The following is a 65211-nucleotide window of genomic DNA, read 5'->3' as shown; positions in this document are numbered from 1 at the left end:
GGGAAAAAGACGGAACTGACAAGGGAGTAATTTATTACCGTGTGATTCAAGGTGAACCACCTCATATTTTCTTGTACCACCGGTGGAACTCCTCCCACACTCTGAAAGATTCTGGATTTCAGTGAACACTGACTTCGATTAACTTCCCACAGGGGCCCTGAAAACCCCAAAAGGGTTAAGAACTGTTTCTGTAGGAAAGTATCTTTTCTAAAGAGGAAGAGAGAGGACATCAGGAAGCAACAGGAGAAGACCCCTCCAGCCAGTAATGGAGTGTCCTGCTCTGATGGGAATTTGCTGCCCTGAGCTGTCCGATAGGACGACCCCGTCAGAAGTGTGATGACTGCAACGGGGGAGCTGAACTTTACGTTTTAGTTAATTTTAATTAACTTAAACATAGATAGCCCCATGGACAACACAGTCATTAGCCCCATGGACAGCACAGCTCTAGATCCTTCTTTTTGTGGTTCTGTGCTTGTTTCTCTGACCTAAGCCAGCGTCTGCTGATTCATAGTTTCCAGCCGTGGGAGGGAAGATGGGCCTCTTCTCAGCAGTGGTGTGCACAGCACAGAGCAGCCTGCAAAACACTCTTTTTGTCCAGTGCTCCTCTCCTAGCAACCCTGGGAAACATTGGTGTCACCATGCCTGTTTTACAGATGGGGAAACCGAGGCCCAAAGGCCATGACATGGAGAAGCCAGGATTTAAAGAGGGGTGGCTTGGCCGGGTGCAGTGGCTCACAGCTGCAATCCTAGCACTTTGGGAGGTTGAGGTGGGCAGATCACTTGAGGTCAGGAGTTTGAGATCAGCCTGGCCACTATGGTGAAACCCCACCTCTACTAAAAATACAAAAATTTGCCAGGCATGGTGGCGCACGCCTGCAGTCCCAGCTACTCAGGAGACTGAGGCAGGAGAGTCCCTTGAACCCTGGAGGTGGAGGCTGCAGTGAGCTGAGATAGTGCCACTGCACTCCAGCCTAGGAAACTCTCAAAAATAAATAAACACACACAAAAAGAGGGATGGCTCTGCTCAAAGATCTCTCAACCTAACAGTGAATGGACCCTAAACGGGATTCTCATCTTCCAGTCCTCATGTTCCACCCACACCCCGTGAGCATTGATCAGTATGGAGCCTGTGAGCTGGGCAGAGGGAAAAGTTCCCTTCCCAGTGCAGCACCTTCTGTCCTCTGCTTATCTCCGCATGTACTGGAGGACTCCGTGGGACCAAGACCTCTCTTTCTCTTAAGAAACAAACCCTGTGCCATGGGAGGCCACAGGTGAGATTCACCCCGAAAAGGTCCTGTGGCAGGAGGCAGGCCAGAGCCCAGCAGCACATTGGCACCTATTTTGGCTCTCTTTTTCTCAGCTTCTCCTACCTCCCCAGACACGAATGGTCTTGACCTGTCCTAGGATTTGTGGGACATGAGGGGGATACGAGGGAAGTGGGCTGATGAATAAATCCACAACCAAAGTGTTAGGTGGATTAATAACCCCCATCAGCCTTCGGTCCCCCCACCATCCCAACTTGCTTGAAGTTTTTTTTTTTTTTTTTGAGGCGGAGTCTCGCTCTGTCGCCCAGGCTGGAGTGCAGTGGCCGGATCTCAGCTCACTGCAAGCTCCGCCTCCCGGATTCACGCCATTCTCCTGCCTCAGCCTCCCGAGTAGCTGGGACTACAGGCACCCGCCACCGTGCCCGGCTAATTTTTTTGTATTTTTTTAGTAGAGACGGGGTTTCACCGGGTTAGCCAGGATGGTCTCGATCTCCTGACCTTGTGATCCGCCCGTCTCGGCCTCCCAAAATGCTGGGATGAAGTTTATCTGCTTTTTATACGAGTATCCAAAACAGGGTAGTGCTTAGCCCAGAGTCTCTCTGACTTGCTACTGGTGAAACCCTTGGCCTGAGATGGAGAGAGAAGTTTGGATGACTGAAGGCCTTTTGGCCGCCACCTTACCGAGGTGACCACCTCCCTTCCTGTACTTGAGAGGCTGAGCTGATGGCACAGGCAAGAGTTTCCTGGACATTGCATGATCCTTCCAGCTGTAAGGGTGGGGCCCAGTGAGGGGGGCTGAACCTGTCACCATAGGGATCCTGGCCTTGTCACTGCCAAGAATCTTCCTTGCTGATGGAAAATTCTAATTTCTGTAACCCCAAAATAACTGTTCTTGACTGAATGCTTGCCATGTGCCGGGCATGGTGCTAAGTGCTTTATGTGCATAATTCCATTAACAACAATTCTCAAAAGAGAGGACTTTTATTCTCACTTTAAAGGGAAGAACCAGAAATGTAGAGAGGTTTTGTAGCTTGCCCAAGTCCTGCTGTGGCTCAGGACAGAACAGAAGATGAACCTAGGCCTATGAGGTCCTGGTGTCCTTTCGCATTGTGACTTATGCATCACACAGAGCTCGCATACTGCCCACCCCTTCCCCTGCATTCGTTCTGAATTCTGTGCCTGAATGAGGAAGGTGGCCTCTAGCTTGGCACAGATTGGTGGAACTGCTTCTCCTTTAAGAAGGTGGAAGGGGCCGGGAGTGGTGGCTCACGCCTGTAATCCCAGCACTTTGGGAGGCCGAGGTGGGTGGGTCACAAGGTCAGGACATGGAGACCATCCTGGCGAACACGGTAAAACCCTGTCTCTACTAAAAATACAAAAAAATTATCCGGGCGTGGTGGCGGGCACCTGTAGTCCCAGCTACTCGGGAGGCTGAGGCAGGAGAATGGCATGAACCTGGGGGCGGAGCTTACAGTGAGTGGAGATCGCACCACTTCTCCAGCCTGGGCAACAGAGCGAGAGACTGTCTCAAAAAAAACAAAAACAAAAACAAAACGGTAGAAGGGATTCTCTCCTGAGCAGTGGGCCCCTGAGTCCATCCATTCATCCATGCAGCAGATACTTGCAGACCACCCTGGATGCCACTGCACAGGATCAGTGCTATACCAAAAAGAAAAGGAAGTGCATGTGGAATGGCTCCCATACCCTTGCATCTCCTTAGGAAGATGAAGGAAGACTGTGATTTCTCTCCCTAGTCTGCCCCACACTCTTTGCTTTGGGTTGCTCGACTCTTCATCTTCGGTTTTGGTCCATTGAGAGGCAGCGTGGAGGAGAGAGACTTACTACCTGGGACCAGAGTAGGGAAGAGGCATGAGAAGGTTGAGACGCTGAGTGGAGGCTTAGCAGACAGAGCAACATGACAACATAATGAATGGGACCCACAGTTCCAGGGATGGGGAAGGAGGTGTCGCTCAAACTCAAGGAAGGAAAACATACTTGCGTGCATTTTCCCATCATCACAAATTCCTCCAAGGGCACAAGGCTACTGGAGTATGTGTTGAAACAATTTTAGTGGATGTGTATTAAGCACCTGCTCAAGCCAGTGCTGGCAGGTGCCAGGGACACCAAGATAGGCAGTCCTCAAGGGGGTCGGAGTGTGGAGGATGAGACTCAAATGCACGTAATTCTGATGTGGGTACCATGATGGAAATGACCGTGAGCAGGATGGGAAGATGGAGAGGGATGCTGTGGCCATCCCAGGGGATGAAAGAAAGCTAGCAGCAGCTTCCTGAAAGTGGAGATGCCCCAGCTGAGTCTTCAGGGAATAATGTTCCTGCAACAGTCTTAGGAGCCGTCTTTCCTCTTTGCGCCACATTATTTAATGCTTTGCAAGTCTGGATGACTAAAGTACCATGCTTTGTCCACACTTTTCATTTACCTACCTTGATTTCTTAGTTTGGGGCCTGTTTCTAGACCTTTCTTGACCCATGTGCTAATCGGGAATATTTGTTCTTACTGACTTGATGGTTCCCAATGCCGAGAATGTGTTTTTCCTCAAAAAGAGTGCCATATGTTATGCTGAGAGAGCCTCAATGCTGGTGTCTCCATTCTCTGCGGGGATTGATTGGCTTGGGTTCCTGCACCGTAAAGTATTTTTTCCATTTTTTTGCAGAAGATATGGCTCCACCCATCTATGCCCACTAGAGGCCATGTTCCTCCTTCAGGCAAGGAATTCTGAATCTACTTCCTCTCTCCCTTTCGTCCTTCTGTGCTTTTACCACCCACCTTCTTACCTCACACACCCTGGTGGGTTATCCCATATCCTGTGGGTAAATGGTAGCACTGAGAGACCGTAGGGACCCCCAAGTCCTGAACCCAGGACCCTGTACAAAGCGATGCCTACCGGCATTGTGTCTGCAAGGAATAGTCGGCAACACCACCGTGTGCATCTTCACATCAAGCAAAGCTCGAGGCAGCTGGTGTTGCAGAGGCAGCTGGGCGCTGTAGGCAGGCCCCAGGGGCCAACAGCACGGTGGTCACTGGCTCACCGAAGATTGAGCTCCTGGGCTGGCCTTGGGGAGGACGGCAGGCTGGTGGCCTGTCACAGGGAGTGGGCCCCACCAAAAAATTAGGCGGCGTGGAATCTGGTCTCAGCTCTGCTGTGAACGCCTCGTGGTGCCTCTGGTCAGTCCTTTCCTCTGTTTGGGGCTTCATTTTCTCCCATTTCAAATGAAGCTCATCTGTAGGAGTCACTTCCTTTTCTCTAGGATGATCTGAATCTGAGCAGACACAACCAGGATTTCTGCAGGGGTCTTGGATGGTGTGTCCCTGGTTTTCTCTCTTTCCAGACAAGAGCATCAGTTGGGTGGAGGTTCTCAGCACGTGGTGGGCAGAGATTGTGCTGCGCCTAGTCCCCAAGGGCACCTGACCAACAGAGAATGACTACTGAGTTAGTAATCTCTTCACACTACCCCTGTATACCTGTGGAGCCTAAAACGCCGGGGAAGGAAGCAAACCCCAGAGCTCCGAAACCTCCATTTCCAAAAAGGATCAAGAGCCAGTCTCCTAGAAATGGAGCCCATAGTGGTGGTCCACGCTGGAGACAGTGACAAACAATTGGACCCTTGTGTCCCCAAGCTATGGGCTCCCTGGTGATGACACCGGAGCTGTCTCTGTTTTACCTGTCGGGGGAATGTTCCAGCACATTTTCCCTTATTATGACTTGATTAAGGACACAATAAACCCTTGCCATGATTTTTATCTATTTGCAGTAATATCTCTCAGTTCTAATTTCAGAGATTAGCTTGTTTTCCAAACATTAAACGAAGGACAAACTTGATCCCATTGTTCATGCCTTGCCAGCACAGCCTTAGCCACCACCCACCATTGACAAACACAAGCTGCTGGCCACACCTGCATGTCACTGCCATGGGAAGCGGCCCCGAGACTGTCGGAGTGGGAGACAGAGCATTAGGGATTTCAATTCTGCTTTATTTTCAACTTGAAATGGAGGAAAACAGACAAACAACAAATAAGAAAGCTAAACAGTTGCGTGAGAGCTAGCAATTTGCTGGGCTCCCGATGACAGATACTGCATTATCATAATTGTCTCCTCTACATGATAGGACAGAAAAATAATAATGTCATTTTATTTATAGCTGGGGTGGCCCCTTTACGAGAGTCATACAAGTTTCTGCCAAGTGGAGTAGGTCAAATGACATCTTTTGATCAGGCCTGTCCAAAGAGATCAAAGATGAATGGCAGGTAATGGATACCCAATGACAAACCAAATCTAAAACAGAAATAAGGCTGCCAGAGCCTGCCAGTTACCCATTAAAGGCCCGCCTAAGGAAGGCAGACTGCTTGACACATTGGCCGAACACCTAAATCAGCCAAGCGTCAGTGCTAAAATTGTGTATTATCATTGGAAATGGCTATTATTTCCTCGGTAACATTTCTGTTAAGGCTTTGTTTGTGTACGAGTGACCCACAGTCAGAAGTGGAGTTTGAGGAAAGCCAGCCCGAGAGGCTTGGGGGGCACCCCTGGCTTTGCCATGCATCACGCGGTTTTAATTGTGGGGTCCTGATAGAACACCAGCTCCGTGCCGCGTGCTGCTCAGGTGGAGGAGGTGGGTCTGTTTCCAGGTGAGAGGGTGGTTCGGGCCTCATGTCATCACTCCTGCATTTCTCGACACTTCCAGCTCTGCTCCATCTTCCCGTCTCCCCAGCCATATGCAGTTGGCCCCATCGTAGGCCACACAAAGCCCAGAACCTTCCCAGAACATGGGGAGGGGGGGCACTAAGCAGATGGAAAAAAAAAAGAAGGGGTACAATGGCACTCTTTCCTACCCAGGGTGAGAGAACAGGGCGGGCGCTTGGCTTTTTACACAGCCAGTGCAGTCTGCACATATAGAAACGGGTAGAGGCAGCTTCCAAAATTATGGGAATAGATGCATTTTTTTTTCCTCAAGCACTTGAGTTATGTAATTAAGTTGGGCTTTGTAGAGATGTTATTTACAAGGCTTTGGTGGGGAACAAAATTTACTATCTTTTTTTTTTTGGCTTCTAATTTGTGGGGGTGGAATGAGGTGGAATACAAAGAAATATTCAAAGAAATATTTAGAAACGAGGACTCCAAGTCTGCAGGAGAGAACTCTAAATCTTCATGTCCCAGGGGACGCACAGGTGGTGCTGTGGGTAATTTTTAATTCTGCAGCGTATGCTGGAATGTTAAAAAATATTATTAAACATTGAAATGAGTATACTAGTTAACTAATTAGTATGTTTCTCTTTCTTTTAATAATCCTGATTCATTTTCTTTCTTTCCTACCTCCATTTTTATACACGTGTAACCCTAAAGAACATATTTAGAAGCATAATTAGTTATAATGAGAAGCAAACAAACCTAGCCCAGGGTATCTCCAGTGTATTATGTTATAAAAAATGGCAGGTAATGGTGGCAATGACAGAGACCCAGGTTCTGTGCTGCCTGGTAGGAATTCTGGCTTTACACACACACATAACACACACACGCATACATATGCACACATGCCCATGCATGAGTGCACATGCGCACCCACACACGTGCACGTGTGCCCTCTCAAGATAAAAGAGCCAATGATGAAAGCCGCCTTGGCTTGGCTCTTAAAAGTTTTACAGACCTCACGTTTTGCGATCACTTTGCATTAACTGTATCTTTAAGTAACGGAGACACTATGTCAAAGTCGCAGCATCACTTCTTGGTGATGAGAAGAAGATAGACATTTGACTGTTAGGCCTCTTGGCAGGAAATTTGGTAGTGAAGTCCCATCCAATTTGTCACACTCAGTAGTGGTCCTTGCTCTGAAGGAAGCTTGCAGCCCAGCCCGCCGCGTCACCTGTCTGGGAGAGGCCCCGCAACTCCATCCGAAGTGACAGGCTGCATATGCAGGGCCACCCCAGGAATAAGCCCACACAGTGGGTGTGCCATCGTCTCGTGGGGAGGGCACACCTGTGTGTCACTCCCCGCCTGGCACTCAACTTTGACATTTGACCATTCCAAAACAGCGCCTATCCCCTTTTTGTGGCTCCCACCCCAAACTTCTATGTAAATGAAAGTTTAAACAAATCTGTGATCATGCTGGCTTTCAAATGAAATTTTTTTTAATTTCTCTTGAATTATGTAAAGATGCATCACAAGATATTTACGATTTTTTTTAAAAACAGATATTCTTTTTATATACTGATAAAATTGGAAACTTGGAAGCATATTTGGCAAGTGTAAACAGATGGTTAAAGATATTTGCTGGGAAGTATCAGAAACAGTTATTCCTGACTTGCCTGCTTGGCTAAACATTGCTCTGAAAAGTCAACTCACAGGGCACCAGGCAGGAGATGCGGGTCCCATTTTGCTCTAAACAGAGTGGGCAGGGGCGCTGTTTTCCTCTCTGTCACCATGCTCTAGGTAAAGCCTGCCCATGGAACTTGTGCCCTCTTCTCTTTCTACCCACAAACTCCATAAGGGGCTCTTTAGCAACTGAGCAAGAAGGCGTCTCTGTTGTCTCCTTAATTAAGGATGCCTGCTGCAGGGATCTCACTCAGAGGGAGCCGGGCACCTTTTACCTTTCTCCATCTAAGGTACGAAATTAGTGCTTTTCCTTTGCTCTGGGGAACCGATCATTTTATTCAGAAGAGGTCCATGCTAGGAGGTTTCCTATCCCTTCAAAGGCAATGGATGTAAAGTTGCATAAAGGAAATTACTGGGAAGAAAGAAAGAAGAAACTGACACGCGGCTTTTTTTTTTGTTTTTTTCCTTTCCAGACAGCAGAATTCACCACACACATTTCAAATAACGAAATCAACAGTTCAGAGGTGATTTAACAGAAAGCACAGAATTTCATGAAATTGTCTAATAGTCAGATTTGTGGTGTATGTGTGGAGGGGGGGCAGGGGAGGGGGTGGCTGGAGATGGGGATGTGGAAGCTGCCGTATTTTTTTACAAGCTTATAAAACACAAATGCTTGTGGCACTTGCTAATCTGAAATGCTTTTAGTAGAATTGTTCAGTAGCAATAATCTGTCAACAGATTACAATTTTGCTTAATTTTAATGTGGCTAACTTAAGATGGTTGTATAGTAAATTTATGCAACTGATCACAGTTATTAAATTACTGCATCTGCAAAGGAAGCAATCAAACCCCTTATTACAGTTGCTGTGAGTGAATGCTAAATGTCAAGGAGTTACCAGTGCGCTGCGGGGAATCGCGCTCCAGTTAAAGATGCATAAAATATCAGCACTTTTTTAATGCTTGTGCATTCAACAAAGACTCCCATCATAATTAACTGGTATGGAAATAAATAATTTTTACAAACTACCTTAGAAACAGTTGTGCTATAGTTTTTGTCAAAGTCTACTGCTCTGCAGCAATATTTAAGCCCTCAGACACATTTCCCTCTAACTCACATATGCTATAAAATATTTAAATCTCACAGAGAGGTTTGAAAATGATATTATAAATCCAGCTCTCAGTGCTAAAAAGTAATTTATGATGATTAATTTAATTATACATTTTCAGGTTTTGATATTTTAAAAACTCAAGATTAATTTTTTTTGTTATTGTTGTTATGGTCCCAGTTTGACAGTTTGGGGAAGGGAGATTCTTTTTCTAAACAGCTGAAGATGCAGAGGGAGAGGCAGGGCCCCCAGAAAGGTGGAGAGGAAGAGTTATGGGCGTGGGGGCCACGTGCATACAACGAGGCCTCAGTCCTGGCACCGCTTGCCCCATCCCCTTGAGCAAGTTTCTGAGAGTTCTAAACTGTGAAAGGCAAATTATTAGAGTGAGCACTTCGGGCCGGGCGCAGTGACTTACGCCTGTAATCCCAACACTCTGGGAGGCCGAGGCAGGTGGATCACGAGGTCAGGAGTTCGAGACCAGCTTAACCAACATGGCGAAACCCCGTCTCTACTAAAAATACAAAAATTAGCTGGGTGTGGTGGTGCATGCCTGTAATCCCAGCTACTCAGGAGGCTGAGTCAGGAGAATCGCTTGAACCCGGGAGGCAGAGGTTGCAGTGAGTCAAGATGGCACCACTGCACTCCAGCCTGGACAACAGAGCAAGACTCCATCCCCCCCGCCCACAAAAAAAGAGTGAGCACTTCACGAAGTCCTTGTGGAAGGTATGTGGGTTAGTGCTGGGAAGGCCCTGGAATAGCACTTGGCCCTAGTCAGGATCCATCTCACCAAATGATAGGTAGCATTTATTTTGAATAAAATAAAATCTTTGCAAAAAAAAAAAATCCATCTTTCTGAGACCCATGTGCTTCTGCTGGCACCAGCCAATGGCTCATCCCATGACAGTTCAACCAGCAGGTGCCATCTTTTTGCCAGTGCCATTTGTCATTTGCGACTTTGGGGTTTTAGAAATCAGGCCCGTGAGGCCTTGAGACGTTGCCGGGGAAGAAATGCCAGCAGAGGAGAGAGGAAGATGGGGCGGGGTGGGGGCGTGAGAGCCTGCACCGGCACCCGTCAGACTCCTGAGTGATTTTGTGCCTTGCCCTTGAGTGATTCTGTCCACTCAGCCACCTCACAGAGATGGTCAGGGTGCCAAATGGGCACTGTGCAGGTCAAGTGCCCCATGCCATCATGAGCAGAGCCCTCCACCTTGGTGACTCTGGGTGCCCGTGTAAACCGAATGCATCTCTGGTGAGCCAGGCCTGTGCCATCTCAGAGGCTGCTATCTCTGTTGTATGTTGCAGCAAGACCAATGTCGCAGTGCAGACCCGGGCATGTTCCTTATCTCAGTGGACAAAGTCCCTTTACAACACTCAGGCCTGCAAGTCAGCAGCTCCACCATTTTCCGTCTCTTCCCAGAGAGATGGGGGGTGATTTGCTGGAGTGGAGGCTTGGACGTTAGGAATGTGATGTTGTCAACCCCACCCATTAGTCTGGGCTGCCTTCACCCATGGTATTCATTCGTTTGGTGTAGCTTTGTTTGGAGTTATTTGTTCAAACATATTTGAAGGATAACACTGTAGGGCAATCAGATTCATTCAGAGGTCCATTTGTGCATATGTGGATGGGCGTGTGTTTATGCATTTATGGATAAGCATAAGTAGGTATATATGTTTACACATACATGTACATATAATCTAGATTAAAACTGAAATGAACTGAAGCCACATTGTTTACCCATGACATCTTATTTCCACCAAGCAAGCGATGGGGCATGCAGAATCCACCCCACATTTTGGCCTTATCGAGCTAGACCCTTTGGCTTCTGCATGCTCCTGTTTTGAACTGTGGTCTCCTCGATATACATGTCACTTCCCATATGGAAGTGCAATTTGAGGATGAATGTAGCATCTTTGCATTATTTTTTAACCTACACACTCTGATAAGAAAAATGCATATATATGTGTGTGTTTATATATAGACATATCTATTTTTGTATGTATGTAGTCTTTAAGTATTTTAAGGTAAAATTAAAAGCACACTTATAAAGGTCAGTTGAGGAAATGTCTGTGTGTTTGGAATGGGAAGAGACAGATTTTAGAAAACAAAACATTCAGAATATAGAATCCCTTAAAAGGAATGCATTTTGCTTTAAATTTCCATGTAACTTACATCGATTTCTGAAATGACCACAAGTACTCGATTCTTTGGGCTGGCTGCTTGTGAACAGGTGTGAGTACTTCCTGATTTTGTGTGTCTGGTGCATTTCTTGTTGAGTAGGTTGGATGTGATGTGGAGTCTTAACGTCCCCTTCACACCCTGTGCTGTTTTTCTTCCTGGACATGGGCAGAGTCTGTGGCTCTATGTTTCCAGGGCAGGAATCACAAGGGTGGAGGGTCAGCTCTGGGCCTCTGAGCCCTTGGGAAGTGTTGGCAGCAGCTTAGGCACTGAGGGGTCACTCCTGTGCACCCCGGACCTGGAGAGGCCCTGTGAGTGGCAGTCTCGGATGGCTCAGCACCACAACTCTCTCTTTTGCCACATTAAGTCGGTGCTGAGGCTTTATAATCTTTATGTAAGAGCCCCTTTGCCTGCGTTTCTGAATGTAAGGAATGTCTTCAGGTACTGACTGGGCTGGGATCTTGGAGGGCCAGCTCACAGGCATTGGAACTGAGAGATCCACAGTGTGGAATGTAACAGAAGCCTAGGGACCTGAGTTCAACTTCTTGGTTTTCCACTTCATCAGCCATATTTCTGGGACACACTGTCTCCACCTGTGGACCTCGTGGGGCAGGTGTGAGGTAAAACACACAGCAGAGTGCGCAAACATTTTAAAAATCAAAACATGCTGGCTGCCATCGTCACCATGGTCGGTATGATTGTCATGTCCGGCAAACATGTCCGGAAAAATCCAGATGTATTTTTCCAAGCACCTCGGACTCCTTCTGACCCGACCCTCTCTGACCTGCCATGGGAGGCCTGAGGGTGGACCTTGCGGAATCCCTTTGCTGGGATGTCCCCCGCTCTGTGACGATGCCCGGCACAGGGCCAGTGCCTTCCTGCAGGCAAGTCTCAGGCAGCCCGGCCGCTGCAGGCCCCGGGCCGTTTATTTTGGTTACATCCATGTTGCCGTAATTGTGGACAAGACGGCGTGACCAGGGCGAGGTGTCTGAAATGTGCACAGCCCCAGCAGATGTCATCTAAGTTTTAATTTCAATAATTGCCTCTGTACGCCTGTCATTTGCTCCGTTAAATAGCCTGGCATCAGATGTGTGGGGCTGGCTACACGACCAGGAGGAAAACCAATGCCGCCGTTCACTGGACTTGGAAGATGTTGGGGATGAGAGAGGGCCCCGTCGTCTGCCCTAAGAGGGAGACGTGGTGAGGATGCCCCATCTCTGAGTCTGCACCACCCGCTTCTTTGCAGAGGGATGAACTGAAATCCCCTGCAATCCACTCCACCCACACAGGCCCCCACCCAGCCTTCCCCGTCTCACCATCACTCCTATTGTAGCCAAGGGGGGAAAGAGCGATTTTTAAAGATTTGCTAATGGTAATGAAAAATATTCTGATATAGCATTAAGGATTTTGCTCCTGAAATGTGTTTAATGTAAATATGCTGTCAGAGACCCTTCAAGTAATTGACACAAGCAGATGATTAGCAGTGTTCTCAACGGTGTTTTTGCATAATCTTACGTTTTGACAGAACTCCTCAGGCGCACGGTATTGTCAGTGCTCCGCAATCAGTAGGACTTTCTTCCCTGGCAACATTTACTTTGTCATTATAAATCTTGTAAGTGGTCATCTAGCTGGTTCTGGGTGGATGGAGGAGTGTCATTACTAACGCATTTGGGGCTACGACTTCCTACCGAGAGAATCTGTCCTGAAAAGTAAACTTCTTACCAACTTGGATCACATGACAGGAGCCACTTAGCAGCCCTGACCCCGGGCTTGTGGGGCCGCCATAGACGGCTGGGGGCGTCAGCTCCCTGCACGCTGTGGGGCCTGGAACAAGAGGTGGTGTGGCGAGTGCATCGCTAGAGAGGCCTGGGCCTGGGCCAGCTCTCCTGGGGCCGCCGCTCCCCAGGAATTCACCCTTTGGGAAGCTGGTTATAACCTAGCTACTTTCCAAGCTAGGCTGGTTTTTCCTTTTTGTCCACCTTGAATTGAGTTCATCTATGGTGACATAAAAAAAAAAAATTGTGTTCAATTATAATCATATCCAACTGCCCCAAATTAAACTGCCCTGATCCATAAGCATTCATAACCGCATACAGTTAAGTTACATTAATAGTCAATATAATAAACCTTCACCTTTATTGAAGCTGCTCTTGTTTCTACAGCAGTTCTTTAATCTATCTCAATAGATTTCTGGTGTACAGCACGTATAGATTTGGCCAGTGACAAGGGTTAGAGTAGTCTTGTAGAACATTTACTTGTAGCTCTGAAAAGCCCACATTTATCAGAGGATGAAGTCGATCACAATGTACCAGAATCAATGGAAGGCTTGTGGGATCCCTCTTAGGCTTGTAATGCGTTCACCTTCTTTAGAGAGAATTCACATACACACACACACACACACACACACGCACTCTTGCGCACGCGCTCACACATACACGCATACTTCTCTGTCTTAAAGCCATTTATCTCTGAATGTCAAATTGCAATAATTAACCATTATTGATCTTAAATTCAATTAACTTCATTAACACAGGTCATGATGAGGGTGCGTGTAAGGGAAAGGCATTTGACAAGTGTCTTTGCTTGCGTGACATTCTGTGTTCACAGTGGCGGTGATACACTGTTCCTACTGTCCCCTCCAAGAGGCTGCCAACAGAGAGGGCTGCCCTGGGCCTCAGAGGCTTGGGTCCTGGACCCAGTCAGTGAGAGACCCCCGTTGTGTTTTTTCTTTTTGGTTCTGAGAACTTTGCCCAGTAGGAGTCTTATAGCTGCAAGGCAGCGTTTGAGCCCCCTTGCTATGTGTGGACACGGGGACCTTTGGAACACAGGCAGATTAATCCATGATGGTGAAGGGATGCTGACCCAGGGCCCAACTTCTCCCCTGCACTCCATAACCTTGTCACAGAGGGTGTTCATGGACTTTCAGGCTTTGCTTCATCCAGAAAGCAGCCCTTCTATTTGTATTTTCAGATTAAATAAAAACGACTTTCCCTCTTGATCAAGAAGAAAAACACCCAGATCCCACAACTGCAACCAGTAGACGGTTCTGGGCACCCTTGCTACATGTGTGACATTTCTTACTTTATCTACTTTGCATATTTTGTGTGTCCCCACGCCCTGCAAGGGAGGTGATGATATTGTCCCATTTTTCAAGTGGGGAGACTGAGGCCGAGAGATGAACAACCTCACCAGGCACACCTTGCCAAGGTGGCATAGCCAGACTCCAGCCTACTGTCCTTTCTGGTCAGAGAGAGTCGCCATGCGGTTGTGTGTCACACTTTTTTTTTTGAGAGAGAGTCTCGCCCTGTCACCCAGGCTGGAGTGCAGTGGCACAATCTTGGCTCACTGCAACCTCTGCCTTCCGGGCTCAAGCAATTCTCCTGCCTTAGCCTCCTGAGTAGCTGGGACTACAGGCTCCTGCCTCCAGGGCCGGCTAATTTTCGTACTTTTAGTAGAGACGGGGTTTCTCCACGTTGGCCAGGCTGGACTCGAACTCCTGACCTCAGGTGATCTACCCCCCCACCTTGGCCTCCCAGAATGCTGGGATTATAGGCATGAACCATCGTGCCCGGCCATGTGTCACACGTTTAAGGAATCGGGGGACTTTCCCTCGGTTTCTTCACCCTTAAGCAGTACATTTTAAATGTGTATTCTGGAGACAGGCAGGGAGATTCAGCAGCAAAAGCCCTGGCTGCTTTCCCCCTACCCTCCGCCAATTCCAGTCCTTGTTCTGTGTCTCATCCCCTATCCTCTTTCTCTCTAAGCATCAGTCTCTTCGTCCATGACACGGAGCCCATGGACGGCTCTCGCTCCTTCTCGGGCTGGTGTATAGCCGGGCAGCGATCATGTGCAGAAGGTACCCCCAGGAGTGCAAGGCCCCTCAAAGTATGCCAGGACCGTTCCCAGACAGCACTACTGCAGGTAGATGGAAGGCTCCCGTGCATCCGTAATTGGTTATGGGCTTTTAATTCTTTACGGAAATGCTGCTTGGTGCCAAAGAGTCTCAAGGAAATGGAACAAAACAAACAAACAAAAAGAACAAGCATTAAGTCGGCTCTTTTACGGGGTCGACTTTTAATTTAAAAGTTTGATTTAATTCAAAGAAATTGATTGAGTATCTGACTTGTGCAAGGCCCTCCTTCTGCTCTGTGGGGGGAGGGTTGGGACCCCCTTGCCTCCCCAGCCCACTGGAATAAAGGGACTGCCCTAGCTGCAGGGTTTCTGCAGGGCTGTGGGGATGCAGGGGTGAGAAGGATGGGCTTTGGATGGAGGGGACAGCAAAGCCCTTGGTCATGTGAGACGTCAGCTGTGTTGTGGGAGGTGAAATGCTCCTGGTCACATGAGCAAGCCTAGAGTGGCCTTCCCTCGGTGCAAGGGAAGCCAAGAGACACAGATCTCACAGGTCTGTGAGCACCTCCTGAGGAGGTGACCTAGGAGGCCACGGGAGCTCCGTACAGCTCTGTCCCTGCTGCTGCGGTGGGGGCCCGCTGACCCTTTCTCAGGAAATGTCTGCTGATCCAGTAGCAGGTCTCCCTGCAGTGCGTGAGCATTTCACAGCTGGGTTTTAGGAGCATAACCACTCAACCTGTAGGTACGCATTAGGGCAGGGACGGCCAGGGAAGCAAGTGGCAGCTGAAGGCGGGGGGGGGTTGTACATATCCTGGTTTATTTTGAGTGTCTTCTCCAAGCCTGTGTGTTTCTAGACCACTTGCATTAGAAGCAGAAAGCCCAGGCCAAGTATAGTGTCTCATGCCTGTAATCCCACTGCTTTGAGGGGCCGAGGTGTTGGAGGCCAGGAGTTCAAGACCAGCCTGGGCAACATAGCTAGACCCTGTCTCTACAAAAAAAAAAAAAAACAACTTAAAAATCATCTAGGCGTGGTGGTGTGCACCTGTAGTCCCAGCTACTTGGGAGGCTAAGGCAGGAGGATCGCTTGAGTCCAGGAGTTCAAGGCTGCAGGTGAGCCATGATCGCACCACTGCACTCCAACATGGGCAATGGAGCAAGACCTTGTCTCTTAAAAAAAATAAAAAATTAGAAAATTAGGTTGTAGAACTTTCTGTGGTTCTTAGGAAGGGGCACAAAAAGAGACAGGAAGGGAATAAATTACCCTTACTCTTGGTGGTTATCTTATTCAGTCTTCACAGCAGAAGGGTGGGGCCCAGAGAGGTCTCACTGCACATCTGTCTCCATTGTCCCACCTGCCACACAGACACCTGCCCCGCGGAGTCCACCACAGGGACTTGGAAAGGCTGGCATTGTGATCCGCAGGGCTGGGCTCTGAAGGGATGCGGGGAGCTGAGAACTGTGCCCAGTGGAGGGAGCAGCTGGCCTCAGACACCAAGCCTGAACATGAAAGGAAGGGACAGACCTGAAACCTGCTGGTTCCCACAATGGGGGGCAAGACCCTGCCTGTGGTTAGGAGTGCTGTGCTCCCCAGATGTTTTGGGTATTGCCCAGCAGCCTTCCAGCCTCCCACCTCCTGCTCCCACTGAGGTCAAAATTAGGACGGCAGCATGCAGTTTGCCCATCTCTCTGTTTTCCCCATAGTTTGTTGTCACTGTAGGTAACACTTTCACCTAGAATGCTGCTGCAGAAGATAGCAAAGGTGGGAGGTTGGAGAGCTGTCCTGGGCCCTTTGGCATTCTGTGGAGCTGGCACCTGAGGCCCCTATGCCTTTGTGACTGACCCCCTGTGCAGGAACCCACTCTCCACTGACTCCCAGGCATGCAGCCCCAAATGCCCGCTCCCTGGGACCGGGCACTGTGTCTTCTGGGCTGATGATGGCCAGTATAGAGCCTGACACACAGAGGGTGAATGCTACAAATAAAAATTCCTTTATAACTTTTAAAATGTCACAGTACTAACTGGGCAAGGTGGCCCACGCCTGTAATCCCGGCACTTTGGGAGGCGAGGTGGGTAGATCACTTGAGGTCGGGAGTTGGAGACGAGCCTGGCCAATATGGTGAAACCCTGTTTCTACTAAAATTACAATAATTACCTGGGCATGGTGGCATGCCTGTAGTCCCAGCTACTTGGGAGGCTGAGGTGGGAAGATCACTTGAACCTGGGAAGTGGAGGTTGCAGTTAGCTGAGATTGTGCCACTGCACTCCTGCCTGGATGACAGCGCAAGACTCCGTCTCAAAAACAAAAACAAACAAACAAAAAAAGGCCGTACACGGTAGCTCACGCCTGTAATCCCAGCATTTTGGGAGACTGAGGCGGGCAGATCACAAGACCAGCCTGGCCAACATAGTGAAACCCCATCTCTACTAAAAATACAAAAAATTAGCCAGGCGTGGTGGCGGGCACCTTTAATCCCAGCTACTCGGGAGGCTGAGGCAGGAGAATCACTTGAACTTGGGAGGCAGAGGCTACAGTGAGCCGAGATTACACCATTGGACTCCAGCCTGGGCAACAAGAGCAAAACTTTGTCTCAAAAAAAAAAAAAAATTCACAGCACTTCATGAAGGGGTGCTTGTGAACATTCCAGATGGTGCAGAGGAGCACCCTTTACCTCCCCTTCCTCCCGCGGTGCTGCTCCCCACAACCACATCTGCCTCCTCCACCTGCAGGACAGCTGCTAACATCCAGGCCAGGATTCTTTCCTAGGTGCCCACATACAATCACACACACACAGACTTGCTCAGAAAACAGAGACCCATGTTTGTGTTTCTGAGACTTATTTTCTTTTCCTACTTTCTGCTATGTCTTAGAGATCTTCTCATATGAGAAATTAGAGAATTATCATTGTTTTCAAACTTTGTATGCAGTTGGGTACACATGGCTATAAAGATGGGAACAGTGGAGACAGGAGGCTACAAGACGGGGTGGGGGAAGGTCAGGGGCAAGGGCTGAAAAACCACCTGTTGGATATCATGCTCACTACTGGGGTGATGGGACCCTAAACCTCAGCATCACACAATATGCCATGTGATAAACCTGCACCTGTACCCCTGAACCGCAAAGTTGAAATTATTAAAAAACCTTTTTATGCAGAATAACATACAAAAAGCCCAGCATACGAATATAAGTGTAGGTTGAATTTTCTCCAGGTGAACACACCCATGCCTCCAGGGCCCAGGCCCAGAGGCAGAACATTTCACGCTCCAGGAGTTCCTCCACCCTTCACCAGCCACCACCTCCAAAGGGTAACTGCTCTCCTGACTTTTAACACCACAGGTGAGCTTTCCCTGATTTTGAAATTTACATAAATGAATTCATACGATGTTTTGTTGATGTGATCTTCCCGTGTTGTTTTGAATAACAGTTGATTTTGTCTGCGGCATGGCACTCTAGCGTATGGACAGGACACCGTGTATTTATTCACTCTGGTGATGGACATTTGGATCCTTTCCAGTTGCTTTGCTGTTGTGAATAGCGTATCAAAGGATATCAGGTCTTTTGATGAACTACGTATGCACATCTAATGGGTCTAGATCTAGGAATAGAATTGCCGGGTCACAGAGTATGTGTACGTGTAGCTTTTGTGGATACTGACAGAGATTTTCAAAATGGTTGTTAACAGTTGGTACTTGAAAGTTCCAGTGTTCCGTATCTTCTCTGACAGTGGTATCTCTGTCTTACCATCCTTGTGAGTTGCTGCATAGTATTGCATGATATGGGTATACCTTAGTTTGTTTATTCACTTCTTTGGTATTCTAAGAAATATTGATAAGGACACCCTTCATAGAGGGGTTTTGTTGTTGTTGTTGTTGTTGTTGTTGTTGAGGGGCTATGTATGATGTATGAATGTTTTTGTAGTAAAGATTGCTAGCTGGGTCAGAGCGTAGATGTTTTCAATTTTGATATATGTTACTAAATTATCCTCCACAAGAAGGCAAGTAAGGCATGAACCAGTTAGTGAGAGTGCTGCTCTCATTATTTTATTGTTGTTTCTTTTCTCTCTCTCTCTCTTTCCTCTCTTCCTTGTGATGGATGGTAAGGTATTAAGGGTTCCTGATCTAGTATAAGAAACACTCAACTCAGACTATGTAGAGTGTCAATATAAAAATGCAAGACAGGATACTTAAGAGGAAACATATTGTGATGTCAACCAGTCAATAGATACTATTTCTATATTGGTTGGAGGAAAGCTGTTTTAATATATAGAAATGAGGTTGAAATCTGTAGGCATGTATATGTCAGTCAGAAATATTTAAAAGTTGAAACATTTGACCATTACCTTTGTTCCTTCAAACAGGCTAGAATGATTTTTTCACTATTCATCCAAACAATGTTCACATGTACACTAGTGAGGCCTGGGTGCGTGTTAACTGAGAGTTGGGTCAATACTGAGTGAGTGCTTGTTGACTGCTGAGTGAGTATTGAGTACTGGCTAAATGCTGACATAGTGCTACTGGCTGAGTGCTGGTGAGTGACTGAGTGCTGGGTCAGGCCTGGCTGAGTCCTGGCTGAGTGCTAGGTGAGTGCTGGGTCAGTACTAGCTGCATGTTAGCTGAATGTTGGCTAAGTGCTGGCTGAGTCCTGGATGAGTACTTGCTGAGTGTTGGCTGAAAATTGTGTCAATGCTGGCTGAATGCTGGATCAGTCTTGCTCAATGCGGCAGTGCTGCAGACATTAAGAAGATCACTTAGTCATGATGGCTACCATGCAGGTGCCCAGTGCAGAGAGGGTAGGGTTAAACTTTTCTGAGGTCACTGTGAACATTTTCTCTCCAAGTTTTCCTTGTGGTCATAAGATGAGGAAGTTTGCCAGAACTGAGATACACTGGTAGCCCTGGTTCTTACTGGAGTGTCTCTGTTCTGTGACGTGGGAGTGAGGCATGAAGAGATGCATGGGAAGTCAGAGAGCACCTAAGGCTTCTCAGCCCAACATTCAAGAGCTGTTGAGGAAGGCAGTGGGAACTTCTACCTGAAGTGACCCTGGGTCTTTGTTGGTTCTTAGCCTAAGCAGCGCCATCCAAACTAAAATAATTGGACCAGAAGTTACTGAGTCCAGTTGGCATGCCAGACCAAAGAGCTCAGAGGTAAGGAATGCTCCTGTAGTGTATATAGAAAGAGAATTTATGCCCAGGATCAGCCGCTCAAAAACTACAAGAGATAAATGCCCGAAGAGATATACAATGATGCTGATAATTTCTTATATTTCTGTAGACTTTAGAGTTTAGAGAGGATGTTTCCATTCATTGTCTCATCACAGAAATTAAAGGTATCACGTTCACAGAGACAGATGAGAAAGGACTTCCTGGGGGACATGGAAAGAGCAGGACCTTGGAGGACAGGGAGGGGAGTGTGAAAAGATTGAGCATGGTATGTAAAATGGAAGAAACAGCATCAATCAAGGCAAGATCAAAGGAAAATTATCAGGGAAGACTAGCATCTGTGTGTGTGGAGGGGGTAGTAGATGATAAAACTTAGAAGGTAAAGTGGGACTTGGTTAACCTGGGCTTTAAATATCGAGCTAAGACATTTGTACAGATGTATGATTCTCTAATGCCCTTATCCTCTGTGTAACCAAGGCCATCTTGAGCACATAAAAGTATAGCCTGTAATTCTGGGCTATTTACTTTGGTTACTTATTCCTAACCCTAAAGCATCTGGAGTATGTAATCAGTGTCTAATACATATTGGGTGGATGGGTGGGTTTTTGGATTGTTGTTGGGTGGGTGGGTGGGTAGATGGATGGTTGGATGGGTGGATGGACTTTTGGATGAATGGATACATTTTTGAATGGAAGAGTTGATGGATGGATGGATGGATGGATTTTCAGATGGATGGATACGTTTTTGAATGGATGGATGGATGGATGGGTGGGTTTTTGGCTGGATGGATGGGTGGATGGATGGATGAGTTTTTGAATGGACGGGTTTGGGATGGCTAGAAGAATGAGGTGAATGAATGGGGAATGGGTGGATGGATGGATGGATGGATGGGTTTTGGATGGATAGGTTTTTGGATGGTTAGATGAATAGATTTTTCAATGGATGGATGGATGGGTTTTTGGTTGGATAGATGGGTGGATGGATGGATGAGTTTTTGAATGGATGGGCTTGGGATGGCTAGAAGAATGAGGTGAATGGATGGGGGGGATGGATGGATGAATGGATGGATGAATGGATGGATTTTTGGATGGATAAATGGATGGATGGATGGATGGATGGATGGATGGATGGATGGATGGATGGATAGATGGATAGAGGGTTGGCTCGGTGGATAGGTAGATGTGTTGAGTGAATCTGTTGCTTCCTCTTCCATGTAAATCTTAACTCCTATCTCTTGTTAGCCATCCATTTACCTTCCCTTTGGATATAGCTCTTTTAGTATTTTGGAGGAAAGCCAGCAAGTCCCAGTGACAGTTTGAGTTGTACATGTTTAGCCACTTGAAGAGGCCCGTTTTAAGGACTGTTCCCAAATTTTCACAGCCTGCTGCCCAATTCTAAAGGTGCTTTTCCCAGGTTTTTAGATCACCAAGTGTATAGGCAGGCAAGAGTTACTTGGTTCCTTAAGCTGCCTCAATGAGCTGCCTCGTTAAAGACATCAGCTACCCCCTGAGAGTCCCTCTGCTCGTGTATGCAATTTGAGAAGGTCAAGCACATCCCCTGCCCCTAATAATTTGCCCGATTCCTATTCCACCAAGGTGAGAGAATCCTTTCTTTGGATGAAGTTATTCTTCTAATTTATTGGATTCAATATAAGCCAGGGTTTACCTTATGGATTTTGTAGAATAAAAGGTAAAAAGGACATTGGGAAGAGATTCAGACCCTGGATTCTTTATTCTGAGAGGGCAGTGTACTTGGGAATGTATTGAACTCAGAAAGAGGAATGGGAGTACAGCACCCACAGGCAGCTTACTTCCTTCACCACTCTTGCAAAAATGCACCCTGGCTCCAGAAGCCATGTTTCACTTGATAGACCATCGCCGGCTACCAGGCCAAACTGATTGCTGTCAACCCAGACATGGCCTCACCATCCAGCTGGCTGAATGATGACTCTGCCCTGTAGCTTAAATAGATTAAGGTGATTTCAGCAATGAAGCACTCCTCCAGGGCACAGAGAGTGAGCGTATGGACTTCCCATGACAGCATACTGGTGTGGGCTTCCACGGTGGGTTTGGTGCCCAGTCGGTTTAAATGTGCTTGAAGCCGAGGACAGTAGGTGACTCAGATGGTCCCTGAAGTGAGTATTTATTTATTCTTTGTTATCTGCAGATTTGTCTGAGGCAGTGGTTTTTGTCCCGTGAATGCATGCAACCTTGATACATTTATTTTTGTTTGCACTGAGGTTGGTGCCCAAACTGCAGCAGAGCAAGCCCCCAGAAGGCATTGGAAGAGAGACATTGTAGAGATAGGGAAGCTGCCTTCTCTTTCTGATCTTGGAGAGCCTCCTGACGTTCTGTCCTCCTCCTTTTCTGAACCATCCCCCTCATGAAGAGTGCTAGAAAGGGAGGGAGATTGTGCTGGGGAGGAGCTACTGAGACGGTGGCACAATGGGGTCCTTTCATTGCAGCAAGAATTCAAAGAGAGAAGCTTCAGGCAGCGTCTTTCTTAACTCAGCTTTGGGAGCCCCAGGTTTGGCTTCTGGAACTCTTGGACTCTTGTTTCCCATCACTGCTGGAGGAACAGTACTCATCCTGGGTTCTGAGTCTTCTGAACTGGCTGGGGCTTCCAGCAGCTGGGAGGTGTCCTGGGAAGCCTTGCTACCGTGGGCTCCCTAGAGGAGCAGCCACAGCCTGTCTTTGGCTTGTGCCACCACTGGCCACAATGGCTGTGCTAAAGCATGGTGTTTCCTTATTCACACTGACTTTATTCACCAATCAGCTAATGCCATGCTTTTCTTGGCATGAAAGCATTGCAGCTTTATTAACACAGGGATACCAAACTGAACAAGCATTCATCTCTCACATTACATCAAATTATCGTGTACAAAATTAATATTCCTGACCTTGCTAGTGGGAAGAGCAATCAATCTAGGGGAGGTTGTCATCTCACCGTGGCCAGCCTTCTGCAGAAGTCCTGGCCATTACAGCTGCAGCCACTTTTCCTTCCCCCAGAGCCAAACCATGCCCTTCTGGGCCTTCTGGCCCTTGGGTATTGCCCTGGTTTCTGGGGAGCTCCAAATCCTAGCAGCGATGCCTGGAAGGCCCCTGGTCTCCCTGGTACCATCCAAGAATGCCATTCTCTCTTTGTCCCTAGAGGCCATGGCCTCCATCATCCTAGGTGGCATCTGTAGGTGACTCCAGGTGCCCAGGTGGATGGAGGGAAAAGACTTGTGTTCCCCACTGAATTGTCACTTCCTGGGTACCAGGTGTAAACAGTCCTCTAGAATGCTTTCTTCTCCCTGCTTATTTAATAATTAGACAGAGGCCCAACATTCAATCCAATCATATTGGTACCCCCCAGTGTGTGTTTAGCTAAGCCCCCTCCACTCCATCCCACACTTCCCCCTGCCATCTCCTCTCTCTCTCTGCACAAAAGGGAAGTCCTGCCTTCATACTGTTGCTTTGAGCCCCTCCTGGTCGACAGCCAAGAAGGTGCACCTCCATCTTGATTTTTCGTGTTCTCTGAGGGCTGGGGGAATGTGTTTGGTTAGGGGCAATCCAGGCCTGAGCATCCTTCCTGTCTGTCTACCCTTCACACCCACCAGGGCTCCAGGCCAGGTCTAGGGGCAGCTGCCTCTGAGCAGCCCATTGTGTGGGACCTCAGGACATCTGGGGACAGCTCTAGGCCCCAAATCAGGTTGTCAGACACAGCTGATATGGCAGGTGTGGTTCCCCTGAGAAAACAATCCCCTTGCTTCATCATAGCAAGGTGTGCAACACGTTTGTACAGCAGAGAGCCCCCATGTAAGCATAACCCAGGGGGCACAGTGTGTGAGACACTTCCATGAGTCCTTTGTCAAGCAGAAATTCTTGTGTCAAATGGATCAGTTCATCCAGATTTTCCAGGTGTATTGAGAATAAGCTGAGATTTAGGTGAAATTTTCTGGGGACTTTGAGCTCTTTCCCTGACACAGAGGAAGGTGATTCAAGGCAGATGCCCAGTGGAAAGGGGGACTGGGCTCAGCCTGGAGGAGAAGGCGGCCCAGCTTGGGGGCTGGGGACTACCGGGACAGTGGCAGCCAGTCTGAGAGCCAGTGTCTGAGGTGGCTGCCCCAGCCAGCACTGTGCTGCAGGGCATCTGGCTCCAACTCCCACCCCTGGAAGTGGGGCACTGGGGATCTCCAGTCAGATCCATGCAGTTGGGTGGAGCGGGGCTGAGTCCATGGTCCTGCCCGCTTCCTTCCTAGAATTCCTATACCAGGAGCTGGGGCCTGGGAAGGAGAGCTGTGCGTGGTCGGGAGTGCTAATGCTGCAGACGTGCGTCTGACATCGTCTCTTCTTTCCTCACCTCCTTTCCTTGCTCTCCGTTTCCCTCCCTTTATTCTTCCCCTTTCTGTCTGGATTTCTTCCTTTTCTGCAGCCGCTATTTTAAGGCTGCCCAGAGGGAGGAGGCACAGAACCCAAGCCCCAGTGGGAGCTCTCACCCCAGCAGGGCTTGGTGCTGATCTTCCCACCTCCTCCTTTCCTGAAAGGCAGCAAGGTCAGCAGAGGGTCTGGGAGACCCAGAGGCTTTTACAAGAGGAGGGGTGAGCCTAGGGGCCATCCCCTAGCCCTGTGCAGTTGGTGCACCTCTATTTGCAGAGTTTCTTTAACTTGGAAAAGTCCTTTATGCCCACTCCTTATGAAATCCTTGGTTGCCTGCAAACACCTGGGAGGCGGATGTGGCCAGTTGCATCTTCCCATTCCTTCCTCCCATTTGTTGATGAAGAAACTGATGCTCACAGACATGAAGGCAGTCATCACAGCCGCAGGACTAATCCATGGCAGGGCAGAAGCTGAGACCCAGGGCCTCCCTGCCTAACATCACGTTGTTTCCCAGAGAAAAATGTGATGCAGAAACATCAGGTCCTGCCTGGCTCCATGGCTCATGCCTGGAATCTCAGTGCTTTGGGAGGCTGAGGCTGGAGGATCACTTGAGGCCAGGAGTTCCAGAGCAGCCTGGGCAACACAGCAAGACCCCAACTCTAAAAAAAGATTGTTTTTAATCAGCATATTGGTGCTTACCTGTAGTTTCAGCTACTAGGGAGACTGAGGTGGAAGGATCACTTGAGCCCAGGAGTTCGAGGCTGCAGTGAGCCATGATCACACCACTACACTCCAGGCTGGGCAACAGAGCAGAGAATCGTCAGGTCCTCTCCAGAGTCCAACTGCTGCCCTCCTGGATGGCTCGCCACATTGGGTTGCTGTGGCTTTTGAACTGTCCCCTCCTATCTCCTCCTGCCATTTCCTTGGGGTCTGCTCTGTTGTGGGCCCAGGTGTGAGGGAGGTAGGTAAGTGGGGAGTGAGAAGTGGTCAAGATGCCTTGTGAACGTCTTGGCATTTTTCCTTGTCCAAGCACATTCTGCAGCAGAGAAGAGGACTTCGTGCCTGCTGAGGGCTTAGGCGTGTGTTGAAGTTGATTCTAGCTCTGAGGAAAGGACAGGAGGGTCTGCAGAGACTGGTGTGCATGAGTCCTGGAGAGCCTGCCTGAGAAAACACACCTGGCAGCCACCTTCCCAAACCATTCGACTAGTTAAAATTCTTATTAAAAAACAAACAAACAAGAAATAAAGAAAAAACAATAAAACACTCTTATCCTGGTGTGGTATCTAGTGCCTGCAGTCCTAGCTACCCAGGAGGCTAAGGTGGGAGGATGGCTTGAGTTCAGGAATTCAGGGCTACAGTGAGCTGTGGTTGCACCACTGAACTTCAGCGTGGATAACAGAGCATAGCCCTGTCTCAAAAAAAAAAAAAAAAGAAAGAAAAAGAAAAAAAAAATCACCCTGTGTTGTTTGAAAATCTAAGTATTCAGAGAAGCAGGAGGAAAGGAGGCCTGGGATTCCCAGCATTAGAACGGACCCATACAGGCTCCCCTAGGTCCATCCTCTTTTACCTTGGTGGCCATCCTGAGGGCCACTTCTGCACCAGAACTCAGACTCCAGGCCCTCTTTGTCATAGAGTCCTTTCCAGAAAATAACCTCTTTCATCCTTGTCTCTTCTCAAATCTCCATCACCCATGTTCTCTCTCTCCATTCCTACCTCTCATGCCCCTCAGTAGCCTCTGTCTCCCTGACTCCAACCTTACTGGGTTCTTTTCCTCTCCCATCTCTCTTTCTCCCTCTGTCCTCTCTCTGCTGGGCCCCCTCCTCTCTCTCTGCATCCTTCTTAAACCCGGGATGACTTGATGGCCCCTTCCCTCTTCGGTCCTTTCTTCTCCTTTCCCTCCTTTCCCCACCTCTTCCTCTCCCTCCTGCCTCTACTCTTTTCTCCATCACAGTCACAGGGATCCTTATGGATGCATGACCAGAGGCACTCATTGCAGAGAGGGATGCTCTTCTGGACTATCCCTAATAAGAAGACATGGGAAAAAGGAATCTGTAAAAAGTTTTAGCCAGCAAAGCACCTTCCCAGGGAAAACAGAGGGTTATAATTTCAGAACCTTTATTTCAGCCCAGAAAATGCTAACGTTCACAGGGCAGTTTACCTGGAAATTGCATTGGGAAGCGGGACACAGCCATGCTTTCTTTTCCTTTCTTCCCACTCACACCCAGTGCCCCCTCCCACCCTGACTTGCCCATCCGTGGCGCCTGTGGCTGGAGAGTGCAGGTCCCAGCCAACACTTCCTCTTCATCTTTTGGGAGAGATTTTTAACTGTGTGATGAAGGTAATTCCACCTTGCCCAGAAATGATTTCTGTTATGCCCCAGCTTACTGTTTTATATTTATGTGACACACATTAATTTCTTTTTACCTAGAGATTGAATTTAGTTAATGATGACAATAAATATTAATGAAGGTATTGGTGTCTCCAGACCCTTGATGGCCACAGTGGACTGGCTGTCTTCTCTCCCTGGACATGGTATGTCTGTCATCCCCGCGTCCACGGTGTGGAAGCCACACCACTGGTGAGCTGGGGGTGGGGATGCTGGACCCTCCTGGAGGGGTAGGTGTGGATCCCACTGGGGGAGTTGAGAAGGCTCTGCCTGACTGCCCACTCTTCATTCCGAGGATAGGGCACTCCCTCCCACATTTCCTGTGTGGTCCCCTGACACTGGACTCAGAGTGTGGGTCTTAGGAGTTCAGACAAATGTCCCATCTACCTCCAGTGACTCATCCTGAGGGGCTGCAGCGGAGGGTTTGGGGTCAGAACTGGTTCCTCAGTGCAGGTGTGCTGTGGAACTAGCCAGAATCCCCTGTTTCCTTGTCTGCAAAATGGAGATGATTTTTCCACATTCCTTGACCATTGAAAGGATCAGATGCAATGAATGTAAGAATGTGAACACGGGTCCTAAACTTGTTCATATTAGGCAGGATCCGTGTTTTTTTTTTTTTTTTTTTTTTTTTTGGGTGTGTGTGTGTGTGTGTGTGTGTGTGTTTCCCCCCCGTCATGTGGGCTTCCAAGGTTATTGGGCTATAGAACTTTGCAGAAAGCTTTTGTAAGTTTGGGAGCTTTTATTTCTCATCCATGTGTGTCTCTACCCAGGAGTCACATTCGGTTCTATGCATGCCAAGTTCTTCAGTTCAGGCAGTTGTCTGGAAATGTGTCCTTGGCACTCAGCTCTTGAGAGATCGATGGCTGTCTTGCTGCTTTAAGCACACAGTCTTCATTGGTGGGGTAAGGAAAGTGAGATGTGTGTGGGGAAGCGGGTGCAGCCATTCCGCAGGGACTCACGTCTTGAAGAGAGACTCTTTCAACGGAGGGACTTGGAGAAGCGTGGAAGGCGGGTGCCCAGTCGGCCCCTCACTTGCTAGTCCCTGATCACTCCTGAGAGCTTCTTTGCATCTTTGCAGCTGTTGGTTTGGTTTGAATGAGAACCTCCTCCCCCTCACAGTCCAGCTGCCTCTTCCATGGGCACTGGCAGCAGAGGTTCCCATCTTATTTGCTCAAGAGAAAAGAGGGATGAAGGGATGATAATGCATTCTTTTATTTTTCTTTCACTTTCACTTTTCCTTTTTTTTTTTTTTTTTTTTGAGATAGTGGCTCGCTCTGCTGCCTAGGCTAGAGTACAGTGACGATCTCAGCTCACTGCAATCTCCACCTCCCAGGTTCGAGCAATTCTGATGCCTCAGCTCTCAAGTAGCTGGGACTACAGGTGTCCGCCACCATGCCTGGCTGATTTTTTGTATTTTTAGTAGAGACGGGGTTTCACCATTTTGCCCAGGGTTATCTCAATCTCCTGAGCTCAGGCAATACCCCAACCTTGGCCTCCCAAAGTGCTAGGATTACAGGTGTAAGCCACCACGCCTAGCCTTTTTTCTTTTTTTTTTTTTTTTTTTGAGACAGAATCACTCTGTCACCCAGGCTTTAGTGCAAGGGTGTGATAATAACTCGCTACAGCCTCAACCTCCTGGGCTCAAGCAATGCTCCTGCCTCAGCCTCCTAAGTAGTTGGGACTACAGGCACAGGCCACCATGCCTAGTTAATTTTTAAAAGAATTATAAAGATGGGGTCTTGCTGCATTGCCCAGGCTGGTCTTGAATTCCTGGGCTCAAGCAATTCCTTCACCTTGGCCTCCCAAATGCTAGGATTATAGACAAGAGCTACTGCACCTGGCCCATAATGCATTCCTGAAGAGGGTATTTGAGTGTGGACACAGCTTGGGGGGCTCCAATGCAAGGAGACCACCGACTGGGGTGTCTCCTCCCATCTTCCTCAGTGGTGGGTTCTGTCATCCTGTCTACCTAGAGACCCTTCCTCACAAAGTGGCACTGCTGAATGTGCCAGTCACAGGCAGACAGAACTTGCCTAGGATGGACTTTGAGTCTCACGCCAGCACATCTGCTTTGCATTGGGACTGGCTGGACTCAGGATCCCCTCAGGATGTTTTGACAGCTATTTAGGAGGTGTGAAGCAGCCATCTAAGATATTCATTCATTCATTCATTCATTCATTCACTCATTCATTCACCCCACTGACATGTATTGAGTGGCCACTCTGGGCCAGACGGTAGGGTTGTGGCTGATATCTGTGGTGCGGGTATGTGGGGTCTGGTCCTGACCACACAAAGCTGACAGTGTGTTGGAATCTCTGGCTGTAGACAAGTGATCCTCATGGCTAAGGGGACAAAAGCGGGAGTCAAAACCCTGCCATCCCCAAGAGCCTTTTCCCTGAGGCCCGGGGAAGGTTGAGTTCCTGCATTCTCCACTTCACTGCACCCGCCCCGGGGTTTCCAGCAGAGGAGGCAGCGCTAGAAAGTGTGGAGTGAGAGATCTTGGTGCATCTCAGAAGCTGAGAGGGGCTGGAGGGGGACTGGGCAAATGGTGGAGGACTCCCTTCCTTCAGGGCTGCTTTGAGGAATTTGGATGTTCTTCCAGGCCCAGTGGGAAGTTACTGAGGGTGTTACATGGGGAGGTGACATGACCAGTGCGGTGTTCTATATTAATCTCAGCAGTTTCTGCTTGGAGATGAGATTAAAGGGGCTGGGGCTGGAGTCAGGGAGTTGGTTAGGGATGGGGTGAGAGATGCTAGTGGCTGACCTGGGCCCATATGGGAGGCCGCAGAGAGGAAGGGGGGATCCTGTTGCAAAGGCTGTTACAACTCCTTGCTGGTGGACATGACCCCTCGCTCACCTCCTTGAAATGAGACAGCCACTGTCCATTGCTCACCTACTGCACGCAAGACTAAGGATGTAAGGTTCCCTCCCTTAGAGAATTCAGGCAAGAATGAGCAGAAAGTTAAGTGGCAACAAGGAATTTAAATACTCTCAAATACTGTTGGAGACAGTTGCGGAGTTTCCCAGGGTCATATGTGATACATTGTTGGTTCAAATCGGTGGACGGTGCCTGCCATTGGGCTATTGAAGCCAGCCTGGTGGGGACCAGGTTCTCAGCAGCCCTGCCCCACACCCCTATTGACTTCTCACCATCTGCACAGTGACTGGAAACACCCAGTCTTTCCTCCCCTCCTTGCCTGATCCAGGGCATTCGCTGTGCCAGCTTCCAGAGCCCTTCCTTCTATCCAGCCAGGGGCTTTGCGTATCATGCTCAGTCTAGAGAAGAAAGCACTGAGGAACGATTCCACTTGCTGAGTGTAGGTGAGGTTGGTGTTTGCAGAGAATGAACCAGATTAAGCGACTTTACAGCTCAGCTCTTTACCTTCTCAGAAGGGCCATAAAATGATAGACATGTAGCTGAGGAAGGACCTTACAAATATTACTGTAGTGCCCCGTATCATTCAGAGAGGGAAATGGAGGCCTAGAGAAAGAAAACTGCACTGCTGTGTGCGGTAACCTGCCTGGCGCTTGTGGGAGCTGGATGCATATTTGTGGAGTGCCTTTCATCCCTTAGTTCCCTCATTTCACTGGGTCCATTTCCGTTTTCTAGAACATTTTTAAAGTTCAGTAATCAAGACTATAAACATTCTCAGAGTAGTGAAATTATTGCAAAGCATGGTGGAAGGATGGGAATTTTCCCTTTATTTTTGTGTATTTATTTGTTTATTTTTGGAGATAGGATCTTGCTCTGTTGCCCAGGCTGGAGTGCAGTGGTGGGTCATGGCTGACTGCAACCTCCACCTCCCGGGTTCAAGCGATTCACCTGCCTCATCCTCTGGACTAGCTGGGACTACAGGCATGTGCCACCATGTCTGGCTAATTTTTTTGTATTTTAGTAGAGATGGGGTTTCACCATGTTGCCCAAGCTGGTCTCAAACTCCTGAGCTCAGGCGGTCTACCTGCCTTGGCCTCCCAAAGTGCTGGGATTACAGGCATGAGCCACTGCACCCAGCCTTTCCCTTTATTTTAATGTGGAGGGGAGAACCAATGGGTAAAAGTCTTAGGCTCCACCTAAGGAAATACTTCTCACCTTCAGATCGGAAAAGAAAATGGTCATTTGAACAGGGAGTGAGGCCCACGTCATGACCATGAGGGTGTGCGTTTGTAAGGACCTGGGGTGCAGTGAGGCTTCCAGGACCCAGTTCTCCTTGGCACTGGAGCCTTTTAATTCTCTTCTGAGTTGGATCTTGTTCCCACCAGGGAGGTTGAGAGGTTGACCTTTTCTTTCCATATCAATTTCCTTCTCAGTCAGCAGACTAATGACATTCTGACCCTGCTGTGTAATTTACAAAGTATATCAGAGCGTGTTGTGGGCCAGCCCAGGACAGGAGCTGGTCACGTCATTCATGGTGCCTGTGCTGGGGAGGAGTGCTCCGGACAGCTTGGGCTGGGTTGGTGCTTGTGCAGTGGGGGTGGGAAAGGCTCTAGCCATGGGGAGACGCATTGCCCCTGGGTGGGAGGTGGGCGGGCAGAGCCCCTGGGTTTCCCTCTCACCTGGTGGCCTTCACCCACAGAGGACTCTTTCGTGTCCACTATTGGCTCTGCTTCTGGCTACTGGTGTCCTCTCGTGGTGGCTGCTGTGGGGCCATTTCTCTCGCAGACTTAATTTCATGGGAGCTACTGTAATAGGAGCAAAATCCCCAGGGTGTGGGGTTTGTATTGCAGACTGTGGCTCCAGGAGGCATCTTCAGGAAAGAAGGGGCTTTGATACCTTCACCCATCTACACAGACCTGGGCATTTCCTTGAGTCTCAGTGGGAGGGACACCAGCCATGGGATTTCCTCCTCTTTCCCTGTTTACAGTAAAACCATACTATGGAAACATCATATATGCATGCACCCAGTGCACTTCTGCAGACAGTGGGCTGTGTCTAGCTAAACCCAGCCTACCCTGCTCCAGTGGTTCCCCAAGAGGATTATAAGAGAGGTTGCAGACCCACCTGGAATCTCTGACCTCAGTCATATTGCGTGCCCCAGCTCGGGTAACAAGCCATCCTTCGGTTTGCACAAGACTTAGTGAATTGCCAGGATGCAGGATGTTCAGTGCTGAAACCAGGACAGGTCCAGGCAAATTGGGACACTTGTTTATTCTTCGTTGGTTGTTCTTCCTCCAGGACTGCCACCCCATTGGAGTTTTGAGTCCAGATATTTCTAGAATGTGCTGCATGCCGAGGAAGTCTGTTGGGGGCAGGTGGGGGAGAGTGAGATGTCTTCTTTTCTTTTTCTTTTCCTGTTCTTTTTCCAACACATGCGTTCACAGTCTTCATTGTGACTAGCATAGGAACCTCCACTGGTCAGCGCTGTATTTCCCTAAGCATTTGGTCCTGGCCCTAGGAACACAGCTTTTGCCATCTTTATTTGTCATCTCAAAGTGCATGGCCTCAAACTTGACGTTCCTCATAGCACTTCACACTCAGCTGACCGCAGCAGGGCACTCTCTTGTGGTCATTTGTAAAGAACACCCACAGCTCCTGGACAAAACTCTTGCTTAGTAGTTGGCAAATGAGCAGAAGTATCCCCTTCCTGCAGCTGATGTGTGTACCTGGGACAGTTCCCATTCAAGTTCACATTACATCAGTGTTGGGATTCCATGTGTCTTGGCTTCGGAATCTTGGCACTCAAAGGAGGGGGCTTAGGAGCAAAAGAATCACACTTGTCCTGGAAGGAATGAGGGGGCCTGTTTGGCTTCAAGGGACTAATTTCACTCTTTTTGTTTGTTTGTTTGTTTATCGTTATTGTTGGTTTGTTTTCTGATGTGAAATGGAGCAGGGGCAAATCTTTAAAGTTGGTGGAGTCAATTCCACAAACAAAGCTTCCCTTCCTTTCTTAAGAACTTTTTGTAGAAATCAGCCTTGCAATTCGCACTGCACCATTCCAACCATCTAACACACTTCCCCACTGGCCTTTTGAAGCAAACAAGTATTTAGAAGCTGACAGGACAAAGTCACTTTATTTCCCCTTTTCCTTTACCTTGAAATTGTTCCTAGCCACAGGGCTGGCCACGCCTCACTGTGCAAAAAACTACCCTGATGCAGTATGCAGTGGCAGATCAGTTTAGTAAGGAATAACCCAAATCACTGAATGCAAGAGAACGAAAAAAAAAAAAAATCACCCTGTTGCATTAACACAAGTATTCTCTGGGCTCTGCGTCTCTGGACGTGCATCTTCCAGAACCTGCAGGCGCGTGGCCTGCCCTCCACCTGTGTGGGAATGCATGCTGGATTTACATCCCAGTTACATCGCTTCCAGAAAGACAGGATCTCTGTTGGATGCCCATGAAGCTTATACTGAGTAAATATTGACAAAGTAGTCTAAAGAGCAAACACTTTGACATTTGTAAGGTCCACTGGAAGGTCTTGTATATATTTATACAGCAGGAATGAGCACCGAATACCAATTTTCCTGAACTTGTTCTGACATAATTCTGCATGGAGAGTGTGTGTGTGCAGGTGGCTGAGAACGGCTGAGTGTTCACATGGGGGACAGGGCTAGGGGCTGGGTGGTAGCTGGTCAGGGTATCTTCTCTCAACTGGAACAAACCCACACCTATCCCTGCCAGGAAACTTACCTCTAAGCTTTTCTGAGACCTGCTTTTCCAGAAGGAAGAAAGAAAAAAAAAGCCACAAAATCTTGTTTTTCCTTCATTACAATGGACGTACTTTTCTTTTTACTTGGTAAAAATTTTATTGATGTTTTTATACTTTATATTTATTAAAGATTGAGCCTCAAAAATGCAATGAGTAAAAACTGCTTGCTTAATTTAAATTGTGAATCTGTCTGTTAAGAAATGCATTAGGGGTAGGAGAAGCATAAGACATATTAATTGACAGACAGGAACTGCTGTCTCTGAGGTTGATACAAGTAATTTATTACTTTAGAAATGAATGCCACCTCCAGAATGTGCTTCATTAATTTCAAATTTAGTTTTAATTTCAAGCTGTTGCCCCTTGAGAAGAATAAGGTGGCAAATTATGTTTGAAGAGCAGATTTTTTTTTTTTTTTTTTGCTCCAAAGAAACACCACATTTTAACTATTTAGTTTTACAAATACATGTGCCCATCTGGGTTGCTGTGTTTTCCTGAGAGCCCAGAACATATTCTAGGTAAGATCAACACGTACTAATGCTTTTTTTTTTCTTTCTCTCCTTCTCCCTCTCTCTCATCATTCCATCCTACCTGTCTCTCTTTCCCACCTGTTATCATGGCAGCCTATGTTTCCGAGGAGTTAAAGGCTGCTGCCCTGGTGGATGAAGGTTTAGACGCAGAGGAGCATACGGCAGATGGAGAGCCCTCAGCCAAGTACATGTGCCCGGAGAAGGAGCTCACCCGGGCCTGCCCCAGCTACCAGAACTCCCCGGCCGCTGAGTTTTCCTGCCACGAAATGGACAGCGAGTCACACATCAGTGAGACCAGTGACCGAATGGCTGACTTTGAAAGCAGCTCCATCAAGAACGAAGAGGAGACCAAGGAGGTCACGGTCCCACTGGAAGACACGACCGTGTCGGATAGCCTGGAGCAGATGAAGGCCGTCTACAACAACTTCCTCTCCAACTCTTACTGGTCCAACCTCAACCTCAACCTGCACCAGCCCTCCTCAGAGAAGAACAATGGCAGCAGCAGTAGCAGCAGTAGCAGCAGCAGCAGCTGTGGCAGCGGGAGCTTCGACTGGCACCAGAGTGCCATGGCTAAGACTCTGCAGCAGGTGTCGCAGAGCCGCATGCTCCCGGAGCCCAGCCTCTTCAGCACCGTGCAGCTGTACCGGCAGAGCAGCAAGCTCTATGGCTCCATCTTCACGGGGGCCAGCAAGTTCCGCTGTAAGGACTGCAGCGCCGCCTACGACACCCTGGTGGAGTTGACGGTGCACATGAACGAGACGGGGCATTACCGCGATGACAACCACGAGACTGATAACAACAACCCCAAGCGCTGGTCCAAGCCTCGCAAACGCTCGTTGCTGGAAATGGAAGGGAAGGAAGATGCCCAGAAGGTGCTGAAGTGCATGTACTGTGGCCACTCCTTTGAGTCCCTGCAGGATTTGAGTGTCCATATGATCAAAACAAAACACTACCAAAAAGTGCCTCTGAAGGAACCCGTCACTCCTGTCGCCGCCAAAATCATCCCTGCCGCTCGGAAGAAAGCTTCCCTGGAGCTGGAGCTCCCTAGCTCCCCGGATTCCACAGGTGGAACCCCCAAAGCCACCATCTCAGACACCAACGATGCACTTCAGAAGAACTCCAACCCTTACATCACGCCAAATAACCGGTACGGCCACCAGAACGGGGCCAGCTACGCATGGCACTTTGAGGCCCGGAAGTCCCAGATCCTGAAGTGCATGGAGTGTGGGAGCTCGCACGACACCCTGCAGGAGCTCACGGCCCACATGATGGTCACTGGCCACTTCATCAAGGTCACCAACTCGGCTATGAAAAAGGGGAAGCCCATTGTGGAGACGCCCGTCACGCCTACCATCACAACCCTGCTGGACGAGAAGGTCCAGTCCGTGCCCCTGGCGGCCACCACCTTCACGTCCCCCTCCAATACACCTGCCAGCATCTCCCCAAAACTGAATGTGGAGGTCAAGAAGGAAGTCGACAAGGACAAAGCGGTCACTGACGAGAAACCCAAGCAAAAGGACAAGCCTGGCGAAGAAGAGGAGAAGTGTGACATCTCTTCCAAATACCATTACTTGACTGAAAATGACTTAGAAGAGAGTCCCAAGGGGGGGCTCGATATCCTCAAATCCCTGGAAAACACAGTGACATCCGCAATCAACAAGGCCCAGAACGGCACTCCTAGCTGGGGGGGCTACCCCAGCATCCATGCCGCCTACCAACTTCCCAACATGATGAAGTTGTCCCTGGGCTCGTCGGGGAAGAGCACGCCCCTGAAACCCATGTTTGGCAACAGTGAGATTGTCTCCCCGACGAAAAACCAGACCCTGGTCTCTCCACCCAGCAGCCAGACGTCCCCCATGCCCAAGACAAACTTTCATGCCATGGAGGAGCTGGTGAAAAAGGTCACTGAGAAAGTTGCCAAAGTGGAGGAGAAGATGAAGGAGCCAGATGGGAAGCTTTCCCCGCCCAAGCGGGCTACTCCCTCCCCGTGTAGCAGCGAAGTCGGGGAGCCCATCAAGATGGAGGCGTCCAGCGATGGGGGCTTCCGAAGCCAGGAGAACAGCCCCAGCCCCCCACGGGATGGGTGCAAGGATGGGAGCCCCCTGGCTGAGCCAGTGGAGAATGGGAAGGAGCTGGTGAAGCCCCTGTCCAGCAGTTTGAGTGGCAGCACAGCCATCATCACCGACCACCCGCCCGAACAGCCTTTTGTTAACCCTTTGAGTGCCCTGCAGTCAGTCATGAACATTCACCTGGGCAAGGCTGCCAAGCCCTCCCTGCCTGCCCTGGACCCCATGAGCATGCTTTTCAAGATGAGCAACAGCCTGGCGGAGAAGGCCGCCGTGGCCACCCCGCCGCCCCTGCAGTCCAAGAAGGCAGACCACCTCGACCGCTATTTCTACCACGTCAACAACGACCAGCCCATAGACTTGACAAAAGGGAAGAGTGACAAAGGCTGCTCCTTGGGTTCAGTGCTTCTGTCACCCACGTCCACAGCCCCGGCAACCTCCTCATCCACGGTGACAACGGCAAAGACATCTGCCGTCGTATCATTCATGTCAAACTCGCCGCTACGCGAGAATGCCTTGTCAGATATATCCGATATGCTGAAGAACTTGACAGAGAGCCACACGTCAAAATCCTCCACTCCTTCCAGCATCTCCGAGAAGTCTGACATTGATGGGGCCACTCTGGAGGAGGCTGAGGAGTCGACGCCTGCCCAGAAGAGGAAGGGCCGCCAGTCAAACTGGAACCCCCAGCACCTCCTGATCCTCCAGGCCCAGTTTGCCGCCAGCCTCCGGCAGACCTCGGAAGGGAAGTACATCATGTCAGACCTGAGCCCCCAGGAGCGGATGCATATCTCCAGGTTCACCGGGCTGTCCATGACCACCATCAGCCACTGGCTGGCCAACGTGAAATACCAGCTTCGAAGGACAGGTGGAACAAAGTTCCTCAAAAACTTGGACACTGGCCACCCCGTCTTCTTTTGTAACGATTGTGCGTCTCAAATCAGGACTCCTTCCACGTACATCAGTCACCTAGAATCACACTTAGGCTTCCGGCTACGGGACTTATCCAAACTGTCCACCGAACAGATTAACAGTCAGATAGCACAAACCAAGTCACCGTCAGAAAAAATGGTGACGTCCTCCCCCGAGGAGGACCTAGGGACCTCCTATCAGTGCAAACTTTGCAATCGGACCTTTGCCAGCAAGCACGCTGTTAAACTTCACCTTAGCAAAACACACGGGAAATCTCCGGAAGACCACCTTCTGTATGTCTCTGAGTTAGAGAAGCAGTAGCATTTGCTTTTGATAGAAAGGACTGCAGTTTGCCTTGAGGGAAATCGTGGAAGGCACCTTCAGGCCCCCTCTGACTTGTTGTTCTTGGCACATGTTCTTATTTTAACTGCAGAGAATCACTCTGGGCTGGACTGTTTTGTATAACTGTACAGTGTTTAATAGAGGTGCATAATCAGCTGTTGTTACTGGTAAAATATGAAGGTTAAAATGCAGTGGTAAGTGTTTGGAACTTTGTGTAAATGGGATTTAGTTGTGAGCATCCTCCCGATGCTTCAAGCTGCATGCATTAACAGACAGTTTAATTAAGCATTTATAACGAAATCAGGCACACTTTTTCCACGAGATTCGAGTGTGCTGGCATTTCTCACCCTTTCATCTTTAGCCCTCTGAGTACTTTGAAGCACTTTTGCATTAATTTGGTTAAAAAATAAAATAAAATAATAATAATGTATGAAGCTCTGTTTTTTAAACTCCTTACCAGCTTAGTTATAATGAATAATATGAACCTCCATTTATGCAGGTCTGCAGGGGTATAACACGCCTTGAAATTTAAAAGAATATTATTTTCACATTGAAACATAGATGTATATATTGTATAGATTTCAGACTCTCTTATGAAAAAAATGTGATTGTGGTTAAATGACCTTTTTCTTGCATTTATAGCAACAGTGTTTTATGCACCTGCTGTGCTCTGGGCATAAGCTGTGCCTATGTATAGTGTATATTTCTTTTTTTTTTTTTAAGGTCTATAGGTTTTGTTTTTTACATGCAAACATTGTAAATTATACAGAAGATACCACAGATAGCATTTATAAAGTATACAGAAACATTATCTGAAAGCAAAGTATGATAGTTTGTTTTGCTATACAGTACATCTATATTGATAGAGGTTCATGTTTAAATTATACATATTTATTAGCATCGTATTATCATTTGTTTTGAGCAGTCTGAATAAACGAGACCGGGAAAAACATCCCTGGCAGGCATCATAACTATTTTGCACATGATTTTTAAAGGTATTTATTAGAAATCAAAGAACGCTCAAAATAAACTCAGTGCTCAAAGGGTTAAGTCTATTTGAAAAGGTTAAAAAAAAAAAGAACAAAAAAAAGAACTTGTACTGTATTTCCTAAACATTGATAAAGCCTTTAAAATGTTTGTACTGTAATACTTTGCTTAAAAGTCATGAGGCATTCTGTGATCCAACCTCTTTCACTTATTTATAAGCCCTCTTGGTTGCTATTCCATATTGTAGGATGCCTTTCTATTTCAATTGGTAACTTTCTGTTTTGTTCTTCCTAATTATTCTCCCAAGATCCCACACTGCAGCTTTATCTTTAGGCTTATGAAAGGTAACCCGTGGTTACCGGCTCTCCAAGTGATTCTGTTCTTCTCCATTTTTGGCAGTTAATTTGCAGAAGTAACTGACAGCTGACACCATATGAGAACCTTTGTATAAAATATTGGCATGTAAACAGCACAGACACCGTAACACACTCTGTGCCCTGTTTGGTTGTTGACAATGAAGCACCATTATGTGACTCTTCATATAACCCTTTTTTCTACGGCAGCATTAAAATTGTCTTTTTGCTATAATTTTGTGTTGCGTTCACAATTATGTCTGAAATGTGCTACGACTAACGAGCACATTAAAATTAAATTGTATGCGATCTGTTTATGACGGAGCTGGTTGCTGCGGCTGCCAGGTGCTGGCAGTCGGAAGCTGTGCGTAAATCAGGGGGAGTTTTAGTGAACTTTGGCGTTTGGAGAGCGGGGAGCACTTACTCAGAGGCAGCTTGAATAGGATCTGAACCGAGAATAAACATTCACAAGAAAGGAAGACATGCCTATAAGGTTAGATGCTCAGTGCAGAAGGGATATTGCCAGACCCCCAGGATCAGAGCTTCCGGTCACACCTGGTGACCTGCAGTGGGGGCTGAGGTTTGGTCTCCCTTCTGGATGCTCAGGGGTGAGGGGCCTGCGCTGTCGAGGAGGCTGATGGGAAAGAAAGCTTTGGAAGGGTGACTCCTTCCTGTTGACTCAGGATTTTCAAACAGCGGGAAACAGAACCAGTCGGGTCAGACAGACTTTGGGGTCCCAAGGTTCTCCCTCTTGTGTTAAAACAGCCACAGATAAGCAGGCAGGGGGGTTGTGGGAGGAGACTGAACCCATCCACCGGAGGAGGGGGAGAGCATTTATATGATAATCACAAGCTTTTATTAGCCCGGCAAATCATGCCAACAAAACGCTGGGAACATCATGTAAAATTGTAAAATACCTTTATTACTATATTCAAACTACTCTTGCAGTTATGCAGAATCATAGCTCCTAACCTAGAATTATACAAATGAGAGATGTATTACATCCATGTAATACATAAAACACCTCAACTTAAAAAAAAAAAAAAACCTATTTTATTAAAAATTTAAATTAAGCCCTTTCAGAGATGTTCGGCAACACGCCTACGGTTTTTCCGCTCATCCCCACCCCTTTTTCTCAAGAGAAGTCCAAATTTTTCTGTCTACTCTATTTTCTCTCGGCATTCCATCTTTCACCAGGTTTTTAGAGAGAAACTCACTACAATTTAAAATGAGTTTTTTTGGCAAATAGAGATTACTGTGCTAGCTAAGCTCTTGCCTTGGGATGTGGGCACACAGGTGGATTTTACAGACAGGCAGGGAAGAAAGCAGGTTCCCTTCCTGGTGCAGGGCCTGTGCCAGGCCCCATCTTTTCTGTGGCCAGCCCTGGTTCTTTTCTGTCCCATTCTTTGTCCTGCTGACCTTTACCTGGGAGGAGCTGAAGGACACATACGCTTCCCTCCGGGACCGGCTCCCCACGGAACGCGTCTCGGGACAGAGACATCCTCCCTCCCATGCCTTCTGCATCTTCACATCCTGGAGCCCAGATTTCCACTCTTGAATTTTTCACAGGTTAAATATAGCATCAGTTTATTAGAATCCAAAGTCCTGCATCTAACAGATTAAACTGACAACACTTCCATCACCACCACGGTCCATGTGGCTTGAAGGGAGATGGGATTTGTACGAGTGACGGCGGAACCCCGCTCTTGACAGTTTGGGAGAAGGACTTGACACACTCTGCTCATCTCCTCCTCACCCCACTCCCAGGATCATCTTCTGGGCTTTGCAATTTGGGGGTCGGTGTGAGGATTTACAAGCCAAGGTAGGCCGCAGGTTCTCTTGCTCATTTGACACCTTGGGTGGGCGTTTAGCCAGGAAAGGACTGCTCATATTCATGGGGGTCCATGAATTAATTTTACCTCTAGAGAAACATCAGAATTGGGCAGTAGGGCTCTAGGCATGAATGCAAACCTCACTTGGCACAATAACAACCCCATAAACCAGGCAGCATGGCGGATATGGCTTGTTGGGATCTCACCCTATTTGGAAATCCAGGGCCATTTTGTCCTGAGGTTACCAAACCTTTGCCTGGCTAAAGATTGGGCCACTGTCCGGAAGAACCTTCTACCCCTAGCCCAGAATGGCCCTGGTCTCCCTGAGATAAGACAGGAAGATGTAAAGTCTCCCTCTGCGTCTGTTGTAGTTGTGCTCACGTTCTGCGGTTGCTGTTGCGAGAGTGAATGGAGGAAGGCATTGGTCGCCCAAGTCAGGCCTTTAAATGGGTGCAGGGAGGAGGGGGGATGTTACCAAGGGAGGGAGGTTTTAATCACAGGTGCACAGGTGACCCTGACCTCACCCCGCCCAAGCCCCGACTTGCTGCAGTCCTACTGTATATCTTCCGACCATCACATTTACGCAGTATCTTAAAATAACATTTGTGATAAATGTGCAATTTAACTAATTTATGGTGCTATGATGTGCTCAGGGCTACATGCAAGATGAAAATCTTAAATGGAGCTTGAACAGCTCACTTCACAACAAGAAATCAATATGCCACATCTTAGCGATTCGCTGCAGTCAACATTTAGCAAAAATATCAGTGATGTATCTTTAAGTTTTAGGCAGCAAGAATTCTATAATTAACCAAAATCCTTACATGTAAGTTAGAGAGGGTTGGTTATGATGAGGACCCAATCTCCCTGGCATCTCTGTTCTATTTTCATTCTGCAAAAGGAAAAAATATATATATTGATAACCACCAAACAGGCCCTTCTCTGCCCTGCGCTCAGACAGAGGTGGTATGTCCACAGCCTTCCCAGCTGAGTTCCGGGCAGCAGTCTCCGTGGTGCCTTCCTCAAGTTCAGACCATTCCAGCTAGGTAGACTTCACTGATCCCCAACCCGTGACCACCTACAGTTCCACAGATGTGGTGACAAAATACTTAGAGAGGTAAAAGGGCCCCCTAAGTCGTCCAGCTCCATCTTGAGGAAGCCGGATTCTGAAGACAGAAACCCGTGAGTGGCAGAGAGACAGGAACTGACAGGAAGCCAGGCTGCATCAAACAAGTCCGGGATGAAAACGATCATCTTTAGACATTGCCAAGTCATCTAATAAAATTTTTTTAAAAAATAAATCCAATGATTTTTTTTTCAAATTCATCTGCCACAGTCCTTTTGAGATTGGAAAATTGCAATCGCGTTTCATTCTGTTGACTATTTAGCAGGAAAATAATACACTTTGTATTAGAGGAAGCAATCATATCACTGAAAACATGCAAACTCCAACACTGCTCTTTAATAATAAATACTTTAACTTTAAAATAATAGCTATTATCATCTTAGCTAATGGAGAAATTACCATCTTTACTCTGCCAGATAGTTATTCTTTTGGTAATGGAAACATGAGTCTCTTTCTCCCTGGGGATTTATTAGTGAGCACATGTAATCTTTGGCAAAGGCAGCCTGAACATACATTTTCTCCTGGGACCCTGTGCTGGTGGATGCCTTTCAGCATTGAGCTGACCTCAGAAAACACAGAAAGGGTGCTCAGACTTGGACCTCCATGCAGTGCCAGGGCTCACTGGCCTTTGCAAAATACACTATAGTTAGCTCTGGAAATAATCCGGCTCATTTGGGTAAGGCTTCAGCACTATGTCTTAGCATAAAGTTTCAGGGAAGACAACCTCATCTGTGACAGAAGCGACCCCACCTTCCTGCGTGCCGTGTGGCAGCTTTGTTGCAGCCGAGGGCTGGATTCCGGGTGTCACTGCAGAGCCGCGATCAAACCCAGGTTTGTTTTTTTTTTTCCAGGGAGTTTGCTTATTTTTCTCGCACTCCATTGAGTTTCCACAAGCCAGAGGGAGATGCTGTTTGACTCACGGGCGCCATTTTTCTGTCCCTAAGGATTTGACAGGAGGCGACCCCCAGGAGGATTGTAAAGGCCAGAGAACCCTGGAACCGGTGGGCTTTCATGGTTCCAAAGGCCTGCATCCCAAAGCTCTGGATGATTCCGAGCCACATCCCCTGCCCTGCCAAGACAATAGATGAACCAAATGGTTGATTAGTGGCCTGACAGTCCATGAAGGCTGGAGCCGTACCAGACAGTCTAATGATGACTCAGTCCGGGTACTGTTGTGGACACCAGGGGTGGCTTAGATAAGTCCACAGCTTCTGGAGGCTCAGCACTGGGGTGTCAGTGCCCCACCTCTGGTCCAAAAATCCAGGTTTAAAAGCAATTAAATTCTAGCAAGAGCAAATCAGAGACACTGCTTTTCTGCAACCTTTGTATAATGTCAGGTACTGATATATTCTTAATAAATCATTCCTGATGATTACGGTGATAAGAAAGGTGATCCTTTTCCAGAGATTAACATCCACAATTAGCCAACTCAGGAAGTAGGATACATGTACTTACCTTCTAACCTGTGCTGTCCAATATAGTAGACACTAGCCACATATGACTATCCAGGTTTAAATTAAATTAAAATTTAGTTCATCAGGCAGTCATACTAGCCACATGTGACTAGCAGCTACTCGTTGGAGAGCAGACACAGAGCATTCCCATAATCATAGAAAGTTCCATTGGAAGGCCAGGGACAGTGGTCCACGCCTGTAATCCCAGCCCTTTGGGAGGCTGAGGTGGGAGAATCACTTGAGGCCAGGGGCAACACAGTGACCAACCTGGGCAACATGGTGAGGCCCTGTCTCTACAAAAAATAAAAAATAAAAATTAGCTGAGCATGGTGGCCTGCACCTGTAATCCCAGGCACTTGGGAGGCGGGGCTGGGAGAATCTCTTGAGCCCAGGAGTTTGAGGCTGCAGATTGTGACGAAAGAAAGAGAGAAAGAGAGAAGGAAGGAAGGAAGGAAGGGGAAAGAGAGAGAGAGAGAGAAGAAAGAAAATAAAAAAAATTCCATTGGACGTTGGACGGTGCTTTCTATACCATGATTTACAAATCAGTTTCCTGGGTAAGAGCTCACACCTCAGTGATGTAAGTGTGTTTCCAGTTCATGGGTATTTCTAAAAATCCTTATCCTGCCAGTAGGGGTACAGACAACATTCTCACATGCTAATATCTCTGATCAAAGCCAAGGACACACATAATTAACCTTGAGCATAAAATTATAAACAGAAGTGCAGGCATCGGTGTATGAAGTTGCAGATCATTCTCCCTGCTGTGGATATGATCTGGGCTGCAAACTCCAAAGCCCACAGATCTGATGGATGTAGTCGTGACCTTGCTCTGCCCTTAGTCAGTGATGAATCAGGTGGTCCCTGTGCTGTTCTTTGCACCCCATGACTTGGAGACAGACTTGGCTCCATGGCCGGCATGGCTGTCAGCCCCCATGCGTGGGTACTGGGACTCCCTGCCCCAGGCACCGCTGCAGACCCCATTAGGCCTCTGTCCTGGCCTTCGAAGCCCCAGGCATCAGCAGAGGAGACCATCCTGCTTCCTTTTAAAAAATTAAAAGATATAAATGGGACTTTGGAAATGACTTCTTAAATTTGGGGGGGTTAAGTTTTTAAATTATTGCATTTCAACATTTCACTTTCGTTTTTTTCTTCCACAGCAGGAATCCAGGGACACATTTATGACCGTCATAATTGTGAGTTAGAGATCTCCCAGGCCAAGTGAAATGAAATTATGAGAAACTGAAATCTGTTTTAATTGGAGCATTTATGGAAAAAAGAAGTCAGTGTGGCTGCTTTTTTTTCCTTTATGTGACTCTCTTGTTCGTGGCCATACCTGTGTCCAGAAACCAGGGCTAGGTAAACTTGAGCCAAGAGACAGCTGGGAGGAAAAGAGAGAGAATGAGATAGGTGTGTCTGTCGGGAAGGAGTCATTTTCTTAGTTTAAAAAAAATGGAGGTACAGTCGCTGGAGTTCCGCCTCAGTGACCATGAAACCGAGTCGGCAAAAGCTGAAGGACCCGGCTCCTGAAAGCCTCATCAGGGCTTGTCATTGCTCTAATGAATATCATTTAAATTGCTTTGTATATTGGTGGAGTTTGGATGTCGATTTAATTTGTGCATGTGTTTGAGTTCTTCTGCTTGGCTAGGCTAACAGAGAAGCAGCCGCCTAATGAAAACTGAGTTGGTGACAGTGTGATGAGCTGCAACCCAGTCAAATGAGTTTGAAGGGCTGCTATGACAGCCCTCAGAAAGAAGTGCATGTGGCTGAAGATAGAGGAAGGCGGCTTTCCTGAAATGTGTGGACCTGCTGGGCAGCAGGGGCTGCTCCGTGCAGCTGAGGTTACTGGGGATAGCACCTGTGGGGACCTCACTCAGCCCAACCTACCCTCTCTCTAGTGGGTGCTGAGCTTGGGGCACAAGAGACTGTGTCTACTGAACTGGGATCTCAGGAATTCTCCCCTCCCTGTGTTGAAATGGCACATGGATGGATTTGCCGGGGGAGGCAGCCGTAAAGGTGAGACTCAGAGCCCATCTCTCCAGCAAGCCTTCCAGCCGAGATCATACAGCAGGTCCTTCCTTATGTTTTGGTTACCCAAGAAAGCAGAGGTCTTGTCCCACATTGCTTTCAACCCAACGAGTCGTGTCCTGATATTCTTCTCGGGTGGCACAAGCTCACCTCACTACTTTCTTCTTGTATCTGTCTCCCCAGCCATCCTGGGAGGGAGAAGGGCTGTAGTCTCTGTGATGCCCATTCATAGATGAGGATTAGGGGATCAGTGTCCTGGCCTGGGCCCCACGGTGTGAATCAGGAAGATCAGCCAGGCTTCTGTTTTCAGCAGCTTTAGAAACACGGAACATCCACCCGGTGACAGCCTTACCCAACCCTCCCAACCCCTATCTCCAAAAGGGCCATGGTTCTGGAAGGAGTTTGACATTTGGCTCTTGTGTTTCAGTGAGACTAGGGCTTGGGTCTCCTGAGGCTCTGGTTTCATGGGAAGCACCCTGCCAACCCAGATTTTCCTGGGGGGTACTGCACCAGTGGGTGGTCCCAGGGAGAAAGAGAGCACATAAAAGGAATTCAATTTCCCTGCTATATTAGTCTGTTCTCACACTGCTAATAAAGACATACCCAAGACTAGGTAATTTATAAAAGAAAGAGGTTTAATGAACTCACAGTTCCACATGGTTGGGGAGGTCTCACAGTCGTGGAGGAAGATGAAGGAGGAGCAAAGGCACATCTTACATGGTGGCAGGCAAGACAGCGTGGGCAGGGAAACTCCCATTTATAAAACCATCAAATCTCGTGAGACTTCTTCACTATCACAAGAACAGCATGGGAAAGACCCACCCCTATGATTCAATTACCTCCCACAGGGACCCTCCCATGGTACATGGGGATTATGGGAGCTACAATTCAAGATGAGATTTGGGTGAAGACACAGTCAAACCATATCACCTGCCTTCTTACTGCACTTGTCAAAGGTGTGGCCATTGAACAGATGACTCCTACCTTCACTCTGCTCTCTCCAGCTTCTCATCTCAGCCTTCTCAAACGTTTTCAATATCCCCATTCTCAACAAGCTCAGCATAGTGCTTGGCAACAGTGATCCCAAAGGAGAAGGTGCTCTGAAAACCTGGCCACAGCCTCTGCTCGCTAAATGCCCTCTACCCTCACCCCTGTGTGACTCCCTTCCAAGGGGCAAGTGGGGACAAAAAGCTTCTGAAGTCCAGGAAAAAAAAAATGGGCTTATTCTCCTAAATGGGACTAAAAAGTCAGAGATGTGAGGCACCCACCAGGAAGACCCTTCCCTCTCTTTCTAGCAGCCAAGAGATGGGGGAAGGGTGGATGGAGTAGGGGCAGGGGAAGCAAGGAGATGCTGAGGAGATGGTGCCTTGTGCTTGGGCCTGATGGAGGCTCTGGGGGCACGGGTAGGGGAAGGAGTGGTGGGGGATGGAGGGAGCTTCCGGACTCCCAGAGAATGAGTGAGGGCAGGGCCTGCAAGGGACTTGACCACCATGGCCCATTTGAACATGGGGGTCCTATGGTTTTCTTCTGAGAGAGGGTCTGAGGAACTTTCCCCAAGACATGTGGGGGCCCAGCTGGGTCTCCTGGACCCTGCACAATTCTCAAGGAAGGGTGAGCTCTCATCTTACCCGTGCAGGCTGAGAGAAGGCCCTCAGGCCCTGTGTCGTCACCAAGAACAAGAAGAAAATTCCTAAGACCTGCCTTTGCCTTTCATAAGTTTGGAGTCAAGCTGGAGAGAGGAGACATGTATGTAGTCAGCAGTCATGCCAAGTCAATGACAACATGCAAGGAATGAAGAACACGATTAGGCAGAAAACAAAATGAAATTGCAAGGTTCAAACCCTGAAACTTGAAGTGGGTCGGCCAGGAGCGCTTCCTTGGGCCGGACAGGGCCTGAGCTGGACCTTGAAGGATGGATGCCACTTGAGCTTGCAGAGAAGGGAGGGCGTTGGAGGGCTGGCCCTTTCCTTGGTGGAAACTACAGGGGCTTGGTCCCTAGATGTCCCTTCTGGCGCTGCTTTTGAGATGGTGAGACTGATGGTGTCACTTGTCACATCCTAGGGAATGCCTTCTGAATTGTCCAAAGCAAAATATCACCATGACCATTTTCGAAATAAATGCATTTTATTCTATTCCAGTGTGTCTCAGATGGGGATTTATTAGATTTATTAGAACTTTATACCACAACTTTTTTTTTTTTTTTTTGGAGACAGGGTGTTCCTCTGTTGCCTTCCTGGCTCTGCTTGAAGGTCAGGTTCAAGTTGTGTGTTTAGGGTTATGGTCTGGGATAAAAAGGGTCCTGTTAATGGGCTGGTAGGTGATTCTTTGTGCATCTTGAATAATGTCTGGTCTCAACTTGCAAAAGGGTGAATAAGCCCCAGTGTGAACTTCTCAGATTCCTCAGGGAGTGGTGCTCCTGATTCAAGGACTTCAAGTGGTGCAATCATAGCTTACTGCAGCCTTGAACTCCTGGGCTCAAGTCATCCTCCTGCCTCGCCCTCCCTAGTAGCTGGGACCACAGGCAGGCACCACGATACTCAGCTAATCTTTCTTTCTTTGGTAGAAATGGAGTCTCATTATATTGACCAGGCTAGATATACCAGTTTCTTGACCATTTAGGGGTTGTAGGCCCTTTGAGAGATACAGTCTCTCTCCTCAAGAGAAAGTGGATGCAAGCACCTACATGCATTTGCTTAAGTGTAGGGGGACATGGGCTCCCTGAAGTCCACCTCTAGGCCTTCGTGGTGGATCCCGGTTAACAAATGGTGCTCTCCACTGCTTTTCAGAACCTGTGTCTCCCTGTTCTTCTCCAGGCTCAGGGGCCAGGGGTGCTCGTCAAGATGCTGTCAGCAAGAATTTGCTCAGGATCTTAAGCAAAGAGAGGGATTTGGGCTCGTGTGACTGAAGTCCAGGATAAGGGGCTTCAATTGGACATGGGTGCTCAGTGATGTCACCAGGAACCTGCCCCTTCACCCCTCTCAGCACCCCACCTCACTCTGTCTCTGCCTTGGTCTCAGGCACTTTTCCCTTTGTGGGTGACCCACCCTCGTGTGACTCAGCAACTTTCAGGGGAAAGGGGCTTTCCTTTTACAATAGTGAGAGCAGGTGTGTTCCCACCTGCTTTCAGGCCCAGAGCAGCTGGCCTGGCTCTGCCTGAAGGTCAGGTTCAAGCCATATGTTTAGGGTTCCAGTCCAGGATGCAAAGGGCTGGCAGGTGATTCTCTGTGCATCTTGAATAATGTCTGGCCTCAGTTTGCTAAAGGGGGAATGAGCCCTGGTATGACCTTCTCAGATTTCTCAAGGAGTGGCACCCCTGATTCAAGGACTTCAATTTACAATAGGGAGCATCCTGATGAGAAACCAAGCTGTGGGATTTTCTTTTTTCTTTTCTTTTTTTTTTTGGTGGGGGAGACAGAGTTTTGTTCTTATTGCCTAGGCTGGAGTGCAATGGTGCGACCTTGGCTCACTGCAACCTCCACCTCCCAGGTTCAAGTGGTTCTCCTGCCTCAGCCTCCCAAGTAGAGTAGCTGGGATTACAGGCATGCACCACCGCGCCCGGCTAATTTTTGTACTTTTAGTAGAGACGGAGTTTCACCATGTTGGCCAGGCTGGTCTCGAACTCCTGACCTCAGGTAATCTACCTGCCTCAGCCTCCCAAAGTGCTGGGATTACAGGTGTGAGCCACTGCACCCGGCCAACTATAGGATTTTGTAACCCACTGGGAGTAGGCTCTCCTGATGGGGCAGGCAGTGTCTCCTCCTCCTTGGGCCAGAGGTGTACAGGGTGGGCCATGCTGACCTTGAGAACCTCCTGGCCACTCTCTCCACAAGGTATAGCTGGGGACCCCCACCCCAGAGTCAGAGTGGGCCTCTCTGCCCAAAGACTGCTGGTCCTTGTGGTCATGACTTCCTAAACCCTGTTATGGCTGCAGACCAGAATTTACTAGAAAGAGGAGCCTTCATTGACTGGCCCTGTCTCTGGCACCTGAACTGCACAGTGAATATTTTACCTGGCACAGGTTGCAAAATGTGACCTGTGGACAGAATATGACCTGCTGATTTGTTTGGCTTGAGCCACACCTCTTAAAAAAAAAAAAAAGAAAAACCCACAAAACTTGAATTCATTGCCAAAGTTTGAAGATTGGGAGATTTCATACAACAGTCAGATTTCTCGCATCTCCGGATGCCACATTCCTGCATGACAGCAGGTGGCTGGAACCGGGCAGCAGCCGCCCATTTTAGACAGGACATCCGCTCTCTGGCTGACTTCGGGCCCTGCTCCTCCCCATCTGTCTTGTAGGCTGGGCTCTCCCACAAGTGGGACTGAGATGAGGCTTTGAGGGCAGGTAGTTCATTTGACAGGGGAGCCCGGAAGGTTCAGATAGGAGGGAAGAGAAGGCAGATGGGGGACAAAAGAAAACCAATTCCCAATGCATTAAGGAGCAGGCTGCCACCACAGGCCACTGGTACTTGGTGCCCGGGAACCTTTGTAGGTTTGTGCGGGAAACTCTCATCTTCGAGTGGCCCCACCCCAGAGCAAGGCAGCTGATGGTCCACCACCTCCTGCCTGTCACTGGCTGAGGGTGGCTTCCCTGTGCACAGGTAGAATATGTCCCCACAATCATAGGGCTTGCAGGAGGAAGCTTTTGGCCAGATGCAGACTGGGAAGATGAAGGAATGTGAGGCCGTATGGATATCCCTGCCTCTTGCGGCATTAAGTCATTCATGCTCCCATCTCCCAGATGCTCTCCTATTGGCACCTATTCCACATGGGGTCTTTGACTGGGTGGGAGAGCTCCCAGCAAGGAGGAGTGACTTGCCCAAGGTCACACACTCCATGTCAGCAGCAGAGCCAAGGTTGGCGCTATGGGCCTCCCCCTCTTCCCCCACTGTTTCTGCTACCCCGTACAACTCATTCCATGGAGAAGAGAGCTCTGGTGCCTCACTCATCCGTTTTATTTTATTTAGTTATTTAATTATTTACTTATTTATGTGTTTATTACCCATCTAGTTCCAGAGATAACGTAGGGCTTCTGTACAGCTCATTAATTGCCTCATTGCTAGCTAGAAACAGTGGGACTGGCTGAGACGGGTGGGGATGAGAGCAGCAGAGGGGACCCACAGGATCTGTGAGACATGGAAACCTGGAAGCCTGCTACAGGGCACCCTGTCCCCCCTCTCTTGGCCCCGCACAAAACAACATCACACAGGAAGTGGCCCCATGCAAGAAATCCCTCCCCCAGTAAGTCCCCCACTTGCCACAGGGCACATCTCGCCCTGACCAGCAGGATGGGGACACTCCGACTGGGGAGAAGGCAGCTTTCCTTCATGCCTTCGCAGCTCCTCATGCTCGCTGCTGGGGGGCAGCCGTGGGCAGCGGGTGGCGAGGTTATGAATGCCAAGAGGAGAGGGGCTGCTGTCACAGCTCCATGCAGTTTACAAAGCTTCATAGAATTCTCTTCCAGTGCCCCCACTCCCCCACTCCCTGCCATTTCTTTGTCCTTCCTCCATGAAAATGACTTGTCCTAAAATTACTGCCAGAATCCACACGGATTCTAACATAATCAAGGTGGGTTCAATGGCCTTGAGAATTTGGAGGAGAGTTTCTTCTCCCTGTGCCCCTTAGAGAACTGATGGGGGACCTCCAAGTCCAGGCTCAGAGGCTGCAATTCTGAGCCATCCATCTTCAGACCTCGGCAGGGCAGAGACCTACACCACCCTTCACGATGCTGTCTGCCCTGGCCGTTTTTGCTTACCCAAGACGTCCGTGCCATCAATTAGTCCTGAGGAATGGACAAAGGGGGTTACAGGAAATTAATTTCATTTGGGTTTTCTCTCCTGAGGCCCTGCCTGGCAGTCAGCGTTCTTGACACCCACATGTCCGCGCCCAACTGTTGCATCCATCAGCTCTTGTCCGAGTTAACTATTCATTTTATGTATTTTAATTTGGGCAGAACATTTATTTGGCTTAAATTTCCTTTTCAGGGGTTGGAATGTGCCTTCCACTCACAGGCAGAGATGATCTGCTCGAATTTCGTCAGAAGGAGTTTAGTTTACAAAGATAGCAACTGAGCTATTAAAACCAACAACCCCTTTTAAAGCAAACAGACCATTAAAATATAGGAACAGTTTATGGCATAAATAAAATTGAGGATATAGATTATTTAAAGATAAGATTTTCAAGAAACAGAGATAAAAAAATTTAAATAATTTCTCCACGATGTATTTTTTTTTTACAAAGTGAACTTCAAAATGCAAATGCAAATTTTTAAAAAAAAAAGCACAGAAAGACATTAAAAACCTATCTTACTAGTAAAGACATATGAAAAAGACTTGACTTTTTCTTCTTGATCTGTGTATGATTTTTAAGAGGTGGAGTGGGAGGGGGGAACTCTTCAAATTCATAAATGGTAGCGTTTACCCAGCTCGTGAAACCACATTGTGGAAAAAGAAGCAAGACATTTGCTTCTAGATCATTCTTTGCAGCTGACTGACAGATACAACAATTTTGTCCATTAGTCCGAGCCATTGTCTTCCCTCAGCACAGAAGTACTGTACCGCGGAGGTAGATTTCCACTGCTATGCATATTTTAAGGGTTATTTGGCAACACGGGTAAAGCTAAAAGTAGCCTCTTAATCTAATTAATTGACATTTCTGAATCTTGCTTTCACAACAACACATGGTTTCATGTTCTGGGTTTTAGCACTTGTCAAGCTTTTTTGGAGAATGTTTTGGTCAGAATGACAAGATAATTTGTGACTGAGGCTCCAAGCTAGAGAAGTGTTTAAGGCTATAATGATTTATTATCATCACAGAATAACAAAATTTACAAAGTGTTTCATCAGAATTTTTGAAATAAGTTTGCCACCATAGGAGAATCATTGGGGCGGAGGGGGCTGGGCTCGCAGACAGGGAGGGTTCTGACTTCATATACAAACTCAGCCGTGACTGACGGCTTAACATTTCTCTATGAAATTTATCTCTGCACGTGCCTTGAGAGAGAAACCACAGAGCACTTTCGGAGGACAAGAGGTGATAGAACAAGAACACAGAGAAAATTCAGACCTCTCCCCCAGTTTCTGTAAGCAGGAAACCCGAGTCCCAGCTCCACTTGTAACGTATATGTGGCTGCAGTCAACGATGAATTTCTACATTTTGGCAACGGTCAGAGTGAAAGTAGTCGCACTATCTATAGAAACTTTGAGATGGAGAACACTTGGAGTATGCTACTGAAAATGCAAGAAACACATTTTTGAAAGGATGAAATAATATCACTGAGTGACAGTAAATTAACATGCTGACATTTGCAGACTTTCAGAGCATTGCCATAAAAAGAAGTAATACAACATGACTAATTTGGACTTCTTTATTCCTTCCCTGGGAGAGACAGCCCTGTCCCTCCAAGGCCACCCCTCGGGCTTTGCCTATCGGCGCTTCCTCCTCTTTTGCAGGAAACACTGGAAATTTAACATTCCCCTAAGCTCAGGCATTGCCTCTCAGAGACTCTGGAGAATGTGATTTTTGACTTCTGAGTTCTGAAGATGCTCCCTTGAATATCAGAGCAGTGTTCAGTGGCTGGCAGGGGGCACACAGACCCAGCCTGCAGTTCTCGGCTTCTTAATGTCCACAGATGTTCTGCCTACAGGACGCCAGGGGTGGAAGAGCCCTTGGGCACCCTGAGCACCCATTGTACTGACGGAGAGACTGAGGCACTGGAGGATATAAGTTTCCAGGTTGCCTCTCTTACTCTTGAGCCAAGAGTGCAGCCTGAAAAGTCCTCTAGGGGAATGCAGGCATCCTCCCCCGGGCCACCACACCCTGCATTCAAAATTGGCCTTCTATTTAATATTAAAGGAGCCAGCACAGTGCTTGGCACACAGAAAGTGCTGAGAAAACTTGGACTAAATTCATAATTTTAAAAATGCATGTGGTGAGTGGATTCTCACAACCTTTGAGTTCAAGCTCAGTGCCTTCCGAAGTGCTAACCCAGCCTGCCTCTCCTTTTTCCTCCTGCTTGGGTTTCAGGAAGAGGAGGCCATTCTCTAACTGGGACAGAATGCTCTTTTGTTCCAAGAGCCGTGCTTCCCAAGTGAGTGCCACACCCTTCCTGTCCAAATAAACTGAACTGACTGCACTCTGACAGCCTAGCCCTGTGCCTGGCACATAGTAGATGCTCAACAAAGGTGCGTTTTCTCCCACTAAGGAGCCTCATATTTTTCCTGGAAAAAAGACTACCCGGAAATGAATACATGTTTTAAAAACATGCCCTGGGAAGCCCAGAGAATAGCCTGTCAGCCAGAGTTCCTCAATGCATGCCAGGAAGACAGAGCCCAGAGATCAGGTGGGTGTCAAGGCTGAGCTCCCAGCTTCCGCACAGCCCCAGGTCTCAGATTCTGAACCCAGACTTGACCACTGAAGAGGAGGGGCAGTCATTTGCCAAACTACACTTTATGTTGTGTCACCAGACTGGCTGTACTTAGGGCACCATGGGCAAGAGATGACCAGACATGGACGAGGATGGTGAATCTGGCAGAGACCTGGGGTGGGGGTGGAATGAGTGGGACAGAGCAAGAGGGGAACTCAGGCTGCAGAGGGGAGTAGAGGTTGCTGGCTGGGTCTTAGAATTAGCTGAAAACACAGCAGCAAACGGACGCAGACCCCAGGCCCTGAGCTGGGCCCTGGAGATGGCTCAGGGCTAAGGCTGAGCCTACAGGAGGCCCACGTCTGCCCTCTGAACAATTAACCTGGCAAATCAGCACAGGACAGTGCAGAAGGAAGTATGAAAGATGCACATCATAGAAGTTGTTCTAGTGATGAAAAGTCAAGTCTGAAGCATTCTGTCCCACGCAGCTGGGCCCAGGTCTGTCCCATCAGTGATAGTTCGGTCGCACAGGAGACCTGGGATCCTGGGCTTTCTCTAAGGATTTTCCTAGTGATTGAGATAAAAATCCTCAGCCTGGGCTGGAGATGTGATGATTTGAGGGTTCTTAGATGGTGGGCACAGGACGGATCACAAAAGAACCACCGTTCTTTCCCCTTCCCTAAATGCAGCTACTTCAGCAAACAGTGACAGCTGCCGTCTACACCCAGCATCATGAGTTGGAGGAAAGAGGGTTTCTGGAGAACGCGACCTCCTATTTCTCTCTCTCTCTTTTTTTTTATTTCCAGCAAAAACTGAGTGAGCTCAGACACCCAGGTACAGGTGAGCTCCCAGCCCCATGGGATACCCTCAGTGGCCTCCCTGCCCTGCCTCTGCACCCAGGACTGTAGACCCCAGCCCATGTGCCTAGCAGGGAATGGCCATTTCTCAGACACATGCTTCGACTGGACCCTGCCAGGACAGTCTGAGGATTTGCGAGCTTCAGGCCATGTCGTGGGCAGAAGACTGTTACGAGGTAACATAAGTTGAGAGTAACCTTTCAGCAGAACAGTTTGAGTTAAAATAAAGGGATTGAAAAAGAGTACAATGACCAAAAAAACTATAAAAATGCAATTGCGCTAATATAATTTTATCACTTATTTAAAAATTTAGTCGACCCAAAAGACTACCAAGTGTGAAATTAAGGAACAGCTCCTCTACTTTTATGGAAATCACTCTTCCTCACTTGTCTAATAGCCTGATTTTGTCAGATCATTTATTTCCATGGTTTTAAAATGAGCTTGACAGACAGAATTTTATAACACCACTTTACTGCAAATAAGAACATCATTTTCGCTTATTAAAACTGAAGCTTAGAGAAAGCATTAAAATTAACAGTTCACTCTGCTTTAACCTTTTGAATACTGCCATGACTTTACACCACCAACTATGTGTAAGGAAGACCGTGGGGCTGGGGTTGGATAGAGGAGGTAAGATAGGGCATGGATCTCAGATTGGCCAGGATTCACAGAGGACTCACTCTACTGGAAATGGCTGTGATGGTGCCTAAAGGAATCCCCCCCAGTGGGCCACTGAACAGCAGCTTTGGGAAGCCAGCCCTAGGGCCCAGGGGAAGCCAAAGGAAGGCACTTATGCTAAGCTGTGGCAAGGGACCTGCATTTCTCCCCAGGAAACTACATTGATTGACAGCTAGTCTCCGAGAATCTCAGGCATCGCTCCTTCCTTCCCTTATTTCCTTTATTCAACAGATACGTGAGCGTCTTTCACGGACAAGGCACCGTGTTAGGCACTTGAGATAAAACAGTATGACCGAGTCCCTGTCCTTGGAGAGCTGATCAGATCTGTCGGGGAGACAGACCGTAATCCAAGAAGCAAATAAACATGTACTCTCATGCCTGATAGGGTGCTGCAGGCTGCGGAGAAAACCAAAGCAAAGCCGGTGAGAGACTCATAGGAAGTGCTTGTTGAACTGAAGGGCGATTTCCCGGGCTGAGGACTTGGAGCAGGGGTTTGCAAGTGGCTTCTCCTGGCCATCAAGATAGCCTGCAGCAGTCCTGTTCCATGTCTTATGGCTGAGGCCTGGATCAAGGGCTTTACCGGACAGAACAGCTGGAATCTGCCTTCCCGTGTCTGAGAGCTTTGTTCAAAACTTGAAAAAGCCACTCCACTCTCATGGCAGGCCCCGAGAGCCAGGGAGCTTATACCCTGGGGAGCAGCTCCCAACCAATGACGGACAGGGACTTTGGGCAGGGACTGGCCGTTGTGTTGCGAGACACCGTGGATGGGTCTGAACCCCAGCTCCTCACCTCTTGTAGGGGCGAATAAGCCTGGGATGCATGTTTCTGGGAGTCTTCTCATGGGATTAAGCTGCAGTCACCCACTTTATCAATAGCCCCAGTCTCACCCCCTTAACTGGGTGCCATCCTTCACCCAGTCCCCTCCCTGTCTCCCTTGCACTTCCCAAATCAGTTACTTGCCCTGGAATGCTTGGCTCCAAGTTTGGGAAAATCTAGCCCTCGGCAAAGACCCATGTCAGACAGCTGGGACTGATGGCTTTTGCTTTTCCCTAAATCCCTAGTCAGATCTCCTTTCATGCCCCACTTAGAACTCTCAGCCCCAACTCAGACTCAAGCCTTTTTATAGGGACCACTCTGCAGAGGCACTGATGAGTTCACACAGAAGCAACCAGAGCAGGCAGCAGGTCAGGCCCAGGGACAAGCCCCTCGTGTCTTCCCCAGGAGGGTCTGAGACTGCAGCGTAGCCACCCCGTGCAGCCTGCCCAGTCTGTGCTCCCAGGCAATCTTGAACTGCAGTGACTTAGCAGGTCCTGGGGCCAGCCTGACCAACAGCGGAGAAGCCTTCCTTCCCCAGAGTGGATAATTTGGAATCATTTCACGGCGTCCTCCAGAGGGGTCCTGGGGTGGAGCCCCATTGCCCACAGCAGTGGTGAATTTGATGGTGTGTCCTTCGAATGGCTGGGCATCTGCTGCTTTTGCCCTTCCTTCCCTCATCCCTGCTTACAGGGTCATGTTCCAGAATAAACTACTCACACATACTGTTTTGCCTCAGCTCTGCCTTCAAAACACTCAGGCTAAGGCACCAAAGGGAGTGAGAGTCGCTCAGACACTCTGGGTGGTTTTCCCAGGCCCCTCCTCTGGGGCCGGTGTCTGGGCTTAGCTTCTGAGCACACAGCTCCCCACGGCACCATCCTGCTCCCTCCCCACCCTGAGTAGTGCAACCCTCTGTGCCTTGGCTTATATCCTTCCCTCTGCTTGCAATGTCCATTCTCCCGAACGGCCTCTGTGCAGCCATCTCTGGCTCTCATACAAAGTGCTCCCTGAAGCCAGGGAGGAGACACCCGTTCTAGAGCACCATCCTCAGAGCACTCCCCACACCAAAGGCCACAGCCGTCAACAGGACTGACCGACAGGACTGCTGTGAGATAGAGAGGAACAGGGAACACAGAGGAACTCACTACTCAGGGCCTGGCTCCTGCACACCCACCATGGTCACCTTGCTTTCAGTCACCGGAAGCGTGTCCAGTCCTGTCCTTGGTGCTGTGAGTAGGACAATGCTGTGGGATGGAGATCGAGACAGGGAACACAGGAATCAGCCAGGCAGACTGTCCAGTGGCGTGAACCCCAGTGAGAGCTGCAGCCTCAGGCCCATGGTGGCGCTGTGAGGACAGGCGGGCAGAGCAGTGACCCTGTGCAGGGAAGGCCCCTCCGAGCCATCACTTCCTCTGAATGGTGGGTTGTTCCCTTATTGGGAAACTTCTCTGTGCCTGGCACAGAGTAGATAACCAAGAAATAATGAATGAATGGAAAATGAAGGCATATATGATAAAAAAGAATGAACATACTCTGTTCCTGTTTGCTGTGTGTGTTACAGCATCAGAGCGCCTCTGCCTTATATGCCCGGGGGAATACCCCCAGGCACAGACAGTCACTCCTGAGGCCCTCTGGGCAAACATCTGTCACTACTTCATATTGCAATCTGCTTACAGGTGAGTCTTGCCCCAGCCCGGGAGCACCTGGGACCTGAATCTTTCTCTGTCTCTGCTGCACCTGGGAAAGGGCCCCGCAGTGAGAGAGCTGATGTGGCCAGGCGGCAGGCATGTGCACGGAGGGCGTGTTGGATTCTAATGAGATGTAAAGGGATTCTTCACCAGGCAGGAAAGACTAAAAGCAAGGCCAACGTGGTGGGTGTGCAGGAGCCAGACCCTGAGTAGCTTCCTCTGTGTTGCCTGTCTCTCTCCATCCCACAGCAGGCCTACAATGGGAAAGTCACTTTATAATCTCATTTCACAGAAGAGGAGAAACTGAGCCTCAGGGAGGCTGAATATGGGGATTAAGTCTGCATGTTTGTGTTGGTGGAGAATGACCCTGCACTCAGTTTTGACACCACCGCTGCACTCTCCTGCTGCATCCCCTGCACCCTGCACCCCTCCCCTCCCAATGACTGGACTGTCCCCTCCTGCCCTGGGCAATCTCACCTTCTGTTACACGGTCACATTGAGCTTCCTCCCAAGACTGCAAACACCTCACTCATCACCCCAACACTAGCCCCTGAGCAAAACTTGGACAGGATTGGCACTTAGTAAGGGGGGCTTACCTGGTTCTTTTAGATGTAGAGGCCATGAGATGCCCCCAGATTTCTAAGGACAAGGGATTCCCCATTCCCTGCAGAGAAGGATACAGAATTCCCACTTGCGGACCCCTCTGCTGCTGCTATGCCTGTCTTAGGGCAAGCTGACCCCGCCACCAGAAACCCCAGGGGTGCCTGAGTGACTGTGACACCAGCCGAAACCACACAGAGCCGCTTGGGGAGCAGCTGTAGTGACAGGTGTCTGTGGCGTGGCTTTGAGCGGAAAGGGAGCTCAGGTCATGTTAGCCCGGTGCCTCTGCCTTGCATGAAACAAAGGGCACAACTCTTGGTGCTTTGAGCAGGAAGGGAGCTCAGGTTGTGTTAGCCCAGCGCCCCTGCCTTGCAAAAAAGAAAGGGCACAACACTTGGTGGTAAGTGCAGTGATTTGAAAATAAGGCCGGGTGTGATTTTGAGGCAGACACAAATCCCCCAGGCCTTTAGTGACATTGTTCTGAGGATGACACATTCCTGCAACCTGGTGAGTTATGAAGCAGGCCTGGAGTTTCTGGAGCATCCAGGCTGCCTCCACCTCCAGCCAGCAGCTGGGGTTTCAGAACAGCTTACTATGTCCCCCTGCAGTGAGTAGCAAGCAGAGCCCGTCCTCACTGCCCCTAGATGTGTGCTATTTGGATTCACCATTGCCTACTACAGAGGGGTTTCGGGGGAGTTCAAAACACTGCAACATTTGGTTGGCGTTCCCCATTGATCAACAGTGGAAACCTCATCTCCTTCGTTTCCCTCCTCCAGTCACCAGAGAGCCAGGAAAGCATGGAACCATAAGCTGATTCTTTGTCTTATCAGAATCTCTGGAAAGGAAACCCAGACTCTCCTCTAGCTAGGAGGATATTGGGCAAAGTTCATTATCATTCATTGAAGTGACTTCCTTCCTTCCCCACTCCTGCTAAGGCACCTGCCCCAGCACCACCTTCTCCAGATGCTGGCCAGGTGATAGCTTTTAGATGCTGCAGTCCTTCCTTGCAGACTTCAATCTAAGTGTGGCCTCGTCCATCAGCATCAGGGCACCCCAGGGAATGACTAAGAGGATTCCTGGGTGACTTCAGGGCATGCTGCTTCCTGCTGTCCTTGGACACGCACCAGCCCCATTGACTGCAGGTTCACAGAGCAGGTCGGAGCCCAGACTGGTGACTTGGCCCATGCGGATCACACAACAGCTTAGGGCAAGAACTAGAACTTGAACTCTGCTCCTCCAAAATGTGGGAAAGCAGAGAGACAGCGGCCTGAAAATCACCCGCTGCATTGAATGGTATCTGTTTACAAAGACAGGAACTCAGAAATGCATCCATTGTGGCAAAACAAAGCCTCAGAAGTAGGAAAGCCGGTGCACTCTCAGAGAGGGCGAGCCATAGTGTGTTTTATATTTCAGCCCTGGGGATTGGTGCTGACTGGCCCCCTCTCCTCCAGGGCCCACAGCCCAGCCTGGGCTCAGTTCCCAGCATATCACAGTTTCACTGCACCTGTGCAGCATAGCTTTGTGGTGACTCACTCGTGCCTCCTCTGCAGGCCCAGCCGTGCCAGGGACCAGAGCATGTGCACCCTTGGGCACAGCACCCTGGTGCCCAGCATCCCTAAGCAGGCAGGGCCTTGAAGCTCTTCATTTTGTCCTCATGCAAGTGGATGGAACAGGGGATGCTAAGACCACAGGATATTTGCCAGTGGGTCTCAGGAGCCTGGCCGGTCAGCAGGTCACTCAGTCTCCCATTCAAAATCCATCAGGTGCCCAGGACCTGCGTGGCAAGGTACCCAAACCCTTACAGCAGAATTAGAGAGTATGGGAAGTTGTCCGGGAGCCAATCTGTTCTGTAGATGGGGGTGGGAAGGAGAGTAGTGTTCAGACAAGAGCAGGAGCTCCTCTGCCTTAGTCACACCCAGCTGTCCTTTGACAGCGTTTGACAGCTGGATGTGAAATTTCCTTAATTTTGAGATTGCACTGGCAAATCCTGCTGCTATCTTTGCTGAGAAATTGCCACACATTATAGAAGTAGTAAAACCCCCTCTTCATTCCTGTCCCTTTGCTGAAGGGACAGCAGTGAACTGGGGGAGGGAGATTGGCCCTTTCCACCCGGGTTGAGAGGTAGAAGTATGTCATCATTCCATGCTTATATGTGCACAGGAAAGCGTACTCATGCACGCACAGACCGTTGCTTTTTACATATATGATCATTTTGCGGCTGGGTGCAATGATCCTGAGCAACTAGCGAGACTTTGTCTCTACAAATATTAAAAAAAATTAATAATTATTTTGCACATATTGTTGGAGACTTGCTTTTCTCAGGCCCTTCAACTTTTCTGTTAACCCCTGTGGAGGGCCACACAGTTGAGATGCAACTTTGAGCGTTCAGCCATTTCTCTGCCAAAGACATCTATGACTGTTTTCCTTTTTTTAATCTTAAAAAAAAATCCTGGCTGGGCGCGGTGGCTCAAGCCTGTAATCCCAGCACTTTGGGAGGCCGAGATGGGCGAATCACGAGGTCAGGAGATCGAGACCATCCTAGCTAACACGGTGAAACCCCGTCTCTACTAAAAAATACAAAAAAAAAACTAGCCGGGCGAGGTGGCGGGCGCCTGTAGTCCCAGCTACTCCGGAGGCTGAGGCAGGAGAATGGCGTAAACCCAGAAGGCGAAGCTTGCAGTGAGCTGAGATCGGCCACTGCACTCCAGTCCGGGCGACAGAGCGAGACTCCGTCTAAAAAAAAAAAAAAAAAAAAAAAAACTGTTCTTTCTTTTTCTTCTCTTGATCCATTTGCTGCATTTTTCTCTGAAAAGTCCATGTGTGTCTCAGAAACCTTAGCTCTTGTACTTGAACTGTTTATTTTGCTAGTACAATGAAAGTGACTCATCAGTGATGTTTAAAGCCCCTTTAATGACCCCGACTACCCCTGTCCCTGGGAACACCTTGTCCTGGGATTTGCACAAGGATACCTCACCCTGAATATGCAAATAACATTTAAAGATGGTTTCAATTAAACTAAGCAAGTAAATGTTTGACGTGCACTAGGACTCTATTATCAAGATCTATATATTATTTTTTTACCTAAATGTATGTGCAGAGAAAATTAAAATATCTATACTGAATATTTTCAGCATTTGTCTAATATACATTGTCTTGTTAAATCCTCACCATAATTCTGTGAGGCTAATACTATTATTATTTGTGCCTTATAATTGAGGACACAGTAGTGGGCTGAATGGTGGTCCCCAAAAAGATATGTCCACATCCTGATCCCTGGAACCTGTAAATGTTTACTTTATTTGGAAACGGGGTCTTTGCTAATGTGTTGATCCATTCTCATACTACTGTGAAGAAATACCTGACACTGGGTAATTTATAAAGGAAAGAGGTTTAATTGACTCACAGTTCTGCCTGGCTGGGGAGGACTTAGGGAACTTACAATCATGGTGGAAGGTGAAGAGGAAGCAGGCACCTTCTTCCCATGGCAGCAGGAGAGAGGGTTGCAAGCAGAGGAAATACCAGATGCTTATAAAACCATCAGATCTTCTGAGAACTCACTATCATGAGAGCAGCATGGGGAAACCGACCCCAGGATCCAATTACTCCCACCTGGTCCTGCACTTGACAAGTGGGGATTATAATTCAAGATGAGATTTGGTTGGGGACATGGAGCCAAACCATACCACCTGATACAAGTGAATCAAGTGTCTGGAGATGCTGAGATCATCCTGAGTTATCCAGGTGGGCCCTGACTTCGATGACGTGTGTCCTTACACGAGACATATGGGGGAGCTGGCATAGGGAGAGATGGTGGTGTAAAGACAGAGGCGGAGATTAGAGGGATGCAGTCACATCCTCAGAAAGGCCACCGAAAGCCAGAAAAGTCAAGAAACGGATTTTCCGCTGAAGCCTGAGGGAGTATGACCCTGTAGACACCTTGATTTCTGGCTTCCAGCTTCCAGAGCAGTGAGAAATAACTGTCTGTTGTTTTAAGCCACCACGTTTAGTATCATGGCCTCAGGAAACAAATGTATACGCTGAGACTTAGAAGGTTGGAAACATCTGCAGGCTACGCAGCACCCCAGCACTACGCCCTGTACCTCAGTGCTCTGGGGTGCTTAGGGATACAGAGGAAAACCATGCACTTCTGGCCCTGGAGCTCCAGACCTCCTGTGGCGACTGCAGAGGGGACTCTGCTGAGAAGCCCTGTGAGCAGAGGTGGTTTGCTCCGGCATCAGTGCTGCAGTGGGCAGGATGCCGGGGTGAGCGTTCTAGATAGTTCTGCTGTTCTCAGCCCTGGCTCTATGGTGGGTCCCGCTCCACCTCCCCAGGCAGGAATGAGAGCAGGAAGGTTCATTCCCACTCAGCACAGCCTGCTGCATCTTCTGGGGGCCTTGGCTTGAGAACACCTGATAGACTGGTCTAGGTGGCCAAAGAAGTGCCCTCTGGACAGGTGCAAAGGTCCCAGGAACCCATATCACGGGAGGGTTGGGAGGTGTGGGGAGAGGGTGGGGCTGGACCAGCTTCAAAGACCATCTCTTCTGCTTCCCAGTGAATCATTTATCTTCTGGGTCTCAGCTTCATTTGTTTTGAAGGAGGTCAAAGAGGTGCCTGTTGCACAGGTGCAAAAGATCCCGGGCACCCATGTCACAAGGGAGCAGGAGGCAGGGTGAGGCCAGAACTGCTTTGGAATAAGGAACAACTGGTTTGGAATTAGCAAGACCACATCTTCTGCTTTGCAGGGAAATGGGTATCCTCTGGGTTTCAGCTTCCTTTGCTGTGAAATGGGCTTCCTAAGGGGACTAGAGCATGCTTTGAAATGGGAAGAATGCAGGCCCCAGGCAGGCATGTCCCCTGTATCTGCGTATTCCTTGTCCTGAGACAAGGATCACAGAAGGGCCCTGTAGAGCATGGGGCTCAGGAAGAGGCCCCCACTGCCCAGGCCTGAGCACTGCACTGAGTTCCAGGGTTTTATTTCTGGAAGGCTTCCAAGGCAGAGAAGTCTTCAAGAGCCACCCTAACTCCATTTCCTCCCAGCCCTCCGGAACCTTCTATCGTGTTTGGTGACAAAGCAGGCTCTACCCTCAGCTTCCCAGTGGAAAGGTGGGTGGGGCAGGGCAGGGTGCTGTGCCTGCTCCTCCCTGTGGTCAGACACTAAACCTGACCACAGGTACATCAAGGTGGTGAGCACTCCAGTGCAGACACTGCCCTAGCTTACTGCCAGCCTAACCAGGGCAGCCATTCCTCAGATGACAGCAGTTATTGCCATTTACTGAGCACCTATTATGTGCCAGGCTCAGTGCTAAGCGGTAACTCTACTTGACTGAAAATATGATTCTTGTCCCCACTTCACAGATGAGATGACAGCGCCCGCCGGCTTCTGCAAATGAACTGACACATGGATGTCTTTTCTGGAGACCATGATTCAATAGCCTGTCTTCCCCCAAAACAGTTTTATTACAAAAAACATACTTAGCATATTCCACTTAGAATTGTAGACATTTCATATCTTTTGCTTATTACAATGCACTGTGCTAAGCATCCATTATTTAACTGTGCACTGGGTGTAATCATTTTTCAGGTACTGGTATGCCAGCAATAATTTACATCCTGTGTAAGGAGTTGGGATGTATCCTCTACCTGTGTGGATAGAGCTGACAGCAGGACAGAATATAATTGTTCCAAAAAGCCACACTTGATAGTTAATGAATGAGCAGGTGAGGATTAGAGATGGGGAGATCCACCAGCGTTTGTGAGAGGTAAACCAACAATTAGAAGAAGAATGTGTTCTGTTGGCTGTCAGGGAAAATTTTTGCAATGCAAAAGGCAAAAGATGATTTAGACTCAAGGGTAACATGATGTCTGCTTGCAGGTATAGGGGCAAGAAAAGTCATGCTCATAGATGTTTTTAAAGATATATTTTTAAGAGGACTTAGAATTTCCTTCAGTGCTTTTAAGATGTCAGAAAGATTTGGCTGTGCCTGTCCATGTGTTCACTCAACAGGTGTGTCCTGGGCATGTGCTGTGTGCCTGGCACGTGCAGCCTGGGAACTCTTGCGCCAGGAGCAGCTCATAGCAGCAGCTCATGTCCCTCTCTGAGTCCAGGAGAACCGAGGCTCCAGGGAGGATATATTTCTGTATCCCCAGGAAGCAAATGTGGATGATAATCACAGTCATTGCTGCTAGTTATTGACCGCGGAGTGTCTTCTAGGACGCTGCGTGTTATCTGTTATCTCCATGATGACAGGAGGAACTGGACAGTGCCATCTTTATATGTCACTTTGGAGGAAGCTGGGGCCAGGGAGATGGAGGAACTGCCAGAGGGAGGGGTGGAGGCCTGTCTGGCCCTATCTCTGGGCTCTCCCTGCATCCTGAACTGTGGATACTCAAACCCAGAGATGTGACAGCAGGTCTCAGCGGAGGCATATTAGGGGTTTTGTCAAAACTGAACCTTCTCCTGCCCAAGGGGAAAGAGTTAAACTGCCTGAGGAATGCAATTCTTCTTTGATTCTACGAATTTTTTATTTTTTATATACTAAGGTTCCCTCTGGAGAGCGTGTGTGTGTGTGTATGTGCGCGCGTGCGTGTGTGTAAGTTGACAGCAGCCACTCTGCAGTTGGTGCCAAGGTCCCTGTTCAGTTGACCCTTGCAGACTGGGAACCTGCTGGCCTGCCCTCTAGTGCCAAGGACTGCAGCAGCCTGGGACCGTCTTTATATCAGTCCTCCAAGTTTCCAAAGCTAGATCCAGCAGCGCTGGAAAGGCCCATGCGTTTCAGGCACTGGGCTGGCTATCCTGCCCCTCTGAATCAGCTGACACCTAGCTTTTCCTACATCTGCGGGCTGCAGGTGCAGCATCGACGGATCACTGGAGCCCTGGAACTTTATTCAATAAAAAGCTTCTGCAACCCAACGGGTCACAGACTTGGCCCTGAAACAGAGGCTCCTCACCCACTCTGTGCTTACTCTTAGCGTCTCAGGTATTTGAGGCCCTCACCTCCCTGTGTATTTCAGTGATGGGCTTGCGGGCTGCAAGCAAGCAGGGAGAGACTAGCCACACTCTCATCTTGTGAGCACATTCTAGGGGCTTGGCTCAGTGCTAGCTGCTCTCCACTCAAAACTACTCAAAACCTGCTCCATCACCCTAGTGTCCTTTGATTTAGGATTAATAGTACTGTTTTAGAAATGAAGGTTTTGAAAGACCTTACTGTCCTTTCTCTTGGCCGACATTTGAACCTGAACCCAGATTTTTTTTTTCTTTTTTTTCTCCAAATAGGGTCTGACTGTCTCTCCAGGCTGGACTTCCCAGGCTGGAATGCAGT

At 48.5% G+C, this 65211-nt stretch overlaps 1 protein-coding gene across 1 annotated transcript; it reads left to right on the top strand.

Annotated features, from left to right (window-relative positions):
• The first annotated feature begins 7606 nt into the window (after positions 1 to 7606).
• On the top strand, positions 7607 to 38692 carry TSHZ3 (teashirt zinc finger homeobox 3). Its single transcript, XM_011949171.1, has 2 exons — positions 7607 to 7880; positions 33891 to 38692. Exon 2 carries the CDS (start codon positions 33986 to 33988, stop codon positions 37094 to 37096), a length of 3111 nt encoding a protein of 1036 aa, XP_011804561.1. The 5' UTR covers positions 7607 to 7880; positions 33891 to 33985; the 3' UTR covers positions 37097 to 38692.
• The last annotated feature ends 26519 nt before the right edge of the window (positions 38693 to 65211 follow it).

The sequence above is a fragment of the Colobus angolensis genome, unplaced genomic scaffold, assembly GCF_000951035.1.
Source record: "Colobus angolensis palliatus isolate OR3802 unplaced genomic scaffold, Cang.pa_1.0 Scaffold291, whole genome shotgun sequence".
Classification (NCBI taxonomy): Eukaryota; Metazoa; Chordata; class Mammalia; order Primates; family Cercopithecidae; genus Colobus; species Colobus angolensis.
This window is presented reverse-complemented; position numbering and strand designations above follow the sequence as displayed.

What these genes read in the sequence shown, in the direction of transcription:
- TSHZ3 (XM_011949171.1), top strand. Translation starts at nt 33,986, where the DNA reads ATGTGCCCGGAGAAGGAGCTCACCCGGGCCTGCCCCAGCTACCAGAAC.